General features: G+C 42.6%; 4 protein-coding genes across 4 annotated transcripts; 3 read left to right on the top strand and 1 right to left on the bottom strand.

Moving 5' to 3' along the window:
- Positions 1–11,723: 11,723 nt before the first annotated feature.
- Positions 11,724–32,433, bottom strand: adss2 (adenylosuccinate synthase 2). Its single transcript, XM_071906605.2, has 13 exons — positions 32,204–32,433; positions 25,561–25,663; positions 22,395–22,463; positions 22,254–22,304; positions 22,012–22,078; positions 18,636–18,743; positions 18,167–18,248; positions 17,944–18,070; positions 15,621–15,775; positions 14,415–14,539; positions 14,109–14,206; positions 13,015–13,164; positions 11,724–12,486 (listed from the first exon to the last, which is right to left on the bottom strand). Exons 1-13 carry the CDS (start codon positions 32,384–32,386, stop codon positions 12,434–12,436), a joined length of 1,371 nt encoding a protein of 456 aa, XP_071762706.1. The 5' UTR covers positions 32,387–32,433; the 3' UTR covers positions 11,724–12,433.
- A 1,507-nt stretch (positions 32,434–33,940) lies between these two features.
- LOC139917460 (cation channel sperm-associated auxiliary subunit epsilon-like) lies at positions 33,941–42,096 on the top strand. Its single transcript, XM_078288623.1, is given in 18 exon segments — positions 33,941–33,959; positions 34,090–34,225; positions 34,826–35,087; positions 35,357–35,361; positions 35,604–35,704; positions 35,924–36,030; positions 36,594–36,724; positions 36,966–37,056; positions 37,384–37,496; positions 38,253–38,334; positions 38,609–38,661; positions 39,131–39,237; positions 39,472–39,542; positions 39,833–39,868; positions 39,870–39,920; positions 39,922–39,992; positions 41,111–41,284; positions 41,709–42,096. Coding segments are annotated over 18 exon segments (1,998 nt in total).
- Positions 42,097–43,889: 1,793 nt separating this feature from the next.
- On the top strand, positions 43,890–47,897 carry LOC139917475 (uncharacterized). Its single transcript, XM_071906606.2, has 2 exons — positions 43,890–44,094; positions 46,327–47,897. Exons 1-2 carry the CDS (start codon positions 43,914–43,916, stop codon positions 47,292–47,294), a joined length of 1,149 nt encoding a protein of 382 aa, XP_071762707.2. The 5' UTR covers positions 43,890–43,913; the 3' UTR covers positions 47,295–47,897.
- A 13,614-nt stretch (positions 47,898–61,511) lies between these two features.
- Positions 61,512–66,789, top strand: LOC139917461 (amine sulfotransferase-like). Its single transcript, XM_071906582.1, has 6 exons — positions 61,512–61,665; positions 61,753–61,961; positions 65,343–65,469; positions 65,875–65,969; positions 66,267–66,441; positions 66,671–66,789. The coding sequence occupies exons 1-6, from the start codon at positions 61,512–61,514 to the stop codon at positions 66,787–66,789; spliced, it is 879 nt and encodes a 292-aa protein (XP_071762683.1).
- Positions 66,790–71,846: the final 5,057 nt, after the last annotated feature.

Raw genomic sequence — 71,846 nt, 5'->3', positions numbered from 1 at the left:
AGCACTATGGCATCCTGCTGCCACATTGAACAGTTTGTCACTGGTGTTGCACTTGTTTGAAAGGCTCCTGATGAAGCTTCTGGTACTGTAATTCAACAAAACATCTGTGATGGGAGATTCCCATGCAATAATCTCAGTGGCCTACACTCCTTCCTCTCACATCTAATAAGGTTTGCATACGATCATACCGGACCGTGACATCAAAGATAGTTGCATTAGAGCTTGTGTGCTGGTAATAGAAACCTGCGGTATTACAGATGAGTAGAAAGCTGCATACCATAAGTCCCAAAATGCAGCCGCTACTGCTGCTTCACCACTTCAAAAGCTTTATGTTCGTATGAAACTGAAAATCACCTCATATGTCATGTTGGACTGGAACTCACTTTGGGTGATTAAAACCAAGGAGATCAGCACTAAACTGCCTGACAGGTGTGTGTATGTATGTGTGATGTGTGTATATTGCATGTGCATCTGTGTATGTCATTTTGTGTATGTGTGTGTGTGTGCGCATGTAGGTCTTCCAGAGGATCTCTTCTCAGCCAGTCGAAGGCAAGAAGGCAGGCAGGCTGGCAAGCAGCTGTGGTTGTAACTCTCTCTCTCTCTCACACACACACACACACAAACTTAAGAGCACAAACGCGCACACACACACACAAAACACAAGCTGTTGTTGCTTAACGACTGGGCTGCTCCAGAGCACATCTGCACTCTGCATTATCATTAGCTCTCTCCCGCATCCCCAGGATCGCTGACAAAGTGAACAATACCGACAATCACCCCCATCAGCTGCGGCCATATGGGCGCCATCCATAGCCATCGCCCCCCCTGGCTGGCTGGGGGGGCGGGTGGTAGGGGGTGGGTAGTGGGGCGGTGGGGGAGTGGGGGGAGGGGGGGGGGGGGGGGGGGGGGGGGGGGGGGGGGGGGGGGGGGGGGGGGGTGGTGTGTGTGGGGGTGTGTGGGGGGGGGGGGGGGGCATGGCAGCAATTGTACCAGCATCTGTTTGGCACTCACTTGCTCACTCCGCCATTTTTCAAGATGAAGCCGCCGAGCTGCCGATGAAGAAAGTTTCGTTTTTGTTATTAGTATCGCCACCGCCGCCATCGTGGCATTTGTCTTTCCCACCCGTCTCATTTGTTCCTCCTCTTTTACTGTCTTCTATCTTGAACCCCCCCACCCCACCCAACAACACACACACACACACACACCATCCACCACTGCATGCTCCCACCCCCCCCCCTCCCCTCCCCTCCCTCCCCTGGACAGTTAAATGCATTGCCAGGTACACTCCTGTCGGCTGCGTCTAGTAATTGCCACCACCTTAATCCTCCGTCCTAATAGGCTGGGAGGAGGAGGAGAGGAGGAGAGGAGGAGAAGGGGAAGGAGGATGGTGGCGGGGGGGGTAGGGGGGTGTCGGCCCAGATGGCACAACAAGGTGCGCTCCACCACTCCTCTGCTATATCCCCAAATCTCTCCCTTCCTGTGGCCCTCTCTCCCTTGTTTTCTTTCTCTCTCTACCTTTCCCTCTCTCTCTCTCCGTCTTCTCTCTTCCCTCCCGTTTCTCCCTCCTGGACTTTGAACCCAGCTGGCGGAGGTGTTTTTTCTGGGATCAGCAGCAGAATCCTTCACTGCTGTTCTAATTATCTTTCAACTCCAAACCCCAACTGTATATCATTCTTTTATATCCACATTCCTCTCTAAGTTCTTTCTCTCTCTTTGCGTTTCTCTCTCTCTCTCTCTCTCTCTCTCTCTCCCTCTCTGATGGATCACAGGCAGAAGCTTCTGTCACTCCTTGGAGATTTTTGGAGAAACAAGACGCTTCAGTGTGTGTGTGTGTCACCTTGAGATTTGTGTGTGTTGATGCATAGTTTCGCACAAGGTTGCCTATTGGTGCTGCTGCTGTTGTTCTTGTACAAGATATGAAAATGTTGACTACAGTCTACAGGTGTAGCCATTATTGATCCGCCACTCTTTAGATGTTTGCTGCACCTCTGCTGCGCTGTTGCTTCGCTCCCAAGAGGAAATGTTTGGTAAGTCTTGGCCGGGATTAGAGGGATGTTTACAATCACTATGACTGTACCAAATTAAAAGCAGAAAGTTATATGTTACACTGAGAATGTGTATATAATCTGAGAAATTATGGTATACAGTATGGTATGATAGAGAATCAACAATAGTCACTTTCAATTCACTCACAATAAGTGAATTGATAGTGACTCTTATTTACTCTAACTGAAATAGTCATAAAAGTCTTTCCATTCACTAAATCAAATGTATTTCTTAAATAAATACACTGGTTGCAAATTAAGTACCAGTGTAACCTACTATCACTACAATACTGTTCACAGCATAGCTGTCTCATCTCAGCTTAATGTCTTATCACTGCCAAAAACTTTATCAACACACACCTTCTGACTACAGGATCTAAGAATAGAAGTGTGATGACACATTTGAATTTATGAGATGTTCAGATTAGATATTTGGTTTCTGCAGGTGTCTTGTATTTTTAAGATGCCATAAATCCATAATTCTCTCAAGGCCCAGTTCCAATCAGATATTAACTAGTTTTTCCCAGTTGACAGTTGATCTTCCCCATCAGGGCTACAGATCCAGTTGGTGGCCTGTGTTCTCCCTTTAACTCCTATGAGGCAACAAGACAACCTCTGCCCATACAGGTGTGTGTGTGTGTGTGTGTGTGTACATGTTTATATATGTGGCTGTGGGTACACATGTGTGTACATGTTTATATATGTGGCTGTGGGTACACATGTGTGTACATATAGAGTGAATGTGTGTGTATGTGCGTGTGAGGTTGCAAGCCTCCCCAGCCCTTCTTCACCCCCCCCACCCCCCCCACGCCCAAACAGAGCAAGCGCCTCCTGGGCAAATATTTAAAGTCAAAACAGGCTGGGCCCATAAAAAGCTGGGTGGTGGTGGTGGTGTGGCTACATCTGTCAGGGGGGAGGGAGGGAGAGATGAGAGGAGAAGAGGAGAGGAATGGGGGAGTGGGGGGGGGGGCGGCAGCTGCTGAAACGAGTCTGGACACTGCTGACGCCAACACCTGTCCATACTGGAGACACGCGGCTAGCAAATGTCCAGCCACAGCCCCTCACACATATAAACACACACGCAAGAGCATGCACATACAGTACATGAAAGCATTATCTATCTATCTATCTATCTGTCTATCTATCTATCTGTCTATCTATCTATCTGTCTGTCTATCTAGGGAACAAGCTATTTGAGAAAGACTTGCGCGCACAAAGACACACAGATACAGACACAGACCCACACACACCTAACCCAGCCCATTGTAGCCACACCACACCCCTCTCCTCTGGCTGACCCCCATCTGCTGCCTCCCTGGGGAGTGTGTGTGCGTGCATCTGTGTGTGTGTGTGTGTGTGTGTGTGTGTGTGTGTGTGTGTATGTAAGGGTGGGAGGTCAGGGGAGGGGGCAGGCAGGCGTTGGCCCAGGCTGCCCATTGATCAACAGCTGCTAGGCTTCTCATGCTGTGGCCGGGGCTGGGGTGGAGGAGAGGGAAGGGGACAGCAGCTGGGTTGGGGAGAAGGTAAAAAAGCTCGGGGACCAGAGGCTAGGACCGGGGGTTGGAGCTGAGGTTGGGGTTGAGGGGGTCGAAGATTAGGGCCAAGGGACTGGGACTGGGGTTGAAGCTGGGGGCTTGGGCCACGTTAAAGGCCAGAGACGGGGTGAGTTTCAGCTGAGAGAAAGGAAACAGTAGGGGCGACAGGCTGGGGACGGGGCTGCCAGGAGATGGGCCTGGGATAAAGTCCAGAGGATGGGGTGAACGCTACAAGAAGGCAATGGGATTAGGGATAAGGTAGAGCAAAAGGTAGGGAAGATAGAGAATAACACAGGGAATCAGAACCCCCGGAAGTTTCAAGTCCATAGAAAAAAACAGTAAATTCCTGCATGCAACAAGATCACCTGTGCTTTAACTTATGTCCGTCAGCGTTTCAGTCACAAGACAAAAAGACAGAAAACAGTAGGAGGAAGACTAGGCTGAGGATGGGAGAAAGAAAAGGTCTGAGGAGAGGACAAAGAGAAGCGTTTTTGAAGCTGGGTATGGGTACAGCGGCTGGAATTATAGGGATATGGATCAGTGTTTGAATTTATGTCTGGGGGAAAGTAAATGTGGGGGTCCAAGTGTGGCTTGGGGTCTGTGGCAGAGAGAGGATTTTAACCTGGGACACATAGTGAGGGCTTGTGCGTTTCCAATCACCCTTTTTCCCTGCATATACTTTCATAGCGGCACTGGAATAATAAATGCGAGTGTTTTGAATCATAATAGAACCTCAGGAAGCATCCATATTTGCTTGCTAGAAAGTACAAAGTAAATTTGCGACCTTTCCTTTGTAATGTCTTGCTCGGTTCCCTAGTGGCAGGGTTGAATTCACAAATGGTGGCGATCATGGGTTGGAGGCTATAGGTTAGGCCGGTTGCTGTGCTGGGGGTGGCGACAGGGGAGGGCTTGATATGTGAGGAGGGATAAAGAGGGAGACAGCTGTTAACAGCGTCAGCAGTCACACAGCAGCAGCAGCAGCAGTCACACATCTGCTGCGTTTAGGCTGTTTTACAGAGCGGCTGCAGCTCCAGGGCTGGGAGGAGGAGGGAAGAGAAGAGTTGGAGTGTGTGTGTGTGTGTGTGTGTGTGTGTGGGGGGGTGGGACGGTGAGGGGGTAGTGAGTAAAAACAACTTTAAAGTCTTTTACAGAGGGACACACACATACACACACGTACATTCCACATAGTTTATTCATACTGGAGGAGGTGGCGGAGGAAAGACTGCTGGCAAAACTGCTGGCGAACACCTCCCACCCCCTCCATGACATGATAGCCAGGCAAAAGAGCACCTTTAGTAGCAGACTAATTCAACCCCGGTGTGTAAAGGAGCGACACAGGAGATCATTCCTGCCAGGTGCCATCAGACTCTACAATTCATCTGCCTTTGCCAGGCCTGGTGACATTAAACTGTCTGTGGACTAACTTTTATTCTTTTTAACTTGTCAAGTATTTACATCTTTATTTATTCATTTAGTCACTCGCTTTTTAGCCATCATAGCCTCTTGTGTTCTTTTCTGTTGTGTTTTAATGTATTTTGTCATCTGTGTGTCTTGGCTGCTATGACGACTTAATTTCCCTTCTGGGATCAATGAAGTTTTTCTATCTATCTATCTATCTATCTATCCATTCCACAAGAAGGTTAAAGCCAAAGTTCAATGGCAGAACAGCGCTGCTAGATCATTTTGAGGTTCATCGCCTCGCTCAAGAGCGCCTTGGCAGAGTAGATGAACTGTCACACAGCCTTCGATCATGGATACCAGGGATTGAACCAGCCTCTCTCCGGACACTGGTAACATTCATTAACTTTGACAGGCAAAACTACAGCCTGGGCCAATGAGACGTGGGAGGTGAGGAGTGGAGGACAGCATGGAAGAGGAAGTATCACAATGAATAAGTATGTCGTCGCCCTCACCTTGACTGCAAGAGTCAAGAGTCAGGGTCTTGTTTGCACGAGCCAAGACCTTCAGTGTCAAAAACGCTCCCAGCTCAAGTTCAAGGGAAATATTTTAGATGCTCAATTTTTATCTTCGACTTGCTTTGGGGTGGAATGTCCCTTTTAAACATGAGAATGTAGGAAGAATGTAGGAAAATGTGACCGTTTCTCTGCCTGAGCAAAACCCCCCGTGACCTCAAAGTCACCGGCGGTGACCCTTACACACAACCACAAGCCAGACCACCGTAAGAGAAAGAGGGAGAGAGAGACAGAGAGAGACAGAGCAGCGCTTCCTCCCTTTGTATTCTCCCAGTTCTTCAGATAGCACAGTCAAAAACAGAGAAATGACAGAATAGCATGAACTGGATGCAAACCCATTCCAGGCAAGTCCATCTTTCCACCTAAACCCCAGAGAGAGAGAGAGAGAGAGAGAGAGAGAGAGAGAGAGAGAGAGAGAGAGAGAGAGAGAGAGAGAGAGAGAGAGAGAGAGAGAGAGAGAGAGAGAGAGGGAGAGAGAGAGAGAGAGAGAGAGAGGGAAAAAAACCGCATGAGTGAAGTCATCTCTGCTATTTAACTAGACTCTCTCCTGAGAAAACTCTAACCATAAACTCTGGGAACACAGCAACACAAAAAGACAACATGAAAAACACAGCAACAATAAGCAGAAAATCGCTAGCTGGATTGATATTTGTGTGGGCTTCCTAGCCTCGTATATATATCTAACAATATGTAATCATCAGCTTTTTCTGAGTGCAGGAGTTGGAGTGGAGTCTACAGAGATGGAGGGAGGCTAAAGCCATGAGAGATGAACATACTGCGCATGTACACATTCTGCTGTATGTCCTGGTTGAATACCACCCATTTTCCTTTCATATAGATGCCTTTGTGTCCGGGTCAAAGGTCCCGGCCGCACAAAGGAAAGATATTATGTGCAAGGAGATACTGAAAGAGACGGAGAGTTTTGCGAGTGGGCGCACGCATCTGTGCACGTGTGTGTCCTTGCACCGCAGTTGGCTAAAGAAGAAAACTCATTTGGTTGTCCATTTACTCTGCTTCCCCTTCCAGCACAATGCAGCGGCTGCCGCTGGACAAAAGGGCCTTACTGTGGGATTCAAATGTGATGGAGGGGGAAGAGGAGGGAGGGGGGGGAGAGTAGAGCGTGGAAAGAAGGTGGGGTGGGGGGGATAAGGAGGTTGAGTTTGGAGGGTAGAGAGGATTGAGGGATTGAGTGAGGTGTGTGTGAAGGGGGGAGGGGGTGATAGATGAGGGAGGGGCGGCCGGTCACAACGTTAGCGCAGCCCGACCCGAATCATGCGCTCCCCAACTGGAAAGACAGGGCAGCGGCGCCCTCCGGCCTGCTGCGCTGCGGTCCAACCTCTCATCAACATAGTCACACAATGCTGAGGAAGTCTAGGCCCCGTGCCAGCTGCCACTGTGTGTGTGTGTGTGTGTGTGTGGGCTTCAAGGTGACACAGTTTATTCAACAGGATGACCTTATTCTAGACAGCTGTGGAGTTTGGTACATCGAGTGCGCGAATGTCCAGTTTCACACCGCCGCTGGAATCAGAAAAGATGTCTTTGTACCATCTTTTTCTAATCTCCAGATGCAGCTAGAGCAGTCCTCTGTGTGTGTGTGTGTGTGTGTGTGTGTGTGTCTTTAGAGGTTGTTGGTGCATTCAGATGTAGTCAAATAGGAGAGGAAGCTTGGCAAAGGCAGGGAAATGAGCTCCAGGTGAGGCTGTGGTCAAAGCCAACATGTGGTCACAGAGAATATTAATAGAATGCATTAACAAACACAGAGAGACTATTGTACCTGGTCTTCTGCCTTATTGTATCTGTCTGTGCTTTACTATATCTTGAATTGCTGCTCTGTAGGCTTGTGGATGGAGTATGGTATATATTTATGTAACCTTCCACTATCCTGCAGTGTTAGATGTTCCTGTGAATGACTGTGCTTTCAAATCATACTTTCCCTAAATGACCCTGTCCCCGATTCCTGTGGACAGAACAATCACCACTCAGGTTGGTAATCCTAAACCGCTGAGAGTGTTTAGATGTTTCACTCTCATTCACAGTTACATGCCTCCCTCTAGTGTTCATGCAGAAAACTATACATCCATAGTTGAAGATACTGTGGGGTACAAGTGTGCCTAAAATATGTCCATTATTTGGACATTGACATTGAAAATGAACATAAACTTTTCATTATATAAATTAACAGATATGATTGGAAAAGAATCATATTCTATCTAGGCAGCAGGGTTGGAGGTCAGTTCATGAATGAACTCATAAATTCCAATTCAACTGAACAATTGAAATTGGAATTTGAAAAAACCTACAGGAAACAGAACTGGAATTGATTTGGAATTTCAAGAAGTTGAATTTAATTCAATGAAATTCTGTGAATTTTTTTGTCTTTTTCTTATCACATATCTGAGATTACACATAGCGTTATATATTATTATCAATACTGAATATCTTCAAATGTTAAAGGAACCTTTCAGGTGGTATTTAATGCATAACGTAATCATAATACATAGATTATGATTGAATGTATTTCATTTGTTTAACTGTCTTATTTGATTCATAATGTTTGATTTATAATGTTTAGCAAGTCAAGACAGCCTCATGGAATTAAATAGAATTCATTCCAATTCTGTTTCCATAGAGCTGGGTGACATTCCAATTCCAACTCCAACTCCAGGTTTGGACAGTATTTTTTCCCCATTTTGGAAAAGTAAATGCAAATTTAACTCCTGAATTGACATCCTGTCATGTACAGTCTGATCAAAGATAGCATGAAACCATCACACAACCACTGAAAGATAGACATGATGTTAATGTTAAATAAAAAATAAATCTATAATGTGGCACAAGATCAACAAAACAGCAAGAGTTTCCCATAGTTTAATTTAATTGGCTGCAATCTTGTTGAGGTATGGATATTTCCTCTTTGATTGATATTAAAATTACTCTTTTGTAATTACAAAGAGTAAAACCAGTACTGTAAAAACAATGTTGGATAATCATGCACACTCCACATACGTTTGCGCTCTCTCTCTCTCTCACACACACACACACACACACACACACACGTCTATATCAAAGCATATTGAACACCATAATTGACCAAGGCTACATTGAGAGCAGAATGGTATATGTTACATCTATTTACATGTACAGACCTAAAACTGTAGCACATACAGCGCAGAACTCAACTGATAACACAAGACCCAAAGGAAGAGAATTACCGACATATTTTTGCAAATATGCGTTCATTACCACAACCACCAATAAATCAATCACCAATAAACCAATCAATTGGATTGCTGGAGCTGGGAGCTTTCTATTTTCACAGACCGGTAGTTCCCAACCAGTATTGATAAAGTGTCTCAGAGTATATTTGTTGAGCTTGTGAGAAGGTCACAGATCTTCTGGGCAGCGATCTGTGTTCTGGTTTGATGAACACAGACTCCATTATTTGCCTTGATAAGGATTCAAAATCTCATACTGGCTCTTTAAAAAATACTCTTGGTACCACAACTACATGTTCTGTGGTGCTTCTCTGCTCTTTTTCCCGCAGAACTCATAACTGTGACACTGACTATGTGGTATTCTTGTGGTACTGATAACGTATTTTTGGACAGTTTCTCTCAGTAATACCTCAAAGCACCACAGAAACAAAATTGTAAGGGGCCGACTGTTTTAGCAGGCCTTTAATACTCAAATCAGAGCGGTTAGACGCCAGTAAAATTAACCAATTTTCAAACATAACCATGACTGCTAATACGCACTATGAGTTGAGACAGAAGAATTGATAGTTTTGGTGTTTCCCTACTTCGCACTACTTTACAGGTAGTACGATTTTTCAGATGCAGCACCAAGTCACTGAGTCAACCGGTTTCCCCAGTCTGTATATCATATAAGAGAACATGAAACTGAAGACTACACAAGGCTCATGCGTTTGACAAATCATGGGAGCAAACCTGAAGTCTTCAGCTTCAATGCACAATGACTTCAAACGTACCCTTAAACCTCACATTTTGTCTGCGGGCCGCAAGGAAATCTTCTGCCCACATAGCTGACAAACAACTTCCCACGACTTTCTTTTGTTTTTCTTTTTTTTTTTGACACATCTAAAGTGAGCTCCACTCACACAAACATACTCCATTTAGGCTTGGTGTTGTCTCGTAAAGGGATCACAAACATACAGCGGAGACACGTTTAAAAGGTGGTTTTGTCAATTAATTATATTACACATTCTCCACACAGAGTAAAACAATGATACACACACACACACACACACACACACCCCCACCAGAGTTTAATTAGCTGAGGCGTGTGTTTAAATGGGAACAAAGACTAAAGAGTTCCACACAGCAGCCAAACCAAAGGCTCAGACTGCTGCGGTGAGGGTTTTTGTGTGTATAGTGTGCGTAAGGTCATTAAAACACATTCATTAGTCTTAACCAGGTGCCAAGGCAAAGTCTGCCCTGAAAGGCAGTGAAGGAAGGGAGGAGGGAGGAGGTAAAGGATAGACGAGGGGAGGAAAAAGAAGGGAGGATGGACAGTAGGAGGGAAGGAGGAAAGGAAGAAAGAGCCACTGCAACTTTTCTGCTCGCCTAATTGTTTCCAATTTGGTTGGCCGATAGTAAAAAAAGGGGATTCAATGAGTGTTGGCAGTGTGGGTATGTAAGGGGATAAATGCTCCATTACAACAGCCTGGGAGAGAAAACATAGTGCTGCTGTCAGGGAAGAAAACAAGGCAAAGCTGCTTTTCAGGAATTAAGAACAACAACCCAATTTTTAAGATCGCCTTCTATGTGTTTTTGAGAATATACGATGGGTTTGGAGTGGGTTTCACGACTCAAATTGGAGACACAAGGGTTTTAGGTGACAGCAGCAGCGTACTATCCCAAGAAAAAGAAAGCAGCATGTGAAGATGACTTTATACATACATATGAAAAACAAAATCCCTTTTAATTCATATCCTGCGCAAAGTCTTTCTGCCAGGTTGGGACTGTGTATGCGAGGCATGTTTAGGCCACCAGAGGAGATTACATAACATTTCATATCCCTTACTTTGAGAAACTGAAGAGTCTCATTCTAAAATCAAATATCGAAAATTTGAAAAAAAAAACGTACTAAATGCTTCCTGGCATAAAAGTAATGCACATAATGGGCTACTATTAAAGTTATGAGTCATCTTAAGACTTTTGCTTACAAAAACAGTTGTTTCTGAGGATTCAATCAACACTTTTTTTTTTTTAAATATTGAATGTAAAATTTCAGGTATCAAAATGGTTTCAAAATGTATATATGGTGTTTTGGAATAAAAGCCTAAAATTGCCCACTCAGGGTGTCAAATACTGTTCAAGTGCCCTAAGTGCAAAACACTGCCTTTCTGCACACTGCAAAGAGGGTCAAGAATTCCTAACATTCGACATGAGTTTGAATATGAAAAGACATTCAGAGCACAAGAACTTTAAAATGGAATAAATCAGGGATTTGTTGGTGCGTTCACCTCCACCACAGTAAGCTTCTGAGATCGCAGTCTCCTCTTTTCAAACAATGATCAAACAAAACAACCGAGAAAAACAAACACCTTATCTTTATCAACACCAGCCTTTTATATTATATTCCTTTCTGCTGAAGGACCGACATTACCCTATACCTTCCTTCTTTTTTCTACGTAGCGACAGAAATGTACCGGCACATTATGTTGCATTGTATCTTGTTTGGCGTTGTGTTGTGTGCTACTGTAGGTTATTGTATATCACAGTGTGCTGAAAGAGCCAGGAAATCGATGGAGATAAACAATCAGAATGATGCAGATGTACAAAGATGGCGGCCTCCTGGATTGATATCCACTTGAAAACCCCAGCAGCATACAGCCAGTTTTCTATGTAGGTGCTCTCCCTAAATAGTACAGGGGATCGTTACATCAGATCCTGTGTGTCGGTAAATGAAAAACTCACCTGTCCGAACATAAACCCAAATATTAGCATCTAAACTTTAGTCAAAATTTTCTTTGCCGGCCATTTATCACACTATGGGGAAACGAGTCTCAATATTTCATCTACCCTTGATCACCTTGTTTGCGCTGTAAGAATTCCTCTGTTGAAGTAATTGCTAGTTACAAGGAATTCAAGAGCTCAATTTCCAGAAGAAAAAAAACCCCAACAACCCCCCCCCCCCCCCCCCCAAAATGACAAATTAAAAATATCCAAGGATCCCTGTAACATGGGAGAATAAAGCAGAACAGAACAAAGCGGATATTGTCCAAAGCATCTAAAAGTACCAAGACCAAAACCTTTAAACTGACTTACAACAGACAAAACACAGCACAGGTTAACAGAAATACACTGGAGCGACATTCGACCAACCGAGCTTCCACAGACAGATCCTTCGGGGCAGTGATCCCGTGTGTATATGTGTGTGTGTGTGTGTGTGTGTGTGTGTGTGGAGTCCGTTCCACTGAGTCCTTTCTCAGACATCATGGCGGTTTGTGTTGGCGAGTGTGTCCGTTTCTGTGTGAGCGGCTACGACATGAACTGGGGCAAATAAAAGAAGAAGAAGAGGGCGATAGGCCAAGCGTATGTGCCTAGAAGGTGTGTGGCGCTGTCTTCCTAAGGTTTGGAAACAGGTAGAAATCCATTTTGAGAGACGTTGGGCACCATTCATACAGGTTAGTCAGTCTGATGGAGTCTGATCCAGTGAGGTCCGGCCGGTAAGGTGGGGAAATCTGATCTGATACAGTGGTAAAGCATTAATAATAGACATGACGGTCATGTCCTACCCTCTCCTCCCCTCCTGGGGAGCTGGGAAAGGTAGGTAGGCTGTGTGTGGGGTATGCAAGTAGGGTACAGTTGGTTCGTTGCTGTGTGTCCTCTTTGCTTTTTTTCCCCCCCTTCTCCATCTAAAACAGCTGGATCATGGATTCCCTAGACTTGCCCACTCCGATCCATTTGACTGAGGAAACAGACAAGCACACAGGCAGAGGTTCATTACTGTATAGATCCCAAACAAAAGGAGGTTTAGCAATGATTTGACGCTTGCACTTCAAGCGCTTGTTTATGGGTGTTTGTGCGTGCAGGGATGTGGTTTACAGTTTTTTATTAGTTATTTCTGACACACAACTCTCATTTCTTTTACTTTTTCTGATCAAATTCTTGTGTGCGAAGAGAAGATACAGTGAGAAAGTGTGTGTCTTTGTCTGAATCAAAAGGATATAGTGTTGACATATTTACTTTCATTCATAATTTCATTTGGATGCTCGCTGTAAATAAATAAGATATTGATGTAACGTGGTAAAATAATTCTGTTCCTCTAACCACTGAGAGTAATAACTGTGATTAATACTACCTGATACACAAAGGACAGTATCTTGCAAAATAATTGGGATTATCATTTCACCCATAATTGTGCAGCCTTAGTATCGATGTGTGTGTACAGATTGTGTGTATCTGTGAGTATGTGTGTATGTGTGTGGAGTCATACCAGGCACTCCCACATGCTCCTCAATGTAGCGGACATATTTCTGGGCATTTTCGGGCAGCTCCTCAAAGGTTCTAGCGGCCGAGGTATCGCTGTTCCAGCCAGGCAGCGTCTCATACTGGACTTCCACGCGCTGCAACACCTCCTGATTGGCTGGTACAGAACGAGAGGGAGGGACAACATCACACTACTGGCTATAGGAGACACCAATCAAACTGCTAAGACTGCAGGACACTGCTTGTCTAGCAACGTTAACATCATACAAATACTGTCACTAACGCCTGCTTTGAAGGAATCCCTTGAATTGTGAAATACAGACAAAATTTGTACGCACACCTCTGGAATGGCTGGTCAGGGAGTGAATACAGCCTGCACTCTCTCCTAGTCCGTATCCAACCTACCTTTCCTACAATTATGGCCTGTGTCTACCTTTCCTAGCTATGTGCTGAGCTAACAGTGATATCAGCAGCATGTACTTTCCAAAAGATAAACAAAAACAAACAATGACAAAAAGACAGCCGGCCCAGAGAAGTCAGTCAGGAAAATAAAAATGACATTTGATTAGAACGGACTGCCCATTGTCCTATCAACATCCAAAACATTTGCTTGAATCTACACTAAGCTGATAGACAGATAGATGTGGGTGGAAAATGGCAGTCTTCCACATGAAAAGCTATTTTCAGGAGTCAGGACGTCCTCGTAGCTCAGTTGGTTAAGGTGTGTACCATTTACCCGTCACACCCTGGGTTTGAATCTGGCCTCGGACCCTTGTCGCATGTCATCCCCCTCTTTCTCTCCCATCTGCCCAGTATCTCTCTACTCTAAACTATCAAATAAAGCAAAAACGCCAAAAACCATCACGTCTGTTGGAAGAGCAGTAATAGCTTGTAACGGAGCAACAACGGGTTAGACAATAACCATTGCAGGTAGGGATGCACCGATCCGATCCCACTTTTTCACTGTCGAAAATCAAAACTGTGTACTGGTGTGATCCATTGAATTGAAAATCGAGAGGAGGAGAGAAGAGAGGAGAAGAGGAACAGGTTTCTACAATCTAATTCTCAGCTTTTCCACAACAAGTGCTCACACCGGCTCACCTGGGAAATGAGGTATAGATTGGTTGTTGACTTTGTAAGCCAGACCCACTTTGATCTCTGGGAACACATCGAGGATGTCCAGCTTGGTGAGAGCTAGGCTGAGGGACAGAAGGGACAAGTAGGTTAACACACACACACACACACAATTTTATTAGTTTGGGTTTCAATGGGGAGTTTTAGTGTCCCGTGATGATCTAAATGCTGAATGCAAGAATAAAATTCTGGGGGAAACGCTGGCAGACACACATGTAAACAAACTGACATGAATACAAACACACACGTGTGCAACATGCACACAGAACTCACGCGGTGAAGCCATTAATCATGTGTGCATATTTGATGAGCACCAGATCCAGCCAACCGCATCGCCTCTTCCTGCCTGTGGTCACGCCCACTTCCTTCCCCCGGGTCTGAAGCAGCTCTCCAATCTCCTAAAGAGAAGTGCAGACAGTATGTGTGTCTGAATTCATTGTCGTACATGCTGATCAGCTGTTTAAGGATACTGACTTTGTGAACGGGTTTGTTTGCAAACTGTTTAAGAACTTCCTATAATTCTACATGACATGAGTGATGGTAAAATTAACCACAGAAAAGAACAATAATGAGCCACTAGACCCATATCTGCATTTGGGCTTCAGTTTCACTCAAATTGTTACAGTATCTAGCCTGTTGATAATTTTCTTCTACAGCATGCTGTAATGTCCAGTTCAGGGTTCCCACACATTTTCACTGATGAAATTCAAAAACTTTTCCATGACCACTTTTCAAATTTCCATGACCACATTTTAATGAGACTGAATTAAAAGGACAAGTACAACTTCAGCACCAACTCCAAGCATTAGTTTGCTTTTCACTTTCAAGGATTATAATATTATTTTAACTCATCAACAAAAACCAACCAACTGTTTTGGAGCCAGTCACAGCTTTTTGTAACATTTGACAGTACATTCAAGAAAAAAAAAAAAATCAACATCACAGAGAAAATTTCATGAGCTTTCCAAAAAATGTCAGAGACCATGAGTGGCCACAGATTAATCAATAGCTGGTTATTGGTGGCAGTGTAACAAAATGTCCTCTAGGTGGTGCTGTTTGAAAACTTACTCAGGAGTCCTTATAGTCCCTGTCTGCTGTATACTGTACACATCAAAGCCCGGATCTTTTGAGTATGTAAACAATCGCTATATCACAGGCTCATGCTCTATGCGTAGAATGTAAAATAAGCTTTTTTCAAAGTCCTTGATATCTCAATTTTACTTAAGTGTAACTCAAAAAACAGGCTTAATCCACACTTTACACGCATAAAAAAGTTGTACACCTTTAAAATGTATCCTGTTATCCTTGTTTATCCTGTCTATCTTTGTATCACAGGGTCTGTGATCCCTTCCAAGGATTCTGCTTCCTGTGACAGGGTTATCCTTTTGGAAACATGATTTAAAGGACTAAGCCTTCCATGTTCGATGGGAGGTATAACATATTTTGTGTGTGTGTGTGTGTGTGTGTGTGTCCCCTCACGTTGCTCTGCTCCGAGGGGAAGGCTCCGATGCCCACCCTGGTGGTGTAGGCCTTGACGACCCCGTACACCTTGCCCACGTTCTGCGGCGGCATGCCGAGGCCCGTGCACACCCCGCCCACCGTGCAGTTGGACGACGTCACAAACGGGTACGTCCCTGCAAAGACAGGGGCGGTTGAAGACTGAGCACATATTTCATATTAATGAATTCAGAAAGACTCGTTACAAACAAACACGCGGGCAAAAAAGAGAGGAAGGGAACTGAATTTCATGACTTCACCGTTTACTGTCCTCTCAAAAGAGTGACGTGCAACTGTTTTCTGTAACAAAGGCTTTATTTCTTACCAGCCATTTCATACAGCATCTACAGCAGCGTGAGGGTTGGGCAGGTGAGGGCTATGGGTCGTTTCTGGACAAGGCCTTATGTTGACAGCGCAGAGTGATTTGTTTTAGCACCTGTCCCGAATTGTCTGGCTGCCTAGTCTCACTTGAACCGGTCTCCAAACCTGACCAGGACTGCTCTGACCTGTGTGTCTGTCTGTCTGTTTGCACATGCATGGGTTCATGTGAAACACCAGATGAGTTCAATCAATCACAACAAACGTTCTCAAATACCGTTCCGTGGCTGAGCTTGCTTGAGGCTAATTGGCCTGTCAATATTTGAGCCATGTGAAAAGTAAGAGCCCCACCCACCTGGCATATCTTCCCACAGATCAAAACCATGAATGTAGAAAGTAATTTTAGCCTCGTCTGTTGTATGTCTAACCGTCCTGGAGGATTTGCCTCAGGTCAAAGCCACTTAGCAGTTGACACTGAAATGGTTTCACCTCAGATATTTCAAAAATCCTGCCTGCTACAGAAATAGTCTGTTGCATTTCGCTTGTTTTGTGTGTAAGGTGTTTCCAGCTCTTGTGATAGGAGCAAAGACGGATAGAGTTTCCGTCCAGATACACGAAACCGGCCACATGGCAGAGCCTCCTGGAGCAGTGGTTCTCAAACTTATAAAACGAAGCGATGCCGACTTGCGACCCCCCGTCACTGGCTGCATATGCAGAGTGGTGAACAGTTCACCCAAAAAATGATTTTCCCTTTTCAGGTCGTTTCTTTTGATTCATTATCAGAGGAGGCCGAGAGGCTGAAAACGATTCAGTATTTCACAAGAAAAAAGCAAAAATTTGACGAAAATCCCCCAAATTACACATGATAATAAAACTGTATAGTAGAAATATGTTTTTTTCCTATCCCATAAATCATTTTGCGAGCCCCCAAAATCATCTCACGACGCCCTTGAGGGTCCCGACCGCCAGTTTGAGAACCACTGTCTTAGAGAGACTGCTGTGTAATCAGAAGGGCAGCTAAGTGCAGTTGAGCAAGACACTGAACCTGCTCACGTATTCCAAGACACTAATACTAACTCGAATACTACTAAGATAAAAGGTTCTGGTGAATACATAAATGTGAAAAAATAAAGTTTAGGCCTAATGCTTCTATGAAAGATCGTCACACTTTCTAACCAAGTATAGGTGCTGCCACATTGCTATCTACCAGACAGAGAGAGACAAGGTTGTTTGCATATCAGTCTGTCGTACACTGTGCCCTGTGTCACGCTGTCGCCACTGTTATTACAAGCATGGTGTTATGATAATGGTACAGCGAGGGACCTTGACTGTAATTTAATCTGCTCACTGCCGTCAGAGCTCTCGATAATGGCATGTCAGCTATGAAGTTACAGTGACATACTATAATAACCAGGAGGCTTGTATGGTATTAACCTGATGAGTCATTATCTGAAGGAGAAAAAAACACAAGAACTCGTCAACAAATAGAACTATGGAGCTTTTAAACATCAAATAGCTCCTTGCACCTTTTGATTTCTGGATTTAAGACAGTATTTACCCTGTATGTTTCTGCACAAACACCTGTAAAATTAAAAGTGGCTGGCTGGTTGACTGACTGATAGACTGCTGATGCAGGGTGCCTTCGTGCTCATGCACAGCAAGGTGGTATTCAGTGGTTTTAACTGTGAGCGTGCACATCGAGCCTGGATGCCAGAGCACGTCAGCAATAGTTGGTAAACTCACCATCTTCATTAGTCTGAGCTCCGAGCAGGCTTTTGTAAAGAGCATCACATAGCTTAAGTGTTTTCAGCACAAAAAAACATTGATTTTGAGAGTACAGGTTAGCAGGAATAAGCATACTTGTTGGCAAAATGAAGTATTTATCGAAAAGCTAATTGGAAAATATGCAGAACCAAACCAGTTAAGAGTATGACAAATGTACAGCACACATGCGCACTCACACATACACACATCCTGAAGTACTGACCAAAGTCTATGTCCAGTAGTGCTGCGTTGGCTCCTTCCACCAGGATGTTCTTAGGGGGGCCGTGAAGAGCCTCGTACATGTAGTGCACCCCGTCTCTCACCATGGGCTTGATCCTCTCCACATAGTCCTAAACACACACACAGTACACACAACATGTTATTGCAAAAGGGACAATTTACTCAATGCTTCTACAAGTTCTTTCTTTATTTGATTTCCTCATTACCTTTAGTTTCACCAGCTCTCCCTCGATGTCAATCTCCAGAGTTGGGTACATGGCCTTGTACTGCTGGGCCAAAACCTTATACCTGCAACATGGAAAAGTCATCAGTTTTGATTTCATTTCATCTCAGTGTCATCCACTTTTGGTCACTGGCCAACCTGCGCTCATAGGACACAATCCTACATTACACTGCAATGTGTGTATAACAAAAATATTCCTAAAAACACTCAGAAAGCTCACAAATAACCCTAAAAAACTAACCCATTTTTCCCATGCTTTTGAGATCAATATCTACGGCGTGCAGCAAATAATTTAATCATAATTGTACCTTACTCATAAACTTGACCTGTACTGCAAAATAATTCATCATAGACTCTCCAAAAACCTATGGTCTTTGAAGAGTGATAGGCTTAACCCAGTAGGGAGGTTCATCTAAACCCCAGAGGAGTGATCCTGTAATATTGGAGCAGACCTTTCAGAGAACTGGGTGAAGTCGGACAGCAGGTCACATATCCTGAGGCCGCTACGCTCCGCCTTGGCCGAGTACACTGGACCAATCCCCTTCTTCGTTGTTCCCAGGCTGGGCAGGGCCAAAAGAGAGGAGGGAGGGAAACAAAAAAAGAGAATCAGTCACAATATGTGACCTCGTTATACCACCTGACTCCTTACAAGTCACAAAGTCCATCATGTCAACCATACAATTCCCACACAAATTCTTGTGGCACTATAGAACGTCAGGACCACTTGAGGACAGATGGCCCAGGACACATCTGATTTAGTCTTTAGGCCGAATCAATGAGTCTAACAGGAAACAGGAAAGAGAATTCCTGTTACTGTGGTGTGACTTTGTGACATTGTGTCCGGTCTTGAAAACGTTTGTAATTAATTAAATTCTACTCCAAGTGTCTGTTACAGTGAATGTCCACTGGGAGGGAAATTCACAGGCGAAGTGACGCTCCCCATTAATTTGAACAAAAGCAAATTTTGCAGAGGATTGTGGGAAGGTGAATGGCCAGAATTTGCGAGCGTAGTGGCAGGGAGGAGACGACCTCTCGCCTTTTTTATGCAAATTTTCAAGTGGCTAACACAGGCGATAACCAATCAGGTGAATAGCGTGTGTCTGCTTGATTAAGTTCCTTCAAGAAACATCACAACATCACAAAACTACTTACGCCTGTCATTTGCTCCTCTCAAGATGGAGAAGTTAATTAATGTTGTGTCCAGTCACCCAATATTATATGATGCATCTTTGGTGGAACAAAATATAAAAGAGCTGTGGCGTGGAGGACGGTGTCGGAAATCGTGGATGTGGATGGTGGGTGAATAGAAATTGACTTGCATGCATTTATAGTCTCACATTCAAACAGTATTTATTTAGTTGGCAACCCTACTATAAAAGCAAAACCTGCATCTATTACAAACACCCAGTTCCACTCCCACGAGGCAGCCAATATTTTCAAGCTTAGCGTCAGGGTGTTTTGTATGGACATTCACCGTTAGGTGTTTCTATTTCCATTTATAAATATGGGTCATGTAAATAGTCTTTATTATGCATTGCATCCGTAGCCCCGATGAATGCTGCAATGACTGAAATGAGTTTGAATAGAACTGAAGGGTTGGTTTGTTTATTAATTGTTCTCTGAATGCGGCCAAATATTTTCATTTCTTGAGTTTGCCGCATGTCAGCACCTTGGTGGAACTACAAGACTGTGACAGCCTTTCTTTCCCTAGACATCTTTACAGTTATCCCCGTTTCTAGTTTTGATTAAACAGAAATACCTGGATGAGGGTGACACAGGCGAACCTAAGCAGTCTGATCTGATTCTGTGTCTGCATGAGTGTTTTCTGTTCTGACTTCCAGTAGAGCTGCGAGTAAAATGCCTGGCGATGCTGGAAATCCACCGGCCTATCATATCAATCTGCTGAAAGCTTATAATGACTATGCCATTAAGGCACCCTGGTAAAGCACATGCATTCTCTCGCTCTCACACACACTCTCCCTCTCATACACACAGTAGCTGGCTGGGTGTTTGGGGCTTTGGTTGCTGAGCTGGTAAAGACAACCCAGCTTTGAACAGGAATGCCCTGGGTCTCTCTTGAGCTTATTACTCTGAATGCTCCACACAAGCTTGGCTTAACATTCCTCGCATACATGGGTACGGTTCACTGTCTGGGCTAATGATAGAGCAGACTTTAAAAAAAAAAAAATGGAGCGGAATGAAACAGAATACTGAAACACCACGATTTGAGAAAAGCAATCTCACAAGACTTCGCTGTAGTACTGAAAGACTACATGAAAGAATACCTAGATTTTCGACGTGGAATACTTGCCTCTTTGTAAAGATTCAATTAAGTTTCATGCTGCTGAACAGACTCCTGCTGGTTTAGTCAGTCTCTAACCAATGAAGCATCGCTATCCTCTCTCTCTCTCTCTTTCTCTCTCTCCTGTTCATAATACCCACCTGCTCCAGGGCCTCTGCCCTCTCTGAGGATGCCTCCAGGCAGAGTTGATATTACGTGTGTGTGTGTGTGTGTGTGGGTGTGGAAAGACATTTCTGCGCATATGAACAGTAAAGGTTAGGTGGAGACAGAGATATTTATGTGCAAAATAATAAGCAAGAAATGTCATTTTCTGCTACGTCTTCATTAGAGGTGGGTCATAAAAACCGAATATTCGAATATTCATTTGCAGGGATCAACCTTGAGTTTTCTAATCTGGCTGTTATATTGTATTGTATTGAGATACATGATTAAAGTGGAACTATGTAGTGCTCAATTTGAGTCTGGTGTCATTTAAAAAAACAACAACAAAAAACTCCACGTTCTCTTGTGCGTTGTTTTGTACTCATCCTCATGTAGCTGCTTTCAGAAGCAATTGTGGTATTAACAAAGTCACACAAAACACACAATTAATCATGTAATTTGGTGATACCGATACTGAATGACCAAGCACAACCTTTGATTGTGCAATGTGCAATCATGTTACCAAAACAAAAAGTTAAGATAAGAGGCAGCTCCGGTGGGAAAGAAAAAGAGAAACCTTACATAGACCATCTTTGGGAAAATGGAGCAACGAGCAAAGCGGAAAAGAATGGGTCAGCCCAAAGTCAGAGAGGAAACCAGATGGAGACAGTAGATTCTGTCCAACGTTCACCTTAGGGTTGTAGCTCAGCCCCAAATTAATCTGAATTTTGTAAATAAGGGTAAGACAGTAAGAGTGAAAACAAAGTAATTTTGTTTCCCCAGATAAATAATCGTGCAGCCCTAGTGTGACGTATGTGGACAGAGTCGTTGTCGCACCATGGCTCCACTACAATGAATCATCACCAAAACTATCCAGCTACGTCTAGAGGGAAGAAGATGGACCGAGCCAAACTAACAAGACAACATCTGTGCAAGATTCTTCAGAAGTTGAACTGAGAGAATCCGCCCTCACCGCTAACATGACTGCTAAAGATATTCAACCAGTCAGTACTGTACAGAGCAGAAAGTGCTGCGATTGTTTTTGTTCACAATCTGTGGAAACGGATGTATGCACATTCCTAGTCTTTGTACTGAACGATGACTCATAAGAACTCATGGAAACTGAGTCAACTACTTCCTGGCTTTGGAGACAAACAGGAAGATATGACAAGTTGTCTGTGGGTCCCATAAATAATCACTGCAGCTCATTCCGAAACAAAAAATAGGCTGGCATCTAGGACAATGGCTAAGTCTGGGTCTAGACTAAAACAAACAAACGGAGAATCACACTGACAAGAAGCTCTAGTCCTGCCCTACAGCTAAAATCCATGTTTGTGAACATGGTGTCTTGTGTTGCAGCCATTTTGTAGTAACTGGTTTCTTACTTCTTGCCTGCTTGCTCTTGTCTCTGCTGCTCCTGAACGGCATCAACCGCTTGGTGGAAGTCAAACACTGTGGAGGAGGCAGAGAGGGGACACACACTCACACACCTCAGAGAAAGCAGGGCACACACATCCACACACACACACACACACACACACACACACACACATCTACGCATGCATACATTCAAACACACACACATAGATAGATAAAATTGCCTAGGGGGGGACCTGGCGGGACTTACCGATATGTGCTCTGTCTGAGATGATCAACCTTTTGTCCCAGTCCTTTAGACCTGCACACACACAAATTCACTTTGCATCTCTGTGACTCAAAACATTCTTATGTTGCCTTATTCTGTTTCAAAAATCGGTACGTCACCCACCTTTTCCTTTGCGTTCGTTCTTCGCTGCCTCTTCAAACAGGCCAGGAAGATGGATCACTACACCATTACCTGAGGTGAGAAAATATAATATGACTTAAGTTTACAGCCTCTGATAATACAGAAACACAGTAAGTAGAGAAAGTTCTATGTTCGGTAGTTCGGAAGATGAATTCATACTGAAAGTGCTCTTGGGCCTTCAGGATGTACAGCATCAGCTTAACATGATATGATTCACACTGCATGGAAAACCATATTGGACTGACTAGAAAAACAGGATGTGTTTTTTGACTCAGCCCCCCTCAAACTCATTAATTCACTCATGTTTTCTGTGACTGAGGTGGGAACAGCGCAGTAGGTAGTTTCAATATGTGTGAAACTATAGAGGATGCACTTTGCAGCAGTTTTTTTTCTGTCCAATTTCTTCCATTGTAAAATTAGTGCAGAAGGTGCACTGTAAGCGGATGCCCTTTGTTTTCACATGTAGTAATAGAAGGTGGATAATTCATTTTTTCGTTGAAACCCAGGCGCTGGGTGTCAAATCATCCATAAGTGACAAAAGTGTTCCACGTTGTGCTCCAGATGTCTGAAGCAAATTTCGCCCCACTATGAAGCAGGACTGGCTGGGCGATATGGTCGAAACCAATATCACAACAATCATAAGGATTTTTTTTTATATTGATATATATCACAATAAAGCTTTTGCATGCAAAATCACGTGTTAAATAATCAAATTGATGTTCATTGCACTGAACTGCATGGTAATGTTAAGTGTGATTTCAAACAAAACTCAAATAACATTTTTTTAAATGTTTCATACCTCAGTTTTTATATATATTTAACATTTGCTTGTCATGAGTTTAGACAACAGTTTTTTAGACCGTAAGTAAACCAAGAACAGGAAAGACTTGAACCCAAATTTGCTCTCCAGCGCTGGAGGCAGTGAATGTGCCGTAGCACATGAAAGAGGACAAACACGCAATAATAAATCAGAAACATCTCGACTTGGGGACAGTGAAGGCATTATCTTACCGTGACGACTAGAGAGTTTGAATGTCCATCTGTCCTTTTTGTTATCCAGACATAGTCAAAATATGATGAAGTTTCTGTGAGGGCGCTTGAGTTACTCAGAAAGTGACTTTTTCATATTGTTACCAACTGTGATTGAAACTAACGAGGACCTCAAATAAATGCTAACAAGCTGCTTTCTGGTTAGCACCAAGACAAATGTAGATCTGTTTTCCTGCATTACATGACAAGCCGTTGGTGAAATGGCTTGTCTTGATTGACTAAAACTCAAAATGTCTAGGTATCTCATCATAACAGGTTAATATGTAGTTTACTTTTTATTATTTTGTAGTCTTTGCATATCAACACCACAAATAAAAAAGATTTTGAACACTAAAACAGGTGGAACTTGATCCCTGAATGAAATCACAGGTGCAGTTGTTCCTGACTTTAGGACTACCTGAGTGACTCATTAACTGACTGACTGATTGAGATCATGTGATATTGTTTAAGACAAATGACAAAGACAAAACAGGAAATTCACCTCAGCTCATTCACTATAGTCCAGGTGTGCTGTACAGCCCAGTATGTGGTCCTGTACATAGTGCTGGGCGATATGGCGGAAAATTTTATCTTAATTAAAATTTTCATATCAGCCAATTTTTATTACGACATATGTAAAATCACTATTTCTGTCAAGTTTAAAGGGGTAACTTACACTTAAAACACTTCTTTATTGCCAGAATACAACAGTAAAAACAAGGAAGAGTGAAATCGTTTTTCAGTCTTATTTTTCCAACCATCTTTAAATAAGGAAAACGAAACAAAATGAAGCAACAAAACCCGTTCTTCCGAGAAAACTGGCAGCCAGCAAAGAAAATAAGGAAGTGTGTGAGCAATGTTAAAAAAAGCATCAAACAGACCATTATAACTGATATGCTATTTAAAGACATGTTTAACTGCAGTGTGTGGTGTGTGTTATTGTGTTGAAAGCACATGTTTTAATCACTTTTTGGATTCAGCTGTTGCAGAGTGTGTGTGTGTGTGTGTGTGTGTGTGTGCGCGTGCATATTGGAGAGCATCGCTCCCAGCTAACTGGTGGGGATGTTTTTCATCACTTGTTTGTCAAGCTCTACAGTGAAGCAAGTGATGAAATTTTGAACACAATTAATCATCATGATTGCAAAAGACCCAGGTTGAAAATAACCAGAATTATCCTTTAAGGCTGAGAGGAACTCTGCTATGGTCATTATCGAAAGTTATCGAGCTGGTTTTATTTAGGAATCGAGGAAAATTTAATCAAGATAATTATCAATATCCTTTTATTGCCCAGCACTATCTGTACAACTCAATAGATAGAGCATAACACTGTTCCACTCCCACTGGGGCCGACTACAGTACAAAGTATGCACTCATTGTACTGTAAGCCACTTTGGACAAAAGCTTAATGGCATACGTTATGAAAATGTCACAAGATCCTTTAGACTGCTCCTGTGGGTAACGCATAGTGCCCATTCCTGGGGTTAATGGGTCAATTCCCACTGAGGCCCCTCACTCGAGTCGTCATACATGCCACACACACACACACACACACACACACACACACACACACATACGCCGCACCATGCAGCAAGCCTCTCTGGATGACCGAGGCTGCAGAGCGGCATTAATGTGCCATATATCAAAAAGGAAAACGTGGAGACCTGATTAAGTATCGACAGACTATGCGGCTATACATGTTAAAGTGGAGATGTGTGGAGCGTTAGGAGGCAGAAGGAGAAAGAGAAAGAAAGACACCATTAGCTAATGAAGTTACTGCAGATGAGTGGACCTGACGTAGCCTGCAGGCTGGCTCACAGTCAAGTTGATCACTCTTAACTGTAGTGGCCACCAAAATGGAGTCTGCTCCGCTGGCGATGACAAGAGCCGAGCTAAAAGTAGTCTCGATCGATTCGTCAAGAAAATAGCGAGGCAAGACGGCCTTGGAGAGAGAGAGAAAGAGTCTGTGTGCACGCAAGAGAGTGGCACGTTGTGTGTGTTTCAGTGTGTGTGCTTGTCAGAGACTGCGTACAGATGGTGTGCATGCGATGTGTATGCGTGGTACACATGAATATGAATGCGTGCGTGTGTGAGTGTGTGTGTGTGTGCATGTGTTACACACCGATGAAGGCGGTGACCTTGGGGTTGATGATGCCGCTGGGGAGGAGGTGAAAGTTATACTCCACTGAATCAACCACGACTGTGTGTCCTGCGTTGTTGCCGCCCTGCGGAGAGAGAGACGGAGAGTCAAACAGAAACACAGACAGGCACGAACTTAATGGAAGCTCTGAGACTTTGTTTAGATGAGGTGGAAGGCCGGCTGAATAGTTTAGCGAGTAGCAACAAGCAGCATACACAAACTGAAGCCAGGATACCTGCCAGTATCTGCTACTCTCCACTGTTGCTTAGAGACTCCTGTTCGATATTCAGTCAAACCCGGAGCCAACTGAAGGTCTCTCTCAAATATAAACTTACTGGGAAATTATCAACAAAAGAAAAGTAGAATGGATTGTTCGCACTATGGTTAAAATATGATGCAAATAATATTCCATTCTCAAGACACCCACATTGAAAAACCCCAATGAAATCTAGGAATTTTTTCTGTTGATAATATGGAAAGTATCTCACCAATCCTGGCTGAATAAGGAGGTTAGGAGAATATGACAGTGTTCATACTGGGAAATTCAGTTCAGTTGGCCGGGCCTCATATTCCACCAGAGGACATGTAGTTAAAGCAATAATGTGTTGTTTTACAATCCTCCAACAAGCTCACCTGCATTTCATTTCAGGCACGTACCAAGCACTGTGATGAAACCAAGGCTACATTGTTAGGCTGTCATTATCAGTTGGCTGGTAAGCACAAACTGTTTAGGGCTAAACCACATTCTACACTTTGACTCATCAGAAACCATACGAGAGCTCAATCCATACAAGTAGAGTCCAAAATTAACTTTTTGGCTCACCTGTCAAAAGCTATTAACCCCCCACCCCCAAAATGACCTGCCAAGAATATTTTTACCAGCCAGAACAACTAACATAATAATCATACATATTTAATAGAAATATGTCACAAACTCCTTTTCAATGTTATTTGTGTATAGAGTTGCGTACTGTGTTAATTTAAAACTTGCTCACTCAGTTAAACAATGGATCAAGAGTGTGATCCTCCTTAAGTTTCACATTTCAGTGTTTCCTCTGTTTTAATTTAGCAGTGGTGTGCTAACACAGCAAATTACCACCACTCACTGCTAGAGAAAATGTGAAATTAAAATTCTTCTGCATCTAAAACTAAGTGTAGTCCAAATGTTTTAGAAGTAATGACTATAAAGACTGAAGGACATTTTTAGCGCTACAGCCTCAACTTGAAAGACAACTTAGACCCAAACAGACAGATATGTGACAAAACTAGAATTCTCCCCCCCAAGCACCACAGCTGTGAGGAAACAGAGGAAACACTGCATTTTGAGATTAATCCTCAGTTAACATTAGGCTAGTTAACCATCCAGGCAGCAGTGAAACAAGAGGAAAAGTTTGCAGAAGTTAAGACGCTTCCACTAGTTAGCAGGAACAAATTTTGAAAGAGACAAAGACCAAAGACTGTCTATAACTGACTCAAAAGTTAGCGACCCTTACTGATTTATATGCCAAAGACAGAGACAAAATTTTACTGGCATTTGGTGCTTGGCAGATGTTAATTTTGGACCCTGCAGACAGGGCCTGGACATGATTTACCACAGCTGAGGATGGAGACAAAAAGGCATCAGTGGAGCCTAGAAAGAGAACATGTAGTCCTGGGACAGGAACATCACAACCTGACCTGCTTTGCTGCTCTCTGCTCAACGTTACACACTCAAGAGAGGTCATGCTCTGCAAAAAACGAAAATCTAAAAAAACGAAAGACGAAAAAGACAGAAGGAAGGAAGAAATGAGGGAAGGAAGATATTAGGAGGAAAAAGAATAGAGCACAGGAGAAAGAAACTAGAGTGAGAGGGAGGGAGGGAGGAAGGAAGAAAGGAATGAAAAAAGAAGGGAAAAGATTAGATAAGGAGGAGAAAAGAAATCAATTGAAGGAAGAAAGGAGGTTTTGGAGCAGCAGGGAGTACAGCAGCAACATTTCAACAATCGGAGGAAATGTTGACGTTGGACAGTCAGCCGGATGGGAAACGAACGCCAGCCACTAGTCAAATGGTAAAATCTGTCTGTGCCTGCTAAGTCTATCTATTCTCTCAGCCTTTTTGTCAATATCATTTGGAGGTCCTATTCTATCCTGAAAATTTAAGTTGGCTAGTAAAATAATGAACGTGAAGTTTGAGGTGTACCAGCCACCGTGGCTGATGGACTTTTTTTTTGCTGCCCTGATAAAAAGGTAGCTGTGTATCCATTCATTTCCACACAGCCTGAATATCAGTGTTCACCAACCCCAGGTTCCAAGTCAACTTCATCTGTCCTGTGACCAGGATGTAGCCTGTGGATGTAAATCAAGCCGTGTGTGTGCCACATGGGGTTATTCCTGGCCATGGCAGTACCCTGGAGGTGGGGAGGTTGGCGGGCGGCAGATGCCTCTCCTTTTTAGATACTTTTACGATGTGCCCGCCACCCCTTCCCCGCGCAGGACCTACCCCCGATCCTCCTACAAGCCCCATGATCGACCCCCTCATTCCCACCACGGGACAGCTCTAGTTTGGATACCGGATCACCTGCTGCTGCGGTTTGTGAGCAGCTATGGGAGGACTTAGGGGTAGAGTCTATACATTGTGTTTGCGATTTACGATAGGGAGGTACAAATGATTCCACTTCACATAGTGGTGCCACAGTTAAACCACAATTTCACCCGACAAAACTAGGGCTCAGTGTTTTTCAGAAACAGTGGATGGAGGGATTCACAGAACCAGACCAAGGAAAAACATGAGGTTGGAAGTTTTGGTGAAAGCCTGTCTGAATAACAGGCTGATGACTGTGTCTCTAACTGTCTCTTTGGGCAGCAGGGAGGCGGAGTGAGTAGGGAAACCACCCTTCAACCGGAGGTCTCAAGTTCAAGCCCCCCATGTCAGCAAGAATATGCCCTGCTGAAGTATCGTTGAGCAAGAATCCCTACTTAGGTTAGTCATTTCTGCTAGGTAGTTAGGTCTAGCTACATATGCTTATCCAACTCTTGTAAGTCTTTAAAGACACTATACACACAACCTCTATTTACCACATTGTCCAGCGAAAGGACACATAAACAACAGGCTAGGCTCCTCCCTGTGTTAAGCCAGCCAAGCCTTGGTTTCTGCAAACTTCTCTATAGCAACCCATTGTCTCCAAGAACAACATTACAAGCCCAGGTAAAACATTTATCCACTGCATTGAGGCCAAATGTGGCGTAAGGTGCCTCGAGCTGAAACCATACATCATTCTGCCATGCCCAACAGGAAATAAATAGGTCCCTGCCTGGCTGAAAACCTCTGTGGCTGACAAACACAAAATATTGAATAAACCCAAAGTGTAATGATAATTGGGCTGCTCAAACAGTAATTTGTACCGGTCCGGCAGGTAATGTCATCCGTCTAACTTGATGAACTTGTTTCAGAGCCCTGTGGTTTGTTTTGCTTCTTATCTACATGGCAATGCAAGGCAATTATCCCTAATTATCCCAAATACAAATAATGTAGTTACTGTAATTGAGTACAATGTTTTGACAAATCCTCTTGATTAATTTCATGAGTCTGTACTTTTAGTCTCAAGTATTTTTTACTCCTTGTGAGTACATTGGCATCTCTTGTTCACAATCAAAACAGCCACCTGCAATGGATACTACAGGTGTTGATAAGACCCATTAAGTAGGTTGGAATTATTATTTAGTATTTATAAGGCAACAAATCATACGGGGAAGGAGGCGAGGTATAGGGGACGTTTGGACACTGTGCTGGGCAACGGCCCGGGACACTGTTGGTTTGGGGTTGCATGTAGGGCCTCTCCAGCCATGTAGGTGCTGACAGACAACATGCAGGACTGCAACAGGGCATGGTACAACAGCTGGCCGGGACGCTAGCTAGGCACACAAGTGGATAGGGGTTAAAGCTATGGTTTAGAAGTTGGACATGAGCCCCAACCTAGGGTCACAGCTAGGGGACAGATGCTAAAAAGTTGAGAGTTAGGAGATGGTCTGAAACTGGATACGAAAGATGGAAAGCTTGAGTGGAAGACCAACCCTAACCCTAACCCACCAACCATAGGATGGGGGGACATTCTCAACCTGGGGGTAGGGACTGGAGGTAAGGAGGTCGCGAGATAATTTTTTGGGGGGGTCTGGAGAAAAAACATACTTTTACTATACAAATGTATTATCGTGTCTATTTTTTCCTAATTCTTCTCTAATTTGTGCTTTTTCTTGTGAAATACTGAATAGTTTTCACTTTTCAGCTCCTAAGCCTCTTCTGATAATTGATCAAATGAAACAACCTGAAAAGAGAAGATCATTCTTTGGTTGAAGTGTTCATCACTCTGCATTATGCAGCCTGTGATGAGGGGTCGCAAGTAGGCATGTCTTCGTTTTGAGGGATCACGAGCCAAAAAGGTTGAGAACCACTGAGGGGACATAAGATCAGGAGGCTAATGAGCAATTATCTGCTCTGTTTACTTCATTAGTGAAGCATGCTAAACATGCTCCATGATCGTGACTACCCTATCCCACCCCGCCCACCAATCCTCTTGGGATGTGTTTTACCAGTGCTGCCCCTCCACCCCCGCACCCACAGACCCACAGACTTAACCCCACTGCACCTTCTAAGTTCTTAGAGGTACTGTAAGGCACACCGCACAAGAGTGCTGGCAAAGCTGATTTTATAAAAAGATGAACACTATCTGCTCCCAACACACACTCTATTGCTCACTTACAAACACACACACACATCAAGCCCCCACCTCACGCCGACACACACACACACCATTAGGTATTTGGGGTGTGTGTGTGTGCTGTGCAGAAACACAGCCAGTAAGTGGTTTATTTTTACATGTCTCCAGCCTTGGCAGGGAGCAAGGAAGCTCCTTGGCTGAGGAGAATCCTTGCTATGTCAACCTGTTATCAATACCAGGCATAGTAAATATAATAGTGTCAAGGAGGGAAGAGGAATTGCTGAGAGCCACCAAGCTGCAAGGATTTAAAGTCTAACCAGCCAACAGGGAATAGGGAGTATTCCACACTGCTGTGCTAAACCAAAGCCAAACTGAACTGAACTGAGTTTCTCAAAAGTATCTTGTTACTGTCCATTATTATCAAACAGATACAGTATAAGATTATTATAATTTCCATTTTTACTCAGGGTAGGTTAACTGAGCACACTGACAGTTACACACTTTACATCTCTACACTTGATAACCCGGAGTTGTGGAGTACATCCGGTCTTCCACTGTCAGCCACAGAGCGGCTCCCCTGGAGCGCATGTGGTTTGAATATCTTGCTAAAAGGGATCACAATAGTAGCTTTTGAGGCAGGGAATCAAATCAATTTGTTGGCCTCCCTCCACTGCATTAATTCATTGTATTTACCCACTTATTCCTATTCAGAGTCATGGCGGCCTGGAGCCTATCCCAGCATACGTTTGGCAGAAGGCGGGGAAAAACCCTGGACAGGTCGCCAATCCACTTGTCTTGCATGTGTTTGCAGTGTGGGAGGAAACCGGAGCACAAACGCAAACATGGGAATAACATGCAAACTCCACACAGAAAGGGCCGGGAATCAAACCAGGGTCCTTCTTGCTGTGAGGCGACAGCGCAAACCACCCTGCCGCCCCCCTCCTCTGCAGTGATGTGTAGATACTGCTGATCTACAACCAAGTCCTGATAAAGAATAGCTTAGGGGTCACGTGCATATTATCAAGATTAGAACCTGACAGGCTAAAATACCCATCACTGTCATTTGGTCTGCTGAAAAGCTGTAGCTGTTCAATAACCTGCCATTAGGGTAATATGCCATTACTAAATCAATTTTGGTTCTGTAACTACAAATTGCATGCATCGTGAGCCAAAAGCAGGTGTATATGAGAGCTCATAAATCAGTTAAGAGGAAACCTCGTTGTACAACTTTTCAACACATAGCTGAGTGTTTAGAAACTATTTGTGCAGCTCGACATGCTAAACTACATGTTTTCACACGCAGCCTGCTGTCATGTTTAGCCCCATCCCCTCCCACGCTCTGTCTGCACTGAAACGATAAGGTTGTGCGGCCCCCCAAGGCAGCTTGGCTGTAAACACAACGATCTGATTATGCAGGTCGCCGGCTGATCGAATCAAACTTCTCACATGTAGGATGTGATGCGCTGTACAGCCAAAATAAAATAAAAACGGAACCTACTGCAACATAATCGACACATTTTGCTAGCGAGCTAAGTTAACTAGCTGTCTCGAAGTAACGTTACCGGCGGCCAAAAAGCCAATTCTGAAGTGATGCACTTGGTCACTTCATTTAGCCAAAGGTACCCTGCTAGCCCACAGCAGCAGCTATCTGCCATGTGTACACGACAGGAGACAATTCATCACAGCGTTAGGTGTCTGGGGAGCTAAGTAGCTAGCAAGAATTCAAGGTGACATTAGCAAGATACTGAGAACACACTGACTGAGATGTTGGTTAGCAAGTTCGCATTAGCTTGCTGGAAACACTAACTTTAGCTCGCAGCTGTCAACTAAACTGTGAGAGGCGGTATTTAGCTAGCAAGCTACCTGCTGGATTTGAGCAGACTAACAGGGGACAGACGCAGCACCAATGAATGCAGCATGGGTTAACCAACCTGACATCTGCACACCATGTCCGCGTCTTGTGCCAGCAGATCCACAACTTTCCCCTTCCCCTCGTCGCCCCATTGAGCCCCCAGCACCACCGTCACTCTGTTGCCGACGGTCGGTCTGGGTTTCGTTGTGTTGCCACTGCCGTTTGGGGCCCCAGCGGCTTCCTGACTCCCACTTTCCGACATGTCTTCTGTGTCCCTGCCTGACTTGTGCGCTCTCTCCCACTGGGCTGTGCTGTACCAAAGATAACAGAGAGGGAGAGGGCAGGAAGATACTTCACCGCTACAGCGGAATCGCGTAGGGGCGGGGAATTCATCTCGCACATGCGTGCAACTGTTTACAATTAAAATACCATACAACGCATGTGCGAAACGGCGGCACCTGCTAAACAATTTTTTTTTTTTTTTTTTTTTTACTAATTTCAAGACACGTCTGGATGTAATGCCGCTATCCATAGCTTACCAAGACCATAAACATTTCGCTGTTATGCCTAAATAAAACAAGCATCTTGCATAAAAAATGATATTTGTCTGAAGGTGAGAAAAACTCGTGATTTTAGACAGTTGTACGCGTGCGTTTAGCGGACAAGGATTTGGTTTCAAGCATGTGCAGTGATAGTCCTTGCTTCTATATCATCTTTGGCTGAATACAGACCATACAGACACACCCACTGGGGTGTGTTCAAGAGAGCACAGCCCACCTCACCCAATAAAAAACATTCAGGGTTGTTCCATTGCCATTCGTTTTTAATTTGATATTATTCTTAAATTGGGGATAATGCGTAGACGTTTAATCTTGGGAAATGTTTTGTACATAACCCATGTCAATCAGACATAGGCTTTATAAAAAATATAAGTTACATTTCAGTGATAATACAGTTACCAATAAAAAATAAGTCGATACTTTTGTTTTTACCCCCTGTAATTATTATCAGATTTATTGATTTATCCAAAAACTATTTCCCACCCACCATCCCCTCCAATACCTTTTTGTCAGAATTTGTCAGAGTTAGGCTAATTCTGTCAGAAATCAGAAGGGATGTTGGGAAATAGTTTTTGGATAAGTGAACTTCAATCTGATAATTAGAGGGGGTAATAACAAAAGTAACAACTTAATTTTTATTGGTAAGTAGCTGTAATGTTATAACTGATAACTGTTATACTGTTATAACTGTTGACTCAAATGTCCTGACTTTGGGGACATCACTTTGTCCAATATGTCTACTTTTTTCTCCCTAGCAGGGAGACGGGAGCAATTTAGCTCGTCCACCAGTTGATGTACAGCAAGATGCTTGGATCACTGATGTTTCTCACCTTCCTCTGGCTCATGTAGACAATTTGCACCAAGTTTAGGGGTGTGGAGGTAATTTACCTAATATTGCCTGGCATAGACATAATGATGTCATTAACTGATGTCAGCTAGCTAGCACCATTACTATGATGATGAAAGGCAAAATCTCTTTGTATCTTCTAAATCCATTTCTGATCAATGTAGTTACCATAATATAATGGTGGATGAGCAACAGTGAGATAGAGATAAAGGTTATGACATTTTTCAAGGGGGATGGAAGTTGGATGGATGCCAACTCTCCTATCCATCCTCAAATGAATTGCCCAGGCGATTTTATCCAGAGTGGATTATAGTTTTTGTGTTGGCAGTTGACGTTGTGTAATAACACTTCTGTGTCATCACACAAGGCACAGTGCATTTTGCAATGCTGTTCCCATGTTGGACTTAAAATGGCTCCCATGGTTCTCAGTGAGACTGAGTTACTTTCATATTCCTAACTTATTCCTAACTTTGTCACTTCTGTCCTGATTCACTCCTCCATTCTTATCTAATGTCTTATATACCTTGTGTAAAGCACTTTGAATTGTCTTTGTGTAAGAAATATGCTGTATAAATAAACTTGCCTTGCCTCCCTCCTCATGCAGAGTAAGAATGTGGATCATTGATCTTGAGCGAGTAGATGAGGCAGAAGTTAACAACACTGCTCTGTTTCCCTCAACGGTGAGAGGCCAGTGGTGTGTGTGTCTGTGTGTGTGTGTGTGTGTGTGTGTGTATGTGTGTACGTGTTTATCTCATCAGTGTACTGCAGGCATTTAAAAAAAAAAACATATCAAAGATGTACTGTATTAGAGGTTTAATCTTGTGTTGTGTGGTGAAGTAGCTTGACTAATGCCTTTGCTACAGAAGGTTTTTCAGCCTTGAAATAAAGTAGTCTCAAATATTCTCTAAGGTTGGTAAATAGGGCTTTCTGATGCTGCAAGCAGCAAATGAAGACATTTTTCCACAGAGTTGTGTAATTCTACTCACTTCTGTTAGATATTAGCTGCCTCCGTCTGGTGTAATAAATGCATACATGCATCCCACTGCTGTCACATTAACCCCTCTGAGTTAGACTTTTGATTAGCATGATGAGATGCCATACCGGAGAGCCCATTGTGCTGCATCAGAAATAAATTAAAGGTTTGCAGTTCACAGCAAATTCAATGAAACAGGGTAGGTCATAACAATCTATCTATCTATCTATCTATCTATCTATCTATCTATCTATATCTGTCTGTCTTATCTGTCTGTCTATCTGTCTGTCTGTCTGTCTATCTATCTATCTCTCGTTGTAGGTACTGGGACGTGGTCATCCCTAGGGAAAAACGCTATGTCAACCTACGGATCCTGTCTCGCTTTGTCAAGACCAGCCTGCACACCTTCTATTGGTCGGAACCCCAGGACCGCAGTGAGGAGCAGGAGGTGCCCCTGTGCCTGCCCCCGGGAAGCCCCCTACAACTGGTGTGGAGTACAGGCCAGTCTTACCGCTGTTTGGTGCTCTCTGACATGGGCACCTTCCAAACCAATGACGCCTTCCACACCTATGAGGAGGTCAAGGTGACATTACACTGTGCAATACATATGATACAATGGATTAGTTATAAGGAAAATAAGTGAAGAAATGCTTGCTTACATAATCCTTTTTACTGATAAGAAAAAAAATCAAAACAACTTAACTAATGTTGTTAAGGGAAATTTTCTTTGCCATTATTACTTATTCTTTAGTTGTACAAAGACCAAGGCCAGAAATGAAAGGGAAACTTGAAATAAAGGGAAAATGCCCTTTAAACCTCATGAAATGCCTGTGATTTGTTAAACATAGTTAGAACGAGTGAGAAGAGTTCGCTGGTTGACGTCGCTTATCTCTTGTTTCATCTGTTTTCTTCTGCTATGCTGTCTTCTCTCTCTCTCCCTTTGTCATATCCCTTCCACACATCTCTTTTTCGCCCTCGTTCCTCACCTCTTGTCCTCGTCTCCTCTCCTCTCCTCCTCTTGTCTCCTCTCCTCTCCTCTCCTCTCCTCTCTTTCCCCCATCCTATCTTCTGCTCTCATCTCATCTCCTCTGTCTTCTAGGCACCTGGAAAATTGGACAGTCTCTCCCTTCCTGACTAACTACAGGCTAGACGACATTACCAGAGGGCCCTACCTCATGCTGTTCCTGGATTCAGCTCTGAGTATGAATATTTCAAATTCTTAAATATTTTTTAATCGCTCCAAACCTTGCCTTTCTTTCATTCTAGTGAGGTCACAGACGAAAGCGTTAAATAGATTTGATACCAATCTATGATTTTGCAAAGACAGTGTTATTACAGTAATGATCACTGTGCGAAGTAAGCACATCTGTGTGTGTGTGTGTGTGTGTGTGTGTGTGTGTGTGTGCATGCATTCCCTAGCATCACTGCTGCTGTGGAGTGACCAGAGAATCATGTATAGTTTCCAAAACAACGAGTGGGGAGAGCTCCGGCCTGCCAGTTCATCAGACCAGATCTGTAGTTATACTGTAAGGTGGGTTCACCACACAGAGCTAGTCATGATAGAAGTTCCCTTGTGCCTCTAGCCTGCATTTACCCCTGCAAAAGTATTGTAGCAGGCACTGCAACCTATGCATTGCCAGATATTGTAAAGTAGAGCTGAACATTTTTTTATTTTCAAATGCTTGGTTGCCAGACCATTCCTTATGAAAGCTGAAAAAATAACAAATTTGAGTTTTCCACGCAATTTCTCTGATGTCTAAATCTGCACCTCTGTGACTTGTACTTGACTAGTATTTTTTGCAGGGCAGTCCACCTGCCTCATGTATTTTTTCACTGAGACTAAATAGGATGAGAGGTCTGGAGTGTGGGAGACACAGACGAGAACATCCTGCAGGAGTTTTGTTCCCAGGCTAACGGTGTATTTGGTTCCACTGGGTCTTAATCACTACAGCATCTCTAGCAATGCTTCATTTCCTCTTTGAATTGTAATAGTTCCTCATGGTTTTCCATAGATGATTATGTATTATAATTACAAACACAGGTATACTGAACATAATAGTTTATTGCTCTGGTAACAATTCACCAAAAGGTGGGCGTGACTGAGCCGGTATGTCTGCACGCCTGGTTGGAGCCTGAAGCCCACATGGTGCTGTACCTGAACCAGCAAGATCAGTTTAACATGGTCACACTTACTGCTGAGGGACGGCTGCACATCCAGAGGTAGGGCACATAAAATAGAACAGAACGGAAGAGAATAGGAAACTTTTTTGTGAAACATTGGTGAAAAAGAATGTGGAATGCACAATTTTGTGTCAAAAATAGAAAGTAATAGGAGCTCTGGCTGATTGTACATTCATTCTCAAGCATTTTGTGTTTTTTTCTACTGATTTACCATGTAAAAAACATCCACGTCTTGACAGCGCTGGGTGCATGGACTTGACATTCTTGTCTGTGCCTGGAGATACCCGCTGCAGATGGAGACGCGCAGTGCCATGTCCCGCACGCACCACGACTGTCCTTTCACCTCCTTTGAGCACAGCATGGGACAGATGGTCTACTACCTGGACACGGGAGACAGCTTGGAGCAATGAGCACAGGTCACACCTCAGGCTCCTCATAGAAGAAGCCTTTTTTATTTAATGATGACATCCCAATAGGTTTTGACAAACGTGGCTCATAAACAGGTTATCTGTTGTATTTCAGTTTTTTTTTATATTAGATTTAATCAGTCCACATTGCCTGGCTAGACGTGTGCCTGGTCCCTGCCTGTTGTGTTGTGTTGTTTCCTTGTGTTGTCTGTTATGCTGTGTTCAGTTGGTGTACCCTGAGGACAAGAGTGTGCATGTCAACATGCTTTTAAACAACTCGGCCTGCTGCAGGTCACCAAGAAGTCCCACTTTGAGGCTGTGGACGGTGTGACCACTATCAACACGATAGGAGGGGTGTCCACTGCCTCCCACAACACCCTGATGGAGGGAAACTCTAGTGTGCTGTAACACCCGAAAAAAAGAGATTTGATTTGTTTTGAGGAATGTCCTGGTGGCCCAGTGAGTGAGTGTGAATATCATGTATTTGCAAAAGTTGTGGGTTCAACTCCAACCAATGGCCTGTGCCTCATGTCTTTTTTTTCAACCTTTATTTATCCTGGGAAGGTTGACTATGTATGTTCTTTTTCAGCAACGCCCTGCTTCGCATGCAGTTACATACTGTAACTGCACTACTACTTCTGACATCTTCACGTCATTCATGAAGCAAAAAAGTGAAGCTCTAGAAGAAAAACCTTTAATTCCCTTTAAAAATGACATTCATCAGGATGTTAATCCTGAATCTGTATGTTACAGTGCAGTAAAGCACATACAGGCAGGCACCAAACTACATTTACAGTGTGATAGTTGGACAGTCTCTCCTTTGTGAGTGTGGTCAGATCAGAGTCCATCATAATCAGGTAGATATTTGTGGTGTGTAAATCGTAAATACAAAGATAATTTAATGTTGTAAGCCATATTATGATGTTATCTGTGTTTTTAATGTCTGTGGGTAAACCAGTTGTCTTAGCATTTAATGTCTTATTTGATGCTTTTTCCAGACATTTAAGATTTCCCAGCGAATGGACTACAGTGACACTGATTTAACGTGAGTGGTTACAGCTTGGTGAAAAGGCATGGCAAAACAATGGGCTCTGTGTCTGGCAGGATATCTACGTACCTGTTTGTTTGTTTGTCTCTGTCTGTTTGTCTGCATGGACCAGTCAACAGACCAGTGGTGTACTGAACTACTTGGAACTGCTTCCCAGCCAGATTGGCAACACCTGCAAGTTGCCTCGGCACCGGGTATGTCCGCTCCGAGTTTGCTCGCTTAAGATTCACACCACACTGGCTTTCACAGGATTGCCGGAGGAAAATGGTGATTTGGTTTTCAGTGGGGAATTTGTGTTTGTTTTTGCATCGCTGATTTATTTGAGCCTTCCGTCCTTTATAAATCCCTTTATAATTTCTTCAGTTTGTTTGGCAGTTGGCAGCAGATTATCTCATCTTTCTCAATGTTGGATTCTGGACTTGTGATATTTGTTGTTGTCTGCCAACTGTCATTCTTTCTCCGTCCCAGATTTCACAAGTTCAGGTTGGCTGCCCACCAAATAAACACATCCGTGTGGCAAGGTATGCAGTGGTGAAAAAGAAATGACTCAAGTATACTCAAATATGCTGTTGAACTACTTATGAAAATAACGTGTGTGTGTGTGTGTGTGTGTGTGTGTGTGTGTGTGTGTCAGTCTTGCATGTTAAAACCTGTTCAGTTCATTTTCGTTTTGTGCGAAAAAGCTTTACAGTGTATTTTCTGTCACGCGAAAACATCACAACTCCAGAAACTCACCTTTTCAGGAAATTAGAAAAATTAGGTCTTTATTTCCGTCTTTGTCCCATTGATGACATTACCTTTTCATTTTTTGACACACAGTGGACAATGCTAGCTGTCAAATAGAGTAATATAAACACCAATTTAGAGATATGTGCTTTTTGCATAACACTGATGATGATACTGACAACGATAAGCTAGGCAATTACGACAATTTCTTTTCCTGTGTAATTATTATGGTGTGACAGTGATTTCTCTTGCACAACATCCCAGGTATGATGGAGATATGTTTGTGAAAAGAGTTGAAGCCAACTTCATAGTTTGGGAGCAGTTCGGTTGGCGAGACTACTTCAACGAAACCATGCGTCAGGTGTATGTGTGCATGCTTACCCTGTGTGTAACTCTGCACAAGGTGTGTGTGTGTGTGTTTGAGAATGCTCACCCTATATAAATGTACAGTGGATAATAGTTTTATTTTGTTTGTATGTGCGTTTGTGTAAGAGAGAAGGAGAGAGAGAATAATGGCTTTATTTTGTGTTTGTGTATGCGCATGCATGTGTGTGTGTGTGTGTGTGTGTGTGTGTGTGTGTGTGGGTGGGTGGGTGGGTGGCATGTACTTGAGGTCCAATCCTGGAGGTCCATGCTGATGGGAGGCAAGAGTCTAGAGGAGGCTTGGGGCCCGGAGGTGAGAATAGAAACACAACACATGACAACAGAAATAGCAGTGAATGAAAAACAATAGCTCAGTTTGTCTTACCTTGTTGGTCTCAACCCAAAAGTGGTTTGTTGGGACTGCTCTAACAAGCTCACACATCTGCCCATGAAAGGCTTTATTTATCTTTATCTATTTTATTTCATTTCATATGAATGATAGAGTGGTAGAATGATGAATGACAGAATGATGAAATAGAATCGGGAGTGAAAAGAATAGAGCAGTGGAATGAATAAGTCTCTCTCTCTCCCTCCCTCTCCCAGAACTGCCGCAGCTGTTTCAAGGTGACCCGTGACGAGCCGTGGCGACCTGGACCAGCCCTATGAGATCATGAACCGCAGCTCCACCGACCCGCCTCACCTTCTCGCAAAACAACAGCGCCATCTACGTCTTTAACATCAAAGTGCCGGACCCTGACCACAGGTACGAAACTGGGCCATGAGAGCCGCCTGAAATTGGGCCTCGCTTATACATTATGTATCATATAAGCTCATCGGCTGTAGGTGAAGTGGACCCACAGCCACTGCACTAACCCCATTTTACATCTGCAACTCCCACTGCTTTGTGTGTGAAGGATGCAAAGACCAAAAGCTTAATGTGTCGGCCCCTTTGTGTCTCTACGATTCTTCAATTTGCTGTATTAGAGGTATTAGATGTTGCAGTTGCCCCAGACAAGTGATTCAATTGTACACTGCAAACAACACTAACTAACACTAACCTGGAGTACTACAGGTAGGTTTGTTTGTAAGGGAACATTGGTAACTTGAAAGAGTTATTAGTTTGTCTTCCATGTTAGGTTTTATTTTATTTTATTCTATTTCCCCAACATGGACTTATGTGACAATCACATCCACTTTACTGAAATGCTATGAGACACTTCTGTGTCTCTTTCCTTGTGGGGAATTTTGAATATTTAGACTTCTCCTCCTCCCTGAATGATCCCACACATTCTCTCTCTCTCTCTCTCTCTCTCTCTCTCTCTCTCTCCCTCTCTCTCGTATTATATGTATCACTCCGCTTTACAGTTTATGTGTTGCGTGTCTCAAAAAATGCAGGTTACCAAGTCAAGTCAGAACAAATCAAGAGTCCAGTGTCAATTTAAAATCTTAAAAAAAAAAAATCTAGAATTTTTCAGTGCAATATTGTTTCAATAGTATAAAAACTTGGAGTGCATCATGAGTTTGATTTCTAGAATCATTCAATCATTCCATTCTAATTCAGAAAACAGAATTTAAATTCAGTTGTCTCGTGGAACAGATCTCTTAACTCTCAATTTAAGTCATTTACACAAACAGAAGATATTTTATAAAGACTTTAGAAACCTTTTCAAGTCAAGTCTCAAATATTCTCTTCATTCATCAAGCAATTCAAATTGTGACTCGAGTCCAAGTCATTCCCCACCTCTGGCCTAAACCCCTATACCACATGCTGTCATTGATCAAAAAGGTTCCAGGAGAAAACAACAATGCTCACTGGCTCTCTTTTGATTACTTGATCACTGTTTGTGTTGATGATGTTTGTTCTCACTTGTCCCTCTACAGAGCCGTCACTGTTCGCTGTGTGTGGAGAAGAGGCTTCTTTGGAGCAGCAGGACTGGAGCCCCAGTCTGGGCCAGAGGGACTCCGACTCCCCGTAGTTTGTGTAAAGAGGAACAGCAGGAGCTTTGGGCCAGTCAGGGGCTACAACTGCTTCAGAGACGAGGAGGCTGACATACAGTTTGTACTGCCTTCTCCTCCTGCTGCGAGGAGTGACTTTGATCCAGACCCCGTTCCATCCCACAGCCTCAAATTCAAAACAGCGAAAAGGTGGATGAGATACAGCTTTGTCAGGCCACGGTTAATTCCACAAAAACGCAAATGGTGAAAAGGCAGAGGCCTGGTGTCAGCAGCAAGAGCAGGAAGTCCGTGGAGTCTTCGCGTTGGAAATCGGCAAACTTCTGTCGTAAAGCATGTGGAAAGTCATTCCAGCACAAAGGATTTTTGATAAAACATCTTCGTCAAACCCACGCAGAGGAGGAGGAGACAGTTGGCGGCGTGTGTGGAGGAAAGTTCCAGTCTTTGGAGAGCCTCACCGGCCACCTAAAGAGTCACGACGACAAACACATGTGTCACATCTGTGGCACGCGTGTTTCGCCAAAAGCAACGTTCTGGTGGCACACATGACCTGCCACAGAGAGGTCAAGCTTCACTGCTGCCACGTTTGTGGGAGAGAATGCGGTCGCAAAGGCGATCTGAAAATACGCATGCGAATACACAGAGGAGAGAAACCGTACAGCTGCTCTCTCTGCGGTAAAGGCCTTACTCACAGCGGCCACCTGAAGAAGCGCATGAGAAGCCATACAGGAGAGAGACTGTACCGCTGTCAGGTCTGTGACAAAGGCTTCACTCAGACGTCTCGCCTGATGCGACACATGACTTCTCATTCTGAGGCTCACAGTCTGCAGCTGAATGTATCGCCTGTCAATGAATTTGTAGACATTACTCCAAATTTCAGTCTGTATGACAAGAATCTGTGTTATGCCTCTTAGTGCCTGGACTGGAATAGTTGTATTTCCTAGGTAATATTCAGATTATTCTGTTTACATACTGTTGAGGAAGAAATGGAAAAGTACCTATACTAAGCAACATTCACATGCTCACTTATTAATATGTAACCTTTGACCCATATTTACACCTTAAGTGCCTAAAACTCAAGAATACTGAATCTGCTTCACCATTATAAGACTAAACTCTAAAAGTAACATCTTGTGTGTTTCTCACATAACTGTGGGCTTGGAATGTGCAAATGCCCAAATAATAATAATAATAATGAATGTATTTATATAGCACGTTTCAAAACAGAAGTTGCTTTACACAATAAAAGAATAATAAAACAACACAGTAAAACAGTAGTAAAACAGTGACAATTCAACACAGAGAAAACAAGGATAAAATGACAAATGATAACTAGAAAATGCATAGAGCAAAAAGTTTACAGAAAAGCCAATCTAAAAAATTGTAATTCATAGACAACATTGACCAAGTTGACCAATTAGGAATGTTGCTAAGTATAGGTACTTTTCCATTTCTACATATGAAGATATACAAAGTTCGGTTTTATAAAAGGAGTGGCAGTAGCTCACTATGCTTACTGTTCACAGTGCAACATTTTATTATAATGTGCTATCACAGTTGATTTTGCAGCAGTATATTCATGAAGATATTCTCTTTTGTACTGCTGTCTTTCATGTTGTCACACTTTCCCCTTGTAGTCATTCAAGTCAGTTTCATTTGTACACAGTAATGATCCACAACAAAGTGCCAATTCAATCACTTTGCACAGTGTATCTATGTGAAACATTTTTTAATTGTGAAATAAATAATGCCTTATTATCGGTGCGTTACAAGCACTCCTTCTCCTTTGCAGTTAAAAGAGTTTCTGCCCATAAATAGGCCTTGGTGTGATAGTGTCATTTGTTAAAGCAGTGAAAAGGAGCAAAGAGGTTTATTTACGTTGTGAAAACCAAATGTCTTACTTTCATTGTTGTGTGGAGAAAGGGAGAAAGTCTGAGAGGATAGAGGTGGTGATAAATGTGGTCAGAAAACCTGTCGATAATGTCCAAGATGTGGCAGGGAATGATCTACAGGAAATATTGAATGAAGGATTTTAGATTGTGTTTCTCAGTACATTTGTCTGTTGGGGATATAGTTGCAATAGACCTCTGAGAGTTGAAAGATTTAAGATGGATAGTTAGTTTTTTATTATTAAGTTATGATTCCATCTCATCAGTGTTGGGAAAGCTACTTTAAAGGTAGTTTTGCAAGCTACCAGTTGAACTACAGCAAAGAGAAATACAGTTTTGTTAACTAAAGTCAAGTAGAGAAAGTACTTCAAACCGTTTTGTAAAAAATGATCATATCTCCATCTGCAGTGTCAGATAAATACAAAATCAGGCCTTCACAGCGGTCAGGATGAAAGAAAATGGGAGGTGGAGGGGTTTCAAGGGAGGATGAATCAGATCAAGACATGAGATGCAGTGCTAAAAATTATAAAATAACTCCCTTCTTTTCTTTTATAGCTAAAAATAGTTGGTAATTGCAGTGGCTGTCTATGCCTCAAAAAAAGAAATAAACTACTGGAAACACTGTCCACATTTGAATTTAGTTGAACTACCGCCAAGCACAGTAACTGTCGTCCATACCAGTCCGTTTCCTCTGGAGGGCAGCAACACGCTCGAGATTCGCCCAAACCGCCTCAAATCTCACGAGAAGTAGATCCGCGGTGATTTGGTTTTGTTTACTTCCGTAGCTTGCAAGCTAACCTAAAACCTGGAGCAGCCACACCAACAACCTGTGAGGGTTTAAAATGTCTGCACCGCTGCTTCTCAGGGCTTTCGTAAACGAGCGACTGACAGCCGCTGCTGATGAAATATTTGGGGTGTTTGAAAAAACAATATCAAAATATGAGGAAGAAGTTTCCAGCTCTCAGCAGGAGATTGAGCGCCTGAGAAGGCTGCTGCTCGATTTTGGTTCAAATCAGAAAACAGGTGTGTTAATGCTGAACGCTCGTCATTTATCTCTCCGTCATGGTCATGTATCCGCTAATGCCAGACGTGTTAATTTCCAATATTATCCTGAAAATAAAAGTCAAGCGTATAACATGGCTCTCGAGGCATTGGAGGTGGAAACTGTATTTAGCAGGTTTCCCAAGCCGTAAGTTCATCACTAACATGCCATTTTGTGTGCTATTGACTTGACATAACTGCTAATAGGAATGATGTTTTACTGAACTTTTCATGTTTAATGTTGTGTCACTTTTTGTTTTCATGGCACTAAATTATCTGGCTACTTACCCTGTTGATGCTTGAGGGTCATTCCGTGTCAACTCAACCAGAGCTCGGTGGCTCGAACTTTTGATTTTGATCATTTTTCTCCTGGTGGAAGATATACATAAATGATTAAGAAACCCCAAATATTAAAGCTCACTGATCATTATTTACTGAGTTTCCCCCAATTTTTGTCGAGTGAGGGTCAAAACGATAATTTTCGCCTATGATTTGGAGCAAGTTTAGGGGTCTAAAAGCGACACTGAGAAAGGTAGCAGCTCCACTATTTTTCTTTTACAGAGAGACTTGGAGGTAGACTACAAGATTCTGGCAGTTTCAGCACTTGATTTTGTGATGTGTGCCTATGGCAGCAGCCGAAAAACAGAAAAAACACATGAGTGAGTGATTTTTCTGAAAGTTTAAATATCAATCACTCCGAAAGTACCTTTTACTTCCTGGTTTAAAATAGAAATATCTCAGTGTCTATGCATTTGCAAGGCCCTGGGTGTTTTTTTCTCTTAGATAATGACCTGTGAATATAGCTTCAGAATGAATTGTTTGTTTTCAAAGGTCAAAAACCAACTGTGTGACACATGGTAGGAAGCTAGTCTTTTGTGTCCATAAAGAAGAGGTTCTGAAGTAAAAATAATATAAAAATTGGAAATGTATCTTTTTCCTTCATTAAAAAAAATGGGCAAATATGACAAAAAAAAGTTTTCGAGGGTCAGAAATACACTACATTGGCAATGTGTGACAAACCAATACTTCCATTGTTGTGCAGAGGGCCTGTAAATTGAATTAAGAACTGTTTCTCTCATGAAATTTACGGCTGGGGACAGAAAGTGGCAAAGTCAGGTCAGGCTCATGGACGGTTTGCAGGATCCTGCGCTTCGTCAGATGGCCTCTAGAGGGCGCGTCATGGGGTCTGCACAGGATCTGTGCTTGTTTTTTGTCACATTTGCCCTAATTTTGTTTTAATGAAGGAAAAAGATACATTTCCAAATTTTATATTATTTTACTTCAGAACCTCTTCTTTATGGACACAAAAGACTAGCTTCCTACCATGTGTCCCACAGTTGTTTTTTGACCTGTCAAATTTGACTACTTAATTCTGGAGCTATATTCACAGGAGAATAAACCACCCAGGTCCTTGCAAATGCATAGACACCAAGATATTTTTATTTTAAACCAGGAAGTAAAAGGATATTGAAGTATCTTTGATAGATTTGTAGTGATTAACATCTAAACTCTTAAAAAAACACATTTTTTTTTTTTTAAATCATTTTTCAGCTACTGCCATAGGCACACATCACAAAATCAAGTGCTGAAACTGCCAGAATCTTGTAGTCTACCTCCAAGTCTCTCTGTAAAAGAAAAATAGTGGAGCTGCTACCTTTCTCAGTGTCGCTTTTAGACCCCTAAACTTGCTCCAAATCATAGGCGAAAATTATCGTTTTGACCCTCACTCTACAAAATTGGGGGAAACTCAGTAAATAATGATCAGTAAGCTTTTATATTTGGGCTTTCTTCATCATTTATGTATATCTTCTACCAGGAGAAAAATTATCAAAATCAAAAGTTTGAGCCGGCGAAGTTTCTGAAATTTGGTTGATTTGACACAAATGACCCTTGAGGAATGTTTACTTATTTCACTTTTGCAATAATTGTAAGTCGCTCTGGATGAGAGCATCTGCTAAATGCCTAAATTGTTAAGTATAAATTGTGTATGCTTTTATCCAATGTGCCTTATAATACTGTGAGTGCGTAAAGTTTTAACATAGGTGGCCCCAGTAGGGATCACACCCCTAAACTCGACAGCGTTGGTGTCATGCTTTTGCCTTTAGGACCAGAAGACATCTGGCAGCAACCACATCCTTATACCAACAGTGATGAGAACATAGGTGAATACATTTAAAATGTGAGAGATGCTAACATTTTTTCCCTTGTCTCCAGACCCGCCTCAACCCCCTGTCTGTAAGGAGGAGACCCCCCCTGAGGAGCGGAGCCAGTGGGACCCGGAGCCCCTACACGTTAAAGAGGAAGATCAGGAATCGTGGACCAGTCGGCAAGAAGAACCGGTTCAAGAGTTCGAGGAAGCGGATGTCCTCTACCTCCCTCTTTCCTCTACTTGGGTGAAACATGAGCGAGACCCAAGTCCGTCTTTGCAGCCTCAGATTCAAAACGCTGAAAGCGGAGAGAGGCTTCAGGAGTTGCAGGGAGCTAAAATCATGCAGTTCACACTACCTCGTCTCGCCTCAACTCCATCTTCGCAACCTCAAATTCAAAGTGATGAAAGTGTGCCAGATGGTAGTGAGAGTAAAAGACCTGTGGCAAGTTTTAATAAACTTAAATCGAACAACACACTGACAGGCAAAACCCAGATGTCCCTTATCGCTTCTGGGAAATCAGCTGCACCTGACCACCACTGCTATTTGTGTCAGAAGTCTTTTGCCTATATGCAGCACTTGATAAATCATGTTCAGCGCATACATTCAAAAGATGCAGGTGCCCTCTGCGGTGTGTGCGGCAAAAACCTGGAGTCCGCTGACAGTCTTAACGCGCACCTCAAAACGCACAAGGGCTCAAGGTTTTGTCGCGTGTGCGGTAAACTTTGCACCGGCAGCACCGCTTTGACCGAACACATGGCCAGCCACGCGGGGGTGAAGCTGCACCGCTGCCACGTGTGCGGGAAAGAGTGCAGTCGAAAAGGAGATCTGAAAATACACATGAGAATTCACACGGGGGAGAAACCCTTCTGCTGCTCTTTCTGTTGCAGGAGTTTCACGCACAGCGGCCACCTGAGGAAGCACATGCGAAGCCACACAGGAGAGAGGCCGCACCAGTGTGAAGTGTGCGGCAGAGGATTTCTTCAAAGCACACACCTGAAATGCCATTTGAGGACTCATGCTGAAAAATATTGAGTTAAAGATTATCATTCACTGAAGGCAGGAGTTGCTCTCCTCTAGGGCTGAACGATATTGACAAAAAAAATCGTGATTATTTGACAGAATATTGCAATTGCGATTTAAACGATTGCGATTCATATCTTGTCATACATTCTTTAGAACTTTAAAATTGTTTAAAGAAAAGTGATTTTGTTAAAAAAGATCAATGTCAGTGTGCAGGATTTACTGAATTTGAGTATGATGAAAGGTTTTAACCAGTAATGTACTTAATTCATGGACCAAAGATTACCTGGAGCTCTAAAACACCTTGTTCAGAAATCCAGTTTGGACGCCCCTCTCTCTTAAGCAATTAATTGCAGCCTCTGCGATTTGGAAATTGCAGAAGTTCATATTGCAATTTCGATTTATTTATTTATTTTTTTCAAGTAATTGTTCAGTTCTACTCTCCACTGTTCTCCTGACCCGGGTTGGGGTGGGAACACTTTTACTCATTAACACGTCACAGTAATGTACTTTTTTCAGGAATGAGTAGTGTAACAAATTACTATTTTGTCTAATGATACTGCAGTTACCATTGAGAAAAATAATTTGTGACTTTGTTGTCATTCCTCCTATATATCAGAATTTCCTTCTTAAAACTAATTATGTGTCTGTCATTAATTATTGGGTAGCTGTTGTGCTGGTTTAGGCCAATGGTTCCCAAAGACATAACAGCCTATAGTTTAATCACAATATCATAGCACTTATAGAACATTTAAAAATTTAAAACATTTTGAAAGCTTACTGAAATCACTCAAACTTACACAGAAGACACAGAGGCCCTTTGGCGTCTGTGGAAAAAGTTTAAAGTCCACCGATGGTCTGACAGCCCATCTACAAACATCAAAAGCTGCCAAGTTTGAGACAAACAATTCACTACAATCATAAAGGGGGTGAAGCCATTCAGGTGATAGATTTGTGGTAAAGGATTCAAAGGAAATGATGGACTGACAATACACAAGGATCGCACAGGAGAGACACCATGCCGCTGCTCTTATTGAACTCAGCATGAGGAGTCGGCACATGGGAGAGACTAAACACACAAATGCTCTCTCTCTCAACAGGCTCACACACCAGCACACACACACTAACACACACACACCCTTCATTCACTCAGTACACCGTCACTACTTTTGAACTTACCTGCACAAATTTGTATTTTTGTCTATTCTGTGTTTTTCTCACTATATTTTCCTCACTTTTTAATCACTTCACGACTATGTTTTAGCACTCTTCACTTAAGTATGGAATTAGAAATTGTCCATGGCCCACCCTGTCCCGTGCAGACTCCTGCCGTCCCGCTGAAGGCCGTGAAATCAGCATGATTAATAATTACATTTATTTGCAAACGTGCCAGCTGCTCTGTGGCAATGGGCACCTCTGATTTATGGCTCTGTAAACGCAAACAGTCATTGTCCATATTCAGAGAAGACAGGAGGGGAGATGGAGGCAGAGGGGGAGTTTTGGACGCCTGCTCTCAAAATATAATTTTATCTTCCGAAGTCAGCGGCCCTGTCCTGGAGTCTTTGTCCTCCTTCCCTCCCTCCTTCCCTCCCTCCTTCCTTCCATCCATTCGTCTCGTTCTGCCTCCACTCCTTACCTTGTCCGTGGTCCATGGAGCGTTGCTTTTTGATCTCAGTGGGCATCAAAGGAGTCTGGGGCCGCTGGGCTTCAGGCATTGTGCTTGCAGACTGCTGGTTTTGTGGACAGACTATCGTTAGCATTGTGTTAGCATTGCCTTCAGTGTTGAGGTGTATGTCCACAGCGTGTGCAGAGGATTGCACAGAGATCTAAAACTGCCTAGCTTAAAAAAGGGAAAGTGAGATACCATAGGATAACTAAGAGGCTTTAGAATATAAAAAACCTGGGCATTTATTTATTATAAGTCATTATCGGGACATAATTTGAATATGCTGGTCACACTCACAAAAAAGTAATGTGAGCAGGAGTCTGTCACAAAGTAGATGGAAGTGACATGGAGTTGGCTCAGGCTATTTGTCCTTTCTGTGTGTGCTTGTCTGGACTGATGGAGATGCAGTGTGTTCATCAGGCCCTGCTGTCTGCTGAAGAGTCAGAACAAGACTGGATTACCTCGATCATTAATCATCGTCAATGAGGCAGCATGCACTCACACACTAAAACTTAATTTACAAATATCACGCTGTTGTCATGTGAAAACCTTGAAACTCCAATTATCATGTTTTCACTTAAGTTGAAGGATTGCATGGCTTTCTATGGGTTGAGAAAATTCTGTCATCTTTGGGTTTATAAAACGCCTTCAGGCCCCATTGGATAAACTCAAACATGCATGGTGGTCAAGCTAAAAACAAGGCTTCTTTTCTTTTTGGAGTTTGGAGTTATGAGATTTTCACCCAACAGCGACAATATGCACAAATGCACAAACATCTACACACACAAGCAGTCACACACACACATCTCTCCGCACACAGACAGAGTAGTTGTGACAGCTACTGTCCACCAACCTGTCCGCAGCATAATCTCATTGGGGTCCCTCTGACATATGGGCCTGTTCTGCTGAGAGATGGCCTGTGATGGAGTGGAGAAGACAAGGCGTTCAAGCGTATAATAGACGTCTAAATCATCTGGACTCAGCCAGCGGGTCCTCATGCACTTTCACTGGAAGTCCTGGAAGTATGAGGGGAAACGCACAGGAAAGACAGAATGAAGGCTGTTAAGTACCTGAATGGAGACTCTCTAGTGTCAGTGTGGGTGGGGGTCAGGGTGGGGGTCAGGGTTGGGGCCATTCATGAATTGAATTGAGAATGCATGGTAAATTCCAATTCAATTTCTGGAATTGAATTGGAATGACAGGAAACAGAATTGAATTCCGTTAAATTCCATGAAATAAATTCCACTTCTATGAGAGGCTCTCTTGACTCGCTAAACATTATAAATCAAACATTATGAATTGAATAAAAGACAGTTAAACAAATCAAATACATTCAATCATAATGTATGTATTACGATTACACGAATTGCATCAAATACCACCTGAAAGGCTTTAACATGTTATAATATTCAGTATTGATAATGTATAAGACTATGTGTAATCTCAGATGTGTGGTAAGAAAAAAACAAACAAAAAAACATGCAATTTCACAGAATTTCATTGATTTAAATTCAACTTCTTGAAATTCCAATTCAATCAATTTCTGTTTCCTGTAGGTGTTTTTCAAATTCCAATTCCAATTCCTCAGTTAAATTGGAATCGATGAGTTCATGAATGAATTGACCCCAACCCTGGTAGGGGTCAATGTTTTGGTGTCACATCCACACTAAAACACAGAGATGAAGGGAGAGAGAGAGAGAACTAAAACTGAAAACCTACACCTGACATTTATGACACTGTTGCAGTGTTTGTACAAACTTCCAGTTGGATAAACAAGGCAGTGACCGCTTAGTAACTCTAATGAACTCCATGCAGCAGTGTTTCTGCTGATGCTGGCGGCACAGTGACGCTCATCACACCTGTCTGCCACGTGCAGTGTTGTACCTGTCAGTGTTGTGCAGATGGGCTCCGGCTCCCCCAGGTACCCGGGCTAAATGCCCGTCATTAATCACCACATAAAGCCTCCCCAGCGGGAGACGCCCCAGGTTAGACCGCATCAAGAAATAAATTGGCTGAAAAATGGCTCTGGACGGAGTCACCATCCCTAGAGAGGAGAGGAGAGGAGAGGAGAGGAGAGGAGAGGAGAAGAGAAGAGAAGAGAAGAGAAGAGAAGAGTCTTTCCCAGTCCTCTGAACAATATGTCAGTTAGCAAACCAACATCATTCACTTTGCTCAAATTGCGTTCCAACAGTGGTGACAATCTCCACTGCTTGCTTTCTGATTTGTACACATTCAGTTAGTTCATTTAGTTCACAAGTTAGTTCACTTTATTTATTGGTCAGGAAAACCTCATAAATATCTCACCTTATGTATTTTCACAAACAGAGATGGGAGGGTTGTGATTTATATTTTCTCTATGTTATCAGTTATCTATGGAAGAGGATTAGGGCCGCATGAAAAATGTATTTGAGTTCTGAGTTTAAAGTCAGAATTCTGAGATTAAAGTCAGAATTCTGAGAATAAAGTCAGAATTCTGAGATTAATGTCAGAATTCTGAGTTTAAAGTCAGGACAAGGAGTGTGACTTTAAAGTCAGAATTCTGAGATTAAAGTCAGAATTCTGAGAATAAAGTCAGAATTCTGAGTTTTAAATCAGAATTCTGAGAATAAAGTTCTGACTGTTTTCTCAGAATTCTGACTTTAATCTCAGAATTCTGGCACAATAGTGGCACTTTGAGAGCTTTGCTTTCAGTCCTTGCTCTTGAAGTCTAGAGAAGACCTCCTCCAATTATTGCAGGTGCTGCTGAACTGTGGATGAGAACACAATGACATCATCAAGGTACAGTAGAACAGACTGGTATCTCTGATCACCAAACAGCCTTTCCATAAGCCTTTGAAATGTGGCAGGAGCATTACATAGCCCAAATGGCATCCTGTTCCACTCAAAAAGCCCAAAGGGGGTACAAACGGCAGTCTTGGCTCTGTCTTTTTCTGCTACCGTTACCTGGTTGTACCCACTCACTAGGTCCAGGGTGGAGAAGTATTTGGCCCCACACAGGGCATCAAGTGACTCTTCTATCCTGGGGACGGGGTAGGCATCCCTGCGTGTTTTAGCATTCAGATGACGGTAGTCAATACACAGCCTCAGAGTCCCATCTTTCTTCATCACTACCATAATGGGAGATGAGTAAGGGCTGCTACTCTCTCTGATGACCTTAGCCTCAATTAGCTGCTTGATGTGCGCTTTAACAGTCTCATACTGGGATGGAGGAATGCGGCGATATGGTTGCCTAACAGGACCTCATCTACCAATGGAATCTCATGAGTTATGAGGTTGGTGCACCCGAAATCTCCCTCACCCTTGGAAAACAGAGCTTGATACTTTAAAAGTAGAGCCCTAGCCTCAGCTTCCTCTTGCTCAGAAAGTCAATCTCAAATAGATCTAACTGGGCTGGAGCTGTCCTCCCCTTTTCAGTGGTGTGAGAAGAGACATAAGCTGTGTACTGGGAAGATCTCTCTGCTGGTAAATGAAATGCTGGTATATTAGGGTCTACTGCCTCAGCACACTGTACGGTGGCTACCACTTGGCGGGGCCGCATCCTAACATCAGTCGTGCCAACATTGGTGATAGGGGCAAAAAGTGTACCTCTTTCTGCTGTAACAAGGCATGGCGATACCAGCAGGCCATCAGGCAGGATTCCCTCTCCAGGCTCAAGTGGTTCAAGGGGAAAGCTGACTGGTTTCCCAAGTGGCACTTGGGGACAGGTTACAAGGACCATGGAAAGTGTCCCTGCTGGAATAGTTCCTTGTGACTTTCCCTAGTCTGACCTTAAAACGAGAAGTAGTGTTGTTAATAGCCTCTATCTGCACACATACACGTAATGCTTGTTGCCAAGCTGGGCCAGCTGACTGCACCTGGGGGGACTGGAAAAGTTCAGGACCATATATTTCGTAAAGCTATTTGAAGCAAAGGCGTATGACAGTCATGCCTAAAACCCTAGGGACAGCTATCTTGCGTTCCCTTAAAACTGGATTACATTGGTCTTTCACAATTAGCACTCCTCACTTTGGCATGTGTCTATCAAGTACCTCAATGTCTGCAGAAAAGTGGCTTGTGGAGGGTGAGTCACCTTGCAATACCAGCCAATATGGCCAGGTTGGTTACAATTAAAACAAATGGGCCGACCATCTGGGGTGCGTTTAAACGTATTGCCTGTTCTCTGAGACCCTGCTCAGTACATGAAATGGTTGATGCTTTCAATAACAATCTGAGTAATACACTGAACAAAGTGGCCCCACTCAAGGTCAAAAAGAGGTTAAGTGGCAAAATATCACCATGGATAAATAACTCTGTCCATGAGCTCAAGAGAACATGTAGAGCAGCAGAAAGGAAGTGGAGAAAATCTGGACTTGAGGTCCATCATAGCATTTATAAAGAATCCTTAACTGCATATAACAATGCTGTACGTGCTGCAAGAAAAGCCCATTTCTCAAAGATCATTACAGAGAGCGGGAGCGATCCTAGAATACTATTTTCCACCATTGACCAACTGCTGAATCCTGCCCCTGTCTCTGACATTTTAAGCCAAGCCTCTGATGCAAAATGTGAGGAATTTGCTAACTTTTTTAAAAACAAAATCACAACTATCAGGGCTAGTATCGCTTCAGGTGCTGGTAATTTCAATAACCAACCTTGTAAAAGTCAAACATTCATGAGGGCATTTTCTAGTATTTCTGTTGCAGAACTTAATAAGATTGTAATAGAGAGTAAATCTTCCACCTGCTCTCTTGACCCTGTCCCCACTACATTTTTAAGAGGGTTTTCAATAGTGTTTCAAACTCTGCTCTGAAAATCATTAATACATCACTTGAGACTGGGGTTTTTCCTGATGCCTTTAAAACCGCTGTTGAAGAAATCACATTTGGACTGTGGGGTCCTAAGTAACTACAGGCCCATATCAAACCTTCCTTTTTTAAGTAAGGTACTTGAAAAAGTGGTTTCTAACCAAATTAACAACTTTTTAAATGAAAACAACATTCTGGAGAAGTTTCAGTCAGGTTTCAGAGCCAACCACAGCACAGAAACTGCTCTCACCAAAATAGTCAATGATTTGCGACTTAGCACTAATGCCAACAGGGTCTCAGTTCTGGTTCTTTTGGACTTGAGTGCAGCATTTGACACCATCGACCACAATATTCTCATAGATCGTCTCAAGAATTGGGTTGGTCTCTCTGAATGTGTCCTAAACTGGTTCAGAACGTACATTACAGGGAGGAAATGTTTCATCTGTCTTGGAGATCATGTATCAGAGAAACATGATCTAACTTCTGGTGTTGTACAAGGAAGCTGTCTTGGTCCCCTGCTTTTCTCACTGTACATGCTTCCATTAGGTGATATTATCAGAGAACATAATGTCAATTTCCATAGCTATGCTGATGATACACAACTATACATTTCTGTAGAGCCAAATCATGCAGATGCCTTAAGCTCCCTCACTACTTGTCTATTGGCTATCAATGATTGGATGAACACAAATTTCTTAAAACTGAATGAAGATAAGACAGAAATACTTTTGGTCGGCCCCAAAGCCAAAAGAGAAGAACTCTCCACAAGACTTGGGAACCTGAATCCCTCGATCAAATCAGAAGTAACAAGGCTGGGTGTTATCTTAGATTCTGATCTAAGTTTTAATTCACATATAAGCAAGGTGACCAGAACAGCATTCTTTCATCTTAGAAATATTGCCAAGGTGCGGCCCTTCCTAACCCAGAAAGATGCTGAAAAGCTAACTCACACGTTTGTTACAAGTAGACTGGACTACTGCAACGCCCTTTTTACCGGCCTCCCAAAAAAGTCTATTGAGAGGCTTCAGCTTATCCAAAACTCTGCAGCTAGGCTTTTAACAAAAACAAGGAAGCGAGAGCATATCACTCCGGTTTTAGCTGCATTGCACTGGCTCCCAGTGTCCTTTAGAATTGATTTTAAAGTTCTTTTACTTGTATACAAAGCTCTTAATGGCTTAGGACCGGCCTACATTACAGAATCCCTGCTGTTCTACATTCCATCAAGAGCCCTCAGGTCTTCTACTGCTGGTTTTTTAGAAGTACAAAACCCCACTCAAAAGAAGATTGGGGATGCAGCCTTTTTTAACTATGCTCCTAAACTGTGGAACACCCTCCCAAAGAATATTAGAGAGGCGGGCTCTGTAAGCATTTTCAAACAACTGCTAAAAACATATCTTTTCAGCTTAGCTTTTAAGTAGCCTTCATTTTAACTGTTTCTGTTCAGGATCCCAACAGAGCTGACATGGGCAAGTACAAATTTTCATTGGTCTTGTCCGGGTAATGCTTACTTGCACAAGTGAACACTATATGTGGGGGGGACAGAGCTTTACCCTGTATGATTCTCATCCATCTGTGGATGGTGAGGTTTTTGACCAAGAGGAGAATCTATGATTCTCGTCTGCCTTAGGCAGTGAGATCTGACGTAAATATCGGATCAAGAGTAGAATCAGGAAGTAAATTAAAGAAAAACATATGGGTTCACTCACAATGTGCATCTAGAAGTGGGAGTATTTGTTGTGTTCTTCTATCTTTCTATTTTACTTGATTTGATTCTTTTAATGCAGTGCATCTTGCTTGTTCTTTTATATGAATTTTATCTTTTTATCTGTCTTTTATCTGCCTTTTTTTTGATGTAAAGCACTTTGAGCTGCATGTTGTGTATGAAAGGTGCTATACAAATAAAGGTTATTATTATTATTATTAATAATAAAGGCCTGTATCAGCCATAACAACTTCAAGTCAACATTTCAAGGTGTTTACTGAGTTGTGTGGTGGTTCTTAAGCTATTATATGCATAAGCTTATATGGGGCGAAGTATCTAAGATGCGCTTTTAGTAGTCCATCTAAGGAACATTGTAGTTTCACTACGGCAGACCCACGTCATTAACATCCGCCGTAAGTGCAGTCGGATTCTCTTAGCACCGCGGTTGTCTTTTCCTAAACCCTTATGAATTCTCCTTCACATCTTTCCTTGACCTCATGACGTTTTCCAACGAGGTCAAGGAAAAGTGGTTAAGAATAGGAGTTAGGACGTATTTTTTTGACTATTCGACCGCAGCCCTGGTCTTGAACATCTCCACTTCCTGTGAGTTTGACACACCAGATGGTTTAGCCTGCAAAATTTGGTCCATTAAAGCCATCAGTACACAAAACTCCTGCAAGGACTCACCCTCACGTTGCTTCCTCTCAAAGAATTTTTGTTGCAAGGTTACAAAGGACTGCGAGCAGCCAAATCTCTGTGGGACTCTCTCTGACAACAGTGGGCCTGCATTTGATTTCTGTGTGGGCCTCACCCTCCAAATGGTCATATACAAAAAAAGCTTTATCAACCTCTGACATATGCCTGTCCCTTATACAGCTCTGCATTTCCTCCAAACTAAGAGACCCTTTAGTGTTAGCACCAGAGAATTTTGAGTACCTACGCTCCCTTGGGAGGTAGACTGCTTGTTCCCATCCAACCTCACTACCTGGTGCAGAAGCAGAGTTGCTGGCCGAAGCGCCACCTTGTTGTGAGCTAACAAAGACTCAACTGTACTGGTTAAATCCTGCCGACAACGCCAAAATGTGGTATGTAGAGAGAGGGGACCCCTTAAGAGGTTCTCTAAAAACCATAAATAAAAACTCTACAGGTTGGAGAGCAGAAATCTTTTTTTTATTGCACGAGTCTTAAACAGAATATCAAGTTTAAACCAGTCGTCAGCCAAAATACTAATAAAATCATAACTTAAAACACAATAGCTGGCGACAGGTTAATTGCATTCAGGACATAAGATATAAAATAAAAACACAATTCCAATAACTACATGACCACTACAAAAGGTGTAAGCTTAAGATTCTAAAACCTCTGGCTTTGGTTAAGTTGTTAATGCAGAATAAAAAACTAAAAGACAATAAATAGAACCATAAATACTAATCAGCGGCTGACAACATGTGCAAACCCCAAGCAAGCGTAGCTGTCCTCACCTATGCCTGTCTATATATAACAAGCTAAATGGGTGATAACAACTGAATAATTGGGCAATAGGATTACTGGGACAACCGCCCACTCCTAGTCCCTGGGGCTACACGCTGATCAACTCACACTCGTCTGGCTTGCAAGGCTGCCTCACTGTTCTGCATCTTGATTCAGCTGGGCATCTAGAATCCAATGTAGAAGAACAGCTGTAATGCATACAAAGGCCTGCTGTAAGAGCGGTATTACCAGTGCATGCATGTGGTTACCGTCATTCAAAATATTTCTTCCAATATTCCCAACACACTGACCAAGTATTGGGCTTTAGCTGCACATTAATAGCCTTGGGATGAATGAAAGCTGCTGGTCCTAATATTTGGCAGGTGTATCATGTTCTCAAACAAGTGCAGTTAAATTGCAGGCCGATCAAAGAAAATGGCCAAACAGTGAAATTCTGTCATTCTAGTAATTGATATCTATCTGGGCCAAGTGGTGGAGACAATGCTTTTTGTAAACTTACAAGTCCTTTGAAACTGCATAATTTGAATGTTACATAATTTCTGATGTAATTTAATACATCCAAATAATGCATTTAAAATTCATTTGTAAACATCTCGGTGGGCCTTGGGAGGATGTTTCCTTTGCAAAATCATTACATAGAAAACTAAACAGCAAATAGTTCAACATCTATTAAGTGAAATATTGTTTGAAGGAGGTTTAAAAAAAGTTATAATAAGGGAATTACTTTGCATTTTAACAGTTCTAAGATGCTTTGTTTATTGAAACTTTTGACACGTCCTCCATCACTTCAACAATCCTAGGATGTGGCAATTCCTAGTATTTCTGGTGATTTTGGTACTTGGGGGTGTGAAGTAATCACAGTAAAAAAAGGGAATGATATTACTATGCCATTCCCCACAGTCACCAACTATAAAACACGTCCCCTTGTACAAGCCAGTCAGATTTTGCTCCAGTTTCTATGTAGGCACAGGTCTGAAATCGACCAATCAGCGCTAAGAGGAGGGCAGGCCTTCCAGAATGGCCAGCCAATCAGAGCAGTAGCTCATTGGCATAAAAAGCTGCTTATGTAAAACAACCTATTTTCTTGTAGGTGGGAAACAAACACTGGGAAGTGAATAGCTAAAGCTATAACTAAATGATTGAATGATTGAATGATTGATGATGAAAAAACTGAACAGATTTAACAGATTAACAGATTTTATAGACACCAGGTAATCATATAAAATTGCTGAAAAAGCAAAAGATACCCCCCCCCCCCCCCCCCCCAGATGTTTTTTTTCCTATAGACAAATAACAGGGTCTTTATTCTTTTGAATAAGACAAAACCAAAACGTGTTTGTTCTGGACTTTTCTGACAAGTTTCTCTGGTCTCTTAACAAAGTACATTTACCACACTAATACAAAAACAACAAATTATTAAGCTACAGACTAAATAAAGTGCATGAATAATATCAAATTTGATTCACATTGAATATAGACTGAAGTCAATAAAGACTGAAGTGCACAAATAACTGTAGTGGTTTTTTTCTGATGAAAAACAAAATAAAAACAAAAAACACATTAAAGTTTTAAAATTAGTCCTATCACATTCACAACTCTTTTGAAAATCCTGACAAAATAAGTGCAAATAGTGCAAATACTCATTAAGTTCAATCAGTGCATCTAATAAGGTGCACACACGTGGCAGGACACCAACACTATACAGCAATGTGCAATGAAACAAAGGAAATAATTATCTCCTCCTAAATTCTTAGATACAGGCTTGAACTTTTGGAGGTCAGGAGATCTTTGAAAAGAGGGCAGGTTATAAAACTTGCGGTTAGGGTTATTGCAGGCTTTTTGTAAACTTCAAAAATCCTTAAAAAAAATATTGAAACTGCAAAACAATGTTACATAATTTCTAATGTAAGTACATCCAAATAATGCATTTAAAATTCATTTGTGAAAATCTCAGTGGGCCTTGGAGGATGTTTCCTTTGCCAAATCATTATATAGAAAACTAAACAGCAAATAGTTCAAAATCTATTAAGTGAAATATTGTTTGCCAAAGAGAACTATTTTGAATACACACACTAGGCTCTCTACATCCTATGGGTTTAAATGTTAATTTTGACATGAGGGTTATGTTATAATAGGGAGTATTCTTGAGGTCAAGCTATCTATTTAGGGGTTTAGTGACTGTACTCTATGATGACCTCGCCTGATGTTTGTACAGTTTCTTCCCCCTTTTTTGTAAATTTATACATGTTTATTCTTACCTGTTTACCATGTTTATAAGCTTACTATTATATATATATATATATATATATATATATATATATATATATATATATATATATATGTTCACGCTGTGCTCTTTGATGTAGCCCTACACCCCTCTTGTAGAATTATATGTATCTTATACTGCTAATGTGTAACTGAGTTTTTGAATCTGTATATGTGCACTATAGGATGGATATCTAAAAGGACTACAAATTGAGAATAAAGAACTACACTTCCCTCTGTGACATGCTGGGTGCCACAAGAATGGTGCAGCACAGGTGTTCTGCATACTATTGATTACACTGCTGGGACTCTTGTATATCCTTGCCCAGTTCATTGTGTGTATTGTATGCCCTGAAGACGGTCTACTTGACTGAAAGCTTGGTTAAATAAAGAAACTTGCATGGACCTAAGTGTGCAGAAGTTTTGCTCTTCCACAACAGTTAACAGTATAACATGCTTTGTTCATTTAAACTTTTGACACATCCTCACTTCAACAAAAAATATTTACTAGAGGACTCAAACTGGTTGTGTAGCTGGAGGGGAGTTGGTTAGTCTTATCAGTACAAGAAGAACAGACAGGGCTGGCTCTAAACTGCTGGAGGCCCTAGGCAAAATTTTCTGTGGAGGTCCCCAATAAAGACTGAATAAAAAGTAATGTTTAAAGCATTGTATGTTTGTTACCTGTTATAAGATACAGCACATGAATATCAAAATAAAATGCAACAAATACAAAGGTGAATGTGTGGCTATCTCCACTTGTGTGGACATGAGCTCAAAATGAAGACTTCCAAGGGGGCCTCAGCCAATAAGATCCATCTTTTGCTGGTGGTGGGCCTTCCTTGAATCAGTGCTTTTGATTGGTTTTATGATCACTGGCATGTAATGTATCCAATAAGAACGGTAAGATTTATTTTTTTTTTAAATACAAAAAGAATAATTAATAATAATTAAAGAATACATTAAAGGATGCTTGAGGCCCTAGGCATTTGCCTATTCAGCCTATAGGGAGAACAGGTTATGAGTACAAAAGACAACTGACATTTCCTTCCTCATACCTTTTCACCTGCCAGAAGGGTAAGTAGTAACTCATTTTCTCTTTACTCTCTATTTTTCCAGAGAATTACATTTAAATATGTAATATTTGCAGGGTGGGATTTGAATGCTGGTAAAGACACATTCTCCTTAGTGTCCTTAAGTGTATATTACATACATATTATTTAACACTGCTCTGGGTTTGAAACAGGGTTTGGTTGAAATCTACAAAACTGCTCAGCCTGGCGAAATGATACCAGCACAAGACACAGAAATATCTGAAGGGTTGCTTTTTCCTGGACAAATAAAAGGGTTTATTCTTTTGGATAAGACAAAAACAAAACACTGGACTTTTCTGGCAAGTTTCTCTGGTCTCTTGACAAAGTGCATTTACCACACTAATAGAAAAACAACAAATTATTAAGCTACAGACTGAATGAAGTGCATGAATAATATCAAATTTGATTCACATTCACTGACGCCAATAAAAACTGAAGTGCACAAATAACTGTAGTGGTTTGTTTCTGATGAAAAATAAAACAAAACAAAAAACACATTAAAGTTTTAAAATTAGTCCTGTGACATTCATAACTCAAGTGCAACAAACAGGAGTAAAACTTGGCTTGGTTTTTCCTGTGCAGACTATAACAAAATTGTCCTCCCAAACAGATTTTGAACAGAAAGTTTGGTGAAACACAAAGTCTGGTGCAAGTTTGGTTATGACAGCTGATCAGCGCTATGGACCAAAACCCATAATGTCAATAAGGAATGTGTCCAATAATTGACCAGTAAATGAAAAAATGAAAAAGGAAAGGAAAAGGGAACCCACTTGAATTAAAGACACATTTTTCACATCAAGTATGATTCTTGTAGTTTTTTTTACTATCCTACTACTAGTAGATTATAGGTTTATAAGTTTAAAAGGTTGTAGAATTGAGATGGAATAATTTGTCACCTCCTGTGCATGAGCCCATAATTCGTAGCCACACCCCTGCCTATAACTAACATTACTTAGTCTACAGTTAGGTTGCCACTAAAAATTTAGACCATTTCCTTGCAAATCACTAAAGAAACTCGTCCACAGCTGAATCTCTTCTACAGCACCGGTGACACCAGTGAGGGGCGGGATTTCACCTCAGTCTGACAGAGAGACAATACATTCCACACAGATCACTTAACACAAGAATCCTGGGAGGGGTTATGCATGATTGTAGTGAGTGAAACTACATTGAATTCCCTCTGATTCTGTCTGCATCTCATCGGTCTTCAAGGACGTGACGTGAGCCTCTATGGATTCTCTGGACTTGCTGAACCCTTACCTGTTCAGGTACAAGAAGAGGAACTTTGTTGTGCAGGAGGGGTTGCAGCCCAAAGACCTTGATGCTCTCCAGCATGTAGAGATCCGCCCTACTGATGTCTTCCTCACTACATACCCCAAATCAGGTCAGTGACTTGCTATGAAATAACTCAACAAATCCCTGCCTGACAACCACAGAGCTTATTCTATTCAATTCTATTCTATGCTGGTAGGCACAGCATGGATGCAGCAGATCCTGGTGCAGATCATGGACGCTGCCCACCCTGATCAGGTGGAGGACGCTACCAACAGAGTGCGAGTTCCTTGGCTGGAGGCCGGCCCCCCGGACAACCCTCTGAGAGAAAGACCTGACCCCCGACTCTTCGGCACTCACCTCCCCCCCGACATGTTGCCCCATGGAGTGAGAGCCAAGAGAATCAAGGTAGCTTACACTTTTCACTGAAGGGGGAAAACTTCATGTCAAATTTCATTCAGCCATCAAATCAAGACTAACATGAACTTTAATCCTATCACAGATAACACTGGAAAAGAGTAAAGTCCAACACTTGCAGTACTGAGAACAGATATTTATTAGGCCACAATCTGAAACGCATTGGTTTTAAGATAAGATAAGGTAGCACTCTATTGATCCCCTTGGGGAAATCCAGGTGCCACAGCAGCAGCATGGGAGGAGGAGCCTGTGGCTGAAGCTGCTCCTCATCAGCCTCAGCTCGTCATAGAGAGGGTGAGAGGGGTTCTCCAGGATAGAGTTTATCTTTCCCCTCATCCTCCTCTCTGCCATTGCCTCCAGACTGTCCAGTTTGCGTCCAACAACAGAGCCGGCCTTCTTCACCAGCTTGTTCAGTCTGTTGGCTTCCCCTGCCTTGATGCCGCCTCCCCAGCACACCACTGCAAAGAAGAGTGCACTGGCTACTACAGACTGGTAGAACATCTGCAGCAGCCTGTTGCACACATTGAAGGACCTGAGTCTCCTCAGGAAGTACAATCTGCTCTGTCCTTTCCTGTAGAGGGCCTCAGTGTTGTCCGACCAGTCCAGTTTATGAGCTGCACTCCTAGGAACCGATAGGAGTTCACCATCTCTACCTCCTCCTCCTGGATGGTGACAAGGTTTGGGGGCTTCCTACTCCTTCTGAAGTCCAACACCAGCTCCTTGGTCTTCCTGATGTTGAGCTGGAGGTGGTTGTTATCGCACCAACCTACAAAGCTCTCTACCAGCTCTCTGTATTCCTCATCAGAGAACTTCTGTAGATGGCACGATCCAGAGTTGAAGCGGAAGTCAGAGGTGTAGAGGGTGAAAAGAAATGGTGACAGTACGGTTCCTTGGGGTGTGCTGGTGTTGCCCACCACCACGTCTGACGTACTGCAGCTTGCCGGTGAGGTAGTCCATAATCCAGTCCACGAGGTTGTGGTCTACCTGCATCTCTGAGAGCTTCTCTGCCAGGAGGAGGGGCCGGATGGTGTTGAAGGCACTGGAGAAGTCAAAGAACATGATTCTCACAGCGTCCCCTGGCCTCTCCAGGTGTGAGTAAGCCCTGTGTAGCAGGTAGATGATGGCATCCTCCACTCCGATGTGGGCCTGGTAAGCGAACTGCAGAGGGTCCAGGGAGCCGACCACCAGGGGCCTGAGGTGCTGCAGGGACTCCTGCAGGGACAATGCAGGAGGTTTTCCACAGCTGGGGCACCTTCTTCAGCCTCAGAGAGAGGTTGAAGAGGTGCTGTAACACTCCTGCCAGCTGCCCAGCAAGAGCCGTGGTGACCACAGTGTCACTTGACCACAGTGTTGACTTCCTCCCTGTCTCCAGCCATGAAAGCCCTCTTCTTCCTGTTGAGAAGGGCGTTAATGTCCTTAGTAATCCACTGCTTGTTGTTTGGAAAGCAGTGCACCCTCTTGGAGGAGATGACGCTGCTCTCACAGAAGCAGATGTAGTCTGTGATGCAATGGGAGAGACCCTCGATGTCTCCCCAAAGTCCTCCTTGAACAGCTCCCAGTCCGTGGTCCGGAAACAATGCTGGAGGGCCTCCTCAGCCTCCTCAGACCACACCAACACAGTCCTGGTGGTGGCGGACTGCTGCCTGACAACAGGCTTGTATGTTGGTACAAGATGTATTAGATTGTGATCTGATCTGCCAAGGGGGGGAGGGCAGTGGAGCTGTATGCTTCCTTCACATTAGCATACAGCATATAGCCGAACAGTCTGGTATGTTCCCATTCAGCCATGTCTCCGTGAAGCACTCTCCCGATACTCGCGCTTACTGCTCACCAAGGTAGAGAGTTCGTCCGTCTTGTTGGCCAGCGATCTCACGTTCCCCATGACCACCGATGGAAGGCAAGGTTTAAATCTCCTATTCCTCTCTCCCTTATTCCTCACCCTCACACAGCTCTTGTTCCCCGACGATGTCTCCTTAGCTCCACTGGTATTCCTGCCGGCAGAGCGGCTGCTTTAGCCTGAAACACAAGGAGCAGCTCTGACATATAGACATGCATTGTCTGTTCTGTCTGCTGTCCAGCTAAAACGTACTACTACTAGCACTAACCATAGAGCTAGAACGTTCTAAAAGTTAAATAGTGCAAAAACAGTGAGGAAAAATAGAAAAGTAGAGAAGAAAAGTAGGAGCTGCTGTGACGGGCTGCCACCCACAACGACGGCGCCACTACTACTACAAATATATATTTTACAAATAAATATTTGTTTTCAGTACTGCAAGTGTTGCTGGAATTTACTCTTTTCTAGTGTTTCCTGCCCATTCCATGCACCTTGTCAGTGGGTGAAGTTGTACCAGAATACATTTTTGTCAATCTGTGATTTATACACAATTACCACACAAAAGTAAAGATTGTAATATTTAGACCTACTTAAGAATATGGACACGCTATCAAAAGTCATCAATCCTTTGTTCTGACCAAAAATTACCTCCAGTTGGACGGGGCTTATGTTTTCGCCCTGTTCTGTCTGTCTGTCTGTCTGTTAGCAGGATAACTCCAGAAGTTATCAATTGATTTGCATGAAACTTTGTGGATGGTTTGGTCATGGGGCAAGGAAGAACTGATTCACTTTTAGACCTACTTAAGAATATGGACACGCTATCATAAATCAGCAATCCTTTGGTCTGACCAGTAATTACCTATAATAATTATTCAAATACCATAGTAGGACCATGAAAAACAAATATATAGCATCTCTATTATTGGGCGTGGCAGTGCGTGTGGCTTGTCACAAAAGGCATCTACCTTCTGAACGGATTCACGTAACACCATCAAACTTTGTGGCCTATCAGCAGACAGAGGAAGAACCAAACCCTCCATTAATGGCCCAATCAAACAACATGGAGGCACTGGAAAGCTAATTTCCTCTTTAAACATAACCACCCTGCCAATTTTTCCAAAACTTGGTCCAGTGGCAGCCCAAATGGAAACACAACAGATATAAAGCTGATTGGCCATGTGGTGTTGTGATAATCGGCTAACATGCTTAAAAGTGGCGAGAATTTGAACAGACAGATCTCATGTCCCATTTCAGGTCCAGTCATGAAAATGTGTGCATCTCCTGATGTGAAACAAGTTCATAATTTGGCATGGAAGAAATTATCAACTTTTGGTGAAAATTCAACATGTGGAACTGGCATATATTAACAATTGCGGAGGTATGCGCTCTACTGAGTGCCATCTAGTTTTATTGGGATTAATTCAAAGTAGGCCTATTTGAGTCAAAGATAATTGTAAAAGCTCCATGTTACTGTAAATAGACATTATAACATTGTAGTAGTGCAAAGGAGCCAACCAATTTTGTGTGCTACTATTCAGGTTGTGTATGTGATGAGGAACCCCAAGGATGTCCTGGTGTCCCTCTATCACTTTTATTGTAGTTGGAAAATGCTGGAAGCACCAAAGAGCTTTGAGGATTTCTTTCAGCAGTTCCTGGATGGCGATGGTAGGTAAAATACCAGTGAGTGTCACTCACCAGTCTGGCATACTTTCAGACTAAAGGATAGTTCAGCATTTTATCTTGTTTCTCTCTGTTTCTCTTATAACTGAGGTAGTTTGTTGGGTAGTTTTTGCAGCCATTACCATTTCTATGGCTTGTACTAATGTTCCAAACTAGGGGCTGTGGGCCAAATTTGACCATTTTGACACTCAAAATTTGACAGTAGCAGAAATATGAAATGATGTAAAACGAATGAACCGCTCATTCAGATCCTTCATGAAAAATGTCTTCATTCATCTGTGTTAACTTTTCCCCTTGTATTTTGATATTCTGTGATATCAGCATTAACACAGGATTTAGGAGAAGATGCTGCATTTGTGTGACTTATTTCTGTGTGTCATTCTTCAACAGTGTACATGGGATCATGGTTTGACCATGTGAGAGAATATTACACAGCGAGAGACCAGATGGACGTCCTTTTCTTGAAGTATGGGGATATGCTGAAGGTTGTGAATCATATTTCCTTTTTTGTAATGATTTAATGGCCTTTTGCTTTGGCTGTAACAAGCTTGTTTAATTAATAGCTGACAGATTGTTCTTTACTGTGATTATGGGTGGAATAGGTTATTATATGTGTTTCAAGTTGATGAGCTTTAAACATGTGTCTCAGATTAACATTTCACATGCTTGAATGACTGTAATTTCTGTGGATTTTGGATTAGTGAGCTTCTACTGTATAAACATAGATTCAAATAAAGCAAAACATCCCTCATCAAAATCATGATATGATTTGTATTTGACAGGACCTAAGAGGGGAAGTTGTGAAGCTTTGTGCTTTTCTGGGAAAAAATTTGACAGATGAAGCCATCGATCAGGTTGTGGAGACGTCCATCTTCAAAAACATGAAGACGAACCCCAAAGCAAACTTCAAAGACTTAGTTGATACCCACCGCTACAAGAAAAAAACCATGCGCAAAGGTCAGTTTCTATTCTGTTCCAATTTTCTACATTTTGTTTAGGGGGGAAAATAATTGGTAGAAGCTACAAGAGGTGGAAAAGACGGAAATTGAGATTTTGCATTCAAAATGTATAGGGCCTGTCATGTTTCATAATCATGAAGATTAGTTACATCATGACACTGCAGTACAAAACCATGCTAGCATATTATTCTGGTTACTTCAAGGTTTCCTCCTACCTTTTCTCACAGGTATCGCAGGTGACTGGAAGAATTTCTTTACAGTGGCCCAGAATGAGCGTTTTGATCAAGTGTTCAAAGAGAAGATGAGTGACCTGCCTCTCACCTTCACCTGGGAGATCAAGCAGTAGCTGCAGAGGAGTCATTCATTCATTCATTCATTCTTTCTTTCTTTCATTCGCTCATGCAGTAATCTCTACAGACTAGGTATGATTATAATGACTCTTGGACTTATATTTAATTGTAATGGCTGTTGATCAATGTTTGTGATCTGTGAGATTAGCCAAAAGTCTACATGGCTAGTTTGACATTTAACACACATCATTACAATAGCCCCTGATGTATGAGCTAGCCATCTTGGACCACTTGGAGAAGACACTGATTTATGTTAATTTGGTACCTGTATTACCTGTTTCTGTTCTGAGAGGACTGTGGGATTGTGATTTACCAGTAGGTGGCAGAAGCCGTTCATTTATCCATTTACTCAGCAACTCAGTTAGAGGTCTTCAGAGATTAGATAACCTAATACTTCATATTCATAATGACAATACCTGTCAAGGTTCAATTAACAAAAACAAAAAAGAACAGTAGATTTCTTTGTTGTTTGTCTGTCCATGTTTTAACCACAGAACTAAACTGTTAAAAGTATCTGTAGGTCACATGCAAAGCACTGTCATTTAATTATAGCTTATGCTGTGCTAGTTGCCACTGCGGTTATTATTGTGACATTTGGCACATCATGTGCAGAGTGCAGATTCAGTTCAAGGGCGGTCAAGTTAAGAATGTTGCCAGCCAAAATCTGATTTCATTAATCTTGCCATTTTGAAAAAGCTACGACTGTATGAGCCTGTAAGCGCTTACCCATAGGCTCTGTAGTTTTTTTTTGTCCAAAGATCTGAATTCCTTCAGGCTTTACTGTTCAGTTTTTATTTCAACCATTAAGTAATGCTGAACACTTTCATAGAAAATCAGCTGCAAAATATCAGTGTTTGAGAAAACTCCTTCACTCAGTCACTAGTGTTTGAACTGCTCATCCATGACTTTCTCATCTGTCTGTCAAAGTAGCTGACCATAAAGGCCTAGATATCTAAACTTGGATCAGTCCCAGGTGGCCTCGAGATCTCACACAGAACGGGAGCCCAGTCAGGAATCTCTGAGTTTGGGAAGCTGCTTTAGGGGATTCAGATTTTACATTCTAAACCTAAAGGCCTAATCATGGAGCTTGGCCTTAGTGACCCGGGAGCCAAAACGCTAAACCAACTCTCCTAATCTGGTTATGCAACCACACCCAAAGACACAAAATCACCACCAACCACCGTTGGACCCTTGGGACCAGTTTCCCACGTCAGCTCTCGTAGCCTGAAGCCTATAAATGTATTTTAATGGAGATTCTTCATTGACTAGGCTAGGTCGATGCTTCAAATCTATTCTTTATATACAAGACCCTCGGCTGGAATTATTCTGGACAAAACTAGGTTGAGCTATATGGTGTTAGACTACGCTGCACTGGGTTAATTTGACCTGTTGCAGCGGAAGGATTTCACCCAGACTGTGGCTATTTGAGCAGGTTGCCCCATACTCTTCTGACGAAAGGGGGCAAAAGGTTAATCCCCTGCGAAGTTAAATTACGTGAAAATTATTCAAGGGAATTGGAGGGATTTTCTTAATTTGGGTCAGGCCAGAAACTGTGCTGTGATTACCGGAGGGGAAGGGGGTGAGGTCAGTAGTTTTTCCGTGTGTGTGTGTGTGATACATACACATAAAGTGATGACTTGCACTCAAAAAAACTCTCAGCAAGAATTTCACTGGAATTCCGGTGGCACTCCGTTGCATAAATGGGTCATTGAGTCACTCCCGCCCACCCAGTGATGTCTCCATACAGGCTAAAGCAAACTGAAGTATTTGAGGGGATTCCAGATGCACTTTGACCCAGGTTTGGGTGTGGTGGTCCAGGGCGATTACTGGTGTGGAGGAGGAGAGGGATGGAGGGGGAGATCTGGCAACGATAACAACCGCATGGGTTGGGTTTGGTTTGGTGTGTGGAGGAGGACAGCAAACATCTGGCGGACATCCTCTGGAAACTGACACACGCACACACACACACACACATTGACAACCAGGATGTGGGGCAATGAAAATAATTTTTTAATCAAGGCGGGAGATACTGAAGTCTAGAATCAGATTTAACTTGCAGATTTAGCAGATTTAATTGTGGGAGTGATTGCACAGCCATCCGTTATGCACATATCTGTCTGATGTAAGAGATGATGGACGAAGAGACGAAGTATACATGACGGTACAACGGTAATGCAACTTTCAGGGTGTTCGAGTTTATAATTTAAAGAGTTTTTTTTTATTTCTGACCGAGATTCCTGTTTTCCTGAGATTCCTCCCATTATATCCTGCATTTTGTTGTCCTGACACATTCCTCGAGTCAATGTTTTAGCTCTATAATATAAACTCAAGTACAAGTTGTTTGTGAAAAATCTCGAGGAAGGCCAGAGGATGCATTTGCTGTATTGTTTACTTTCTATTACTAGGCCAGTGAATATAAATCATTGGCTGAACTTTTCATGCTGTGAGAAGCGTTGCTATTAAAAGCAAGGCAGCGTTAGTGATTGACACTGCTGTTGCAGTTGTTGCCTTGGGATGCCTTCCAACACAGTTGTTTCCTCACATATCCTCGTTCACTTGAGCAGATCTGATGACACTGGATCGGGTGAAGCCTCACATGTCAACTGCTACCTATTTTGTTCAGTAGGGTTTCTTAAATTATTTCAGCCAGGCACCAAAGTGAAAACTGGGATGCAAGCCCATGAATCATATTGCCTTGTCATGTGGGGAATCCCATAAGAGGAACGCCCATGACTAATTTCAGGCCATCAAACCAGTGTTGTTGTTTACATGTTTTGCACAAATGGAGTATGGTATGAATCTGATTTTTCTGCCAGTCAGTGATTACAAATTAGAGTTTACAAATGTCTTTAATAGAAACAAACAAAAACAAGAAAGTGCAGTCTTCAATATGCACTTGTGTATTTGTGTGTGTGTGTATGTGTGGTGACATCCAACTGAAATAACTGCCTTAGGATCTTTACGGCTTGTGGCCTTTGTGAGTCTGGGCACGTCTCAATGTACACAACAGCCCACTGAAACCAGAGAGCTGGGAGAAAAATGAGGAAGATACTTAAAAGCCTCACACCTTTACTGTGTTTTTATATATTAATTTCTATATACTGACTTCCTTCTGTCAGCTCAGTGCCTACCTCCAGTAACTGAGCATTCACATTGAAAGCTCCCCTTGTACTTCATCTTTCTTGTACCCAAACATTATTCTTCTGTGCTGTTATTTGTCAAGCGCTACACAATGCCAACCGAGGACGTAGTGGAGGGTAAAAACACTTTTACCCAGCTTTTTAGGCTGATATGAATCTTCATGATGTAAATTCGTAGTATAAATCATAGTATGTGGTATCAAGCTGTTGTAATTTATATGACAATATAGGGTGAAAAGCATAAAGCATGTTTGCCTTATGAGTTTCTTATGAGTCCGGACTAAAATGCTGTTTGTGGTCCTCGACTGTATATTTACAAATATTTTAGGTTACACTTTTATTTCACACTGCTATAATTTTGAAACAGGGTTTGGTTGAAATCTACAAAACTGCAAACAAATTAAACTTTTGCATAAATATGATCCAACAACTTTTGGGCTTTGTTATCTGAGACAATCAGGAATAAAATATGACTCGATTTTTCCAGTGCAGACTAAAACAAAATTGTCCTCCTCAGATATATTTTGAGCAGGGGACTACTGCTGAAAATTGGTTCTGACAGCTGATTAGCACTATCAGGGTAGCGCCCCAAACCCCTAACTTCAATTAGGGATGTGTCTGATAATTGATCAGTAAATGAATGCGTGGAGATGTGTTTGAGTTGGGGATGGGTAGACACAGATATTTGCCATATGGTGCTGTGAGGAGGAGAGGAAAGTGGAGGGGGATCCAGAGTCCCCTCCTGCACACAATTCCTAGCTACGCCCCTGGTTACCTACATAATTAATGCCAACACATCTTAATTAGCTGTGGGTAGCTGTTGTGGTATAAGTAAGGCCTGTAAGTGGAAGATTGAAAGAAAGAAATTGGAAGAAAAAAATAACTAATATTTCCATGTCAGTAAAACTTTCCATATCTGACTGTGCTTTGAAAACTGATGTGATTTTTTGTTGTAAAAGGATTATAATATGGTATTTGCAAAAATCCAAAACTGCTATTGTTGGAATTTGGACCAGCCTGACCCCCCCATCCTCCTCCCCCCTCCCTGCAGCCCTGCGCCCGTCTGTCTGTGCCAGCTGCATGAATGCGGAGCGTTGAGTTGAGTTTTGCTGCCAAATTGAGACGAGAGCAAAAACAGACGAATGCATGCGTGTAGCCCGTTTCCTACGACATGAAGCGCTGTTAAAATGTGAGGACATCGCAGGGGCAGCTTTATGTGGGTAAGTCTATCTTTCCTGGGGGGGAAGAGGGGACGATATACTGCTGACACAGCCTACCCTTGCCAAAAATACTGAGCGAGGAGGGGGAGTGTGTGTGTGTGTGTGTGGGGGGGGGGGGGATGCTTACAAAGTGCAAGCGGTTTGGTCTGCGAAGCATCATTAGATAATTCAGACATTTGGTTTGCAGCAGCGGTTAAATGTGCGTTATCTACAATGGAGGCAGCACACATGCGTCCTGATGCAGCAGCATAGGAGTAAAGCTAATAACAGAGAATATAGGAGACAAGCTGAAGGTCAGATGGTCGCAAAGTCGCAGTGCGCTGCTTGGACGTGACAGGTGCGTCAAGCTTTGACAGCGCGCAGGGCGAGAAGTGCGCCAGGTGATTTGCGTGAGAAAGGACATTTGTTTCCTGCACTTATCTTCATTCCTACCGATAGCTGCTTGATAGCATCGGTACTATCAGATACCCTTAAGTCATGACGCTAATAGCCTACTATCATGACTATCAAGACATTTCTCTCTCTGTCTCTCTCTCTCTCTCTCTCTCTCTCTCTCTCTCTCTCTCTCTCTCTCTCTCTCTCTCTCTCAAATTCAAACCTGCTTTATTGGCATGACAGAGAAAGGATCTCGTATGTTGCCAAAACATTCGCAAAGGATAAAGTCTAATACATAATGGATTCAATATAAACAAT

The sequence above is a fragment of the Centroberyx gerrardi genome, chromosome 15, assembly GCF_048128805.1.
Source record: "Centroberyx gerrardi isolate f3 chromosome 15, fCenGer3.hap1.cur.20231027, whole genome shotgun sequence".
In the NCBI taxonomy this organism is placed as follows: domain Eukaryota; kingdom Metazoa; phylum Chordata; class Actinopteri; order Beryciformes; family Berycidae; genus Centroberyx; species Centroberyx gerrardi.
This window is presented reverse-complemented; position numbering and strand designations above follow the sequence as displayed.

Bases quoted from the DNA above. Each gene is read 5' to 3' on its own strand.
- adss2 (XM_071906605.2), bottom strand. From the start codon at position 32,386: ATGTCGGAAAGTGGGAGTCAGGAAGCCGCTGGGGCCCCAAACGGCAGT. The intron at 22,464-25,560 runs GTGTGTAACACA...TTCTCACCTCAG, and splicing joins CAAGGTCACCGCCTTCATCG to GTAATGGTGTAGTGATCCAT. The intron at 14,540-15,620 runs GTGAGGGGACAC...ACTTCTCTTTAG, and splicing joins TCCCCTCGGAGCAGAGCAAC to GAGATTGGAGAGCTGCTTCA.
- LOC139917475 (XM_071906606.2), top strand. From the start codon at position 43,914: ATGTCTGCACCGCTGCTTCTCAGGGCTTTCGTAAACGAGCGACTGACA. The intron at 44,095-46,326 runs GTGTGTTAATGC...CCTTGTCTCCAG, and splicing joins TGGTTCAAATCAGAAAACAG to ACCCGCCTCAACCCCCTGTC.
- LOC139917461 (XM_071906582.1), top strand. From the start codon at position 61,512: ATGGATTCTCTGGACTTGCTGAACCCTTACCTGTTCAGGTACAAGAAG. The intron at 61,666-61,752 runs GTCAGTGACTTG...CTATGCTGGTAG, and splicing joins CACTACATACCCCAAATCAG to GCACAGCATGGATGCAGCAG. The intron at 61,962-65,342 runs GTAGCTTACACT...GCTACTATTCAG, and splicing joins TGAGAGCCAAGAGAATCAAG to GTTGTGTATGTGATGAGGAA.